Source organism: Juglans microcarpa x Juglans regia, chromosome 2D (assembly GCF_004785595.1).
Source record: "Juglans microcarpa x Juglans regia isolate MS1-56 chromosome 2D, Jm3101_v1.0, whole genome shotgun sequence".
NCBI lineage: Eukaryota > Viridiplantae > Streptophyta > Magnoliopsida > Fagales > Juglandaceae > Juglans > Juglans microcarpa x Juglans regia.
Genome location: NC_054596.1, coordinates 1,316,085 through 1,386,258, shown reverse-complemented (window position 1 = coordinate 1,386,258; position 70,174 = coordinate 1,316,085). Strand labels below are relative to the sequence as shown.

The 70,174-nt window shown below is 34.5% G+C and overlaps 9 protein-coding genes and 1 non-coding gene across 20 annotated transcripts; 5 read left to right on the top strand and 5 right to left on the bottom strand.

Moving 5' to 3' along the window:
* Positions 1-1,400: 1,400 nt before the first annotated feature.
* LOC121249685 lies at positions 1,401-4,103 on the bottom strand. The gene is made up of 3 exons (XM_041148437.1): positions 3,535-4,103; positions 2,006-2,266; positions 1,401-1,873 (listed from the first exon to the last, which is right to left on the bottom strand). The coding sequence occupies exons 1-3, from the start codon at positions 3,967-3,969 to the stop codon at positions 1,685-1,687; spliced, it is 885 nt and encodes a 294-aa protein (XP_041004371.1). The 5' UTR covers positions 3,970-4,103; the 3' UTR covers positions 1,401-1,684.
* A 2,064-nt stretch (positions 4,104-6,167) lies between these two features.
* Positions 6,168-13,631, bottom strand: LOC121249683 (protein ABHD11). Its single transcript, XM_041148434.1, is given in 14 exon segments — positions 6,168-6,445; positions 7,665-7,836; positions 8,174-8,295; positions 9,162-9,227; positions 10,056-10,157; positions 10,695-10,747; positions 10,861-10,899; positions 10,902-10,917; positions 11,430-11,528; positions 11,867-11,910; positions 12,178-12,268; positions 12,473-12,499; positions 12,707-12,841; positions 13,239-13,631. Coding segments are annotated over 14 exon segments (1,170 nt in total). The 5' UTR covers positions 13,374-13,631; the 3' UTR covers positions 6,168-6,376.
* A 1,426-nt stretch (positions 13,632-15,057) lies between these two features.
* TRNAP-UGG lies at positions 15,058-15,129 on the top strand. Its single transcript has one exon. It is a non-coding gene; the product is annotated as a tRNA-Pro (tRNA).
* Positions 15,130-15,291: 162 nt separating this feature from the next.
* LOC121249684 lies at positions 15,292-17,782 on the bottom strand. Of its 2 annotated transcripts, XR_005937627.1 has the most exons (6): positions 17,322-17,767; positions 17,014-17,128; positions 16,800-16,881; positions 15,947-15,998; positions 15,737-15,823; positions 15,292-15,507 (listed from the first exon to the last, which is right to left on the bottom strand). XR_005937627.1 is itself a non-coding variant. In XM_041148435.1 (5 exons), the coding sequence occupies exons 1-5, from the start codon at positions 17,697-17,699 to the stop codon at positions 15,445-15,447; spliced, it is 690 nt and encodes a 229-aa protein (XP_041004369.1). In that variant the 5' UTR covers positions 17,700-17,782; the 3' UTR covers positions 15,292-15,444. The 2 variants fall into 2 exon arrangements, 1 of the variants encoding a protein (XP_041004369.1); XM_041148435.1 differs by lacking the exon at positions 15,737-15,823 and having other exon boundaries at positions 17,322-17,782.
* Positions 17,783-26,471: 8,689 nt separating this feature from the next.
* On the top strand, positions 26,472-27,903 carry LOC121249682 (ethylene-responsive transcription factor ERF021-like). Its single transcript, XM_041148433.1, has one exon. It carries the CDS (start codon positions 26,620-26,622, stop codon positions 27,160-27,162), a length of 543 nt encoding a protein of 180 aa, XP_041004367.1. The 5' UTR covers positions 26,472-26,619; the 3' UTR covers positions 27,163-27,903.
* Positions 27,904-46,371: 18,468 nt separating this feature from the next.
* Positions 46,372-47,311, top strand: LOC121249681 (ethylene-responsive transcription factor ERF022-like). Its single transcript, XM_041148432.1, has one exon. It carries the CDS (start codon positions 46,489-46,491, stop codon positions 47,032-47,034), a length of 546 nt encoding a protein of 181 aa, XP_041004366.1. The 5' UTR covers positions 46,372-46,488; the 3' UTR covers positions 47,035-47,311.
* A 3,533-nt stretch (positions 47,312-50,844) lies between these two features.
* Positions 50,845-54,904, top strand: LOC121249677. 4 transcript variants are annotated; one of them, XM_041148426.1, is made up of 9 exons: positions 50,846-51,060; positions 51,527-52,149; positions 52,998-53,357; positions 53,449-53,510; positions 53,625-53,720; positions 53,829-53,919; positions 54,155-54,256; positions 54,474-54,523; positions 54,764-54,904. In XM_041148426.1, exons 2-9 carry the CDS (start codon positions 51,598-51,600, stop codon positions 54,786-54,788), a joined length of 1,338 nt encoding a protein of 445 aa, XP_041004360.1. In that variant the 5' UTR covers positions 50,846-51,060; positions 51,527-51,597; the 3' UTR covers positions 54,789-54,904. The 4 variants fall into 4 exon arrangements, with proteins under 4 accessions (XP_041004359.1, XP_041004360.1, XP_041004357.1 ...); XM_041148425.1 differs by lacking the exon at positions 54,764-54,904 and having other exon boundaries at positions 50,845-51,060; positions 54,474-54,569; XM_041148423.1 differs by lacking the exons at positions 54,474-54,523; positions 54,764-54,904 and having other exon boundaries at positions 54,155-54,355.
* Positions 52,844-57,276, bottom strand: LOC121249676 (putative pentatricopeptide repeat-containing protein At1g74580). Of its 4 annotated transcripts, none has more exons than XM_041148421.1 (3): positions 55,352-57,276; positions 53,323-54,966; positions 52,844-53,219 (listed from the first exon to the last, which is right to left on the bottom strand). In XM_041148421.1, the coding sequence occupies exon 1, from the start codon at positions 57,008-57,010 to the stop codon at positions 55,418-55,420; it is 1,593 nt and encodes a 530-aa protein (XP_041004355.1). In that variant the 5' UTR covers positions 57,011-57,276; the 3' UTR covers positions 52,844-53,219; positions 53,323-54,966; positions 55,352-55,417. The 4 variants fall into 4 exon arrangements, with proteins under 4 accessions (XP_041004355.1, XP_041004356.1, XP_041004354.1 ...); XM_041148422.1 differs by having other exon boundaries at positions 52,844-53,695; positions 54,885-54,966; XM_041148420.1 differs by having other exon boundaries at positions 54,885-54,966.
* A 142-nt stretch (positions 57,277-57,418) lies between these two features.
* Positions 57,419-60,034, top strand: LOC121249680 (cytochrome c). The gene is made up of 3 exons (XM_041148431.1): positions 57,419-57,636; positions 58,669-58,802; positions 59,688-60,034. Exons 1-3 carry the CDS (start codon positions 57,525-57,527, stop codon positions 59,781-59,783), a joined length of 342 nt encoding a protein of 113 aa, XP_041004365.1. The 5' UTR covers positions 57,419-57,524; the 3' UTR covers positions 59,784-60,034.
* Positions 60,035-60,406: 372 nt separating this feature from the next.
* On the bottom strand, positions 60,407-67,197 carry LOC121249679 (protein phosphatase methylesterase 1). 4 transcript variants are annotated; one of them, XM_041148427.1, is made up of 14 exons: positions 67,154-67,197; positions 66,501-66,688; positions 66,316-66,400; positions 66,121-66,191; positions 64,501-64,615; positions 64,286-64,365; positions 63,885-63,969; positions 63,703-63,783; positions 63,244-63,338; positions 63,009-63,059; positions 62,648-62,728; positions 61,554-61,626; positions 61,381-61,458; positions 60,407-60,773 (listed from the first exon to the last, which is right to left on the bottom strand). In XM_041148427.1, exons 2-14 carry the CDS (start codon positions 66,605-66,607, stop codon positions 60,735-60,737), a joined length of 1,041 nt encoding a protein of 346 aa, XP_041004361.1. In that variant the 5' UTR covers positions 66,608-66,688; positions 67,154-67,197; the 3' UTR covers positions 60,407-60,734. The 4 variants fall into 4 exon arrangements, 3 of the variants coding, with proteins under 3 accessions (XP_041004361.1, XP_041004363.1, XP_041004364.1); XM_041148429.1 differs by having other exon boundaries at positions 66,501-66,642; positions 67,154-67,187; XM_041148430.1 differs by having other exon boundaries at positions 67,072-67,162.
* Between the last annotated feature and the right edge of the window lie 2,977 nt (positions 67,198-70,174).

Genomic DNA, 70,174 nt, shown 5'->3' with positions numbered 1-70,174 from the left:
TATTATTGTCCGATATATTGCACTACTTTTCAATTATAAATAATATATATATATTGACTTTGGATATTAATTAGGACGAGTTCAACGTTGCCTTTCCTGAATACAAGAGATGAGTTGATCACTAATCTTGGTTTCGGTAGTGAAAAATATCTGAGCCAAAGGTCAATTAATTAATAATTGAAACTGCCCTCCAAATATATTATATATATATATATATATGGATGGTGGCAAATTTTTCATTCTCTTTTATTTTCCTTTAAATATTCAGTCTGATCGATTGTACGTGCATGCATGGTGACAGATACATTAGTATATTCAAGGATCAAAATGGTCAATGTCTAAATATGACGATAACATGCTTGCTGAACCACGTGTTTAATTAAGCATCATATATAGTCTATCAACTAATTAATAAGGGAGAAAATATTCAAAATTTTGGCCAACATTTGTCAATGTATTCTGCCATAGACTTTCATCGCAGAGACCAATTTTGTCAAGCGTTTGCAGTCACAAAAAGATGATTAAAAAAAAAAACCGATTGCTATATATCAGCTATTATTCACTCTTATACTCTACGTTTTTTTTCATAGAGTGATGTGTTTTTTATAGGATGTGTGGTATGAGATAATGAATAGTAAGTGACGAAAATAATTATTGTTTAAAGAATAAAAGAAATAATTTTTAATCAATGGAGAATAAGCACGTGGATTTGGTAACTGTTTATCTATATATATATATTGCCCAACCCAATGAACACGTTGCATTCAATTATTTTAAAACTCATGCCTACCTTTTCGGTTTGGTATGTGTAAACAAATTATTTATTATTATAATTATAAATAATAAAAAAACAAAATATGAATTATTTTTTTGTGCTAGTTAATATGAAATGCGTTTACATGATTAGTGATGTATTCAACATGTCAATAAACAGGCTTGCAAGTAAATTTTTTTTCTTCCTAATGAGTGGTTTCTTCCTTCGAGTTTCCCCCAAATAACTACTTTGCAGTATATATTTGTACGAACGACGTGTAACAAAATCTTCCATGGGCCATGCTCTTCAGAGCCAAGCCCGTGCCCGTTGCACCCAAAAAATAAGCCCAATCCCGCCCAAACAAGCCACCAGGCCCATCATCGTTAGAGCTATATACTTAAAAATTCAAGCTGGTTCGATTTTGAAAAAAGAGTAATATTATATTCAATCGTGAAATGTGCAAGTATCTTGTAGTTGCTTTAAAAAAAAGTGATGTCCGCTATTAATAAATTAATTTTTTTCATATGATCCCTATATTTATTTACTTTTTTTCAAAGTTATTACGCAATGCTTCCACACTTATCGTTGCAACTATCATTTTTCTTGAAAAAAACATTATTTGGTGTACAGACAGACTACAGAGTCATAAAAATTCTCAAACGCATGACATAAACAAGGATCAAGATGGTCTGATTCCTATAGAATATACAATCACAGAAATACATATCAAAATTATCAAAGGAACTCAACATCCAAATGTGATGTCTAAACAGGTAATCTTCCTATGAACGGACTTCTTTTTTCATTTATGTTATATTTATTTTTTTCTCGTTTTTTTTTTTTTTTTGGTCACTTCTTGGTGGTAGTTTCTGGGAAAGACTTATTAACTCCTTTGATTTCTGAAAGAACAGGAACAACAACAGCATCTATCTACTTGAAAGCTTTTGAAGCAGCATACAGAAAGTCCAAGAAGCCTGTTCCCTTTAGAATACCTTTACCAGTCAAGAGTTCAAAATCTAACAATACCAGGAAGCCAATTACAGCTGCCTTCCCATTTATGATTTCGTTCTTTGCAGTGAAACCAAAACCCTCTTGATCTTCATCAACCACCATTCTAACCTAAAACATCATGTAACAGAGCAAACAAATCAGGAAAAAACAAAACCCAAGTATTTACTGCTGGCTTAATATCTTGCTTCCAAGGAATCCAAAAGAGTTTTTAGTCAGATGAAGTGGCGGAAATTTAGTTACCTCGTCCACATTAACATCAGTTGAAGTTACACCAGGTTGAGCCTTCCCACTAAAGATGATCTCAGCAGATGCATCTGATTTCACACCTCCTATCATGTTGATGTAAATGTTTTCTTCATCTGTTTTCACAGGGTAAATGTAAAGCTTCCTTAAAGCAGGAGTGAGAGCTCTCAGCACTGGATTTTTTGGATACCATTCCTTAATTTCTCCTGTTTGGAGATCAAACGTGCTATCAGTTGTTGGACAAACTATACAGCCATCCTGCAGGGGAAAAAAATAATATCAGTTTTTTTTTTTTTTTTTGCTTTCAATCGTTTTAGAACAATAGCTAAAGACAATAAAACTGCACGTATTGACACAAGTTTATACGTTTATCCTATGTCAGTTTCCAATAGTCTTTTGATAGAGTTCATACTGCTGAATACACACGTACTCCAGGGTATATCCCAGAAACGACAGTTTCCTTGAAAAAAACAGAATCCTACTGAGAAAAAAAAAAATTCTATTAGCCATGAGGTTTAGGTAAAATTTTCAGGTGGAAAGTAACCATTCAAACACTCATCGATACCATGAATGACAACTATAATACACCTTAATATTAAATGGCTGTGCACATTTGTTAGTGAAAGATATCACATTCTCAACCCTCCTGAAAACAAGGTTGAGCAAATCAAGGTTTTAATATTTCTCTCCGCAGGTGAGATTTTCATGTTGTAATGAACATGCAACTTCTCCTTCAAAAGTTAAACATAATTTATGTATATCTGCATATCGAGGAGAGGAGACAAAGGAAACAAGGCATTTACAAAACTATTTACTTTCGAAATGAATGTTGTTTACTTTTCATTGGATTTACAATGTTCACTATTCAAGAATTCCCATCTAGGCAATCACCATCAGGCATACATTATTTTGAGTCAAGATTTCGCATCTTCTGTGTTTTAGCACAATGTATATTGTACCCGGGAGCCAAGACCCAAAATCTGGAAGAGATCAAATAGGCATTTCCATCACTATACATCAATTAGGTTTATCAATGCCTACTTCATGCTCACATACATTTTATCTCCTATTGTTCCAATTACACGTGCTATTCATTTTCGTGGTGTCAACATCCTATCACTAGAAATTTTGAAGAAGCAATTAGGCCAAATTCTCTGTAGTCGCCAGGAGTGACATTTCGACCATTGGCATCAAAGTTCAAGCTCCAGCTACAGGGGAGAAGCTCTCCTACCAGAAACTTAAAAGACCATCTAAGACACCATGGAGTAGCTCAGCGGGACACTTTCGTCCAATAAAACAAGCAATTGTCTTATCTGAATTTGGGAACTATGGTTTCAAATCAGAATTTAGATAATATTCACATAAAACTGGCATTGTACCATACTTCAATTCTCACGGTTTTCACCTAACTACTATTGGAATACGCAAGTGAAGTGAACAGTTGCTATAACGACAGTGGCCCCCCAAAAAAAGTAAGATCAAAGAGGATTTCAAGGCTTAAAGCAGTAGTGGAGGGAAAAAAAAACCTTGGTGAGCTTGGCATTAAGCAGGCCTTCGGTGTAGGCTCCTTCAGCAGGGGACCTGTTTTCAATAGCAAAAACCTCATCTTTATACCATAGCAGCAGTATGGTCTCGCCGTCCTGCAATATCACGCGTCGTTCTCCCCTAGGCAGCGCCCCAAGAGGCACCACCGGCACCCAGTTCTCTCCTCTGCCGTCGCCGGAGGCCGACGATTCTTCCGCCACCGATACCTCCGTGGCCTTACAAGTAGTAATTCTCCGGGCGGTCGGAGCGGAAAAGTGGTGATTCCCGGATAGTTTGGAAGTAGAACAGTGGCCGTAATTTGTAATCATGCGGTGGAGGAGGGCCAGCGGGAAAGGGCGGGCAGGGGGAAGAGAATAATTTCTTGGGAATGCGGGGGATAATGGTGAAGTGAGGTTGAAGGGTAGTGTGGCGGCCATGGAGTATTTTTTGGGTCAATAGGAAAAGTGGTGAGAGGAGAAAAGAAAGAGTGTGAACAGGAGGGGGAGAGGGGGAGAGAGAAGGAAGTGCATCGTCACAGTCCACAGGAAATGGATAATGTGGGAGAGACGGAGCCACGAAGACGAGAGCATGGCAGGTGGACCTCTTATGAACCATATTTAGATTATTAAAAAGTTCAATTTGTAAATAAATTTTCCATCATATTATCTATAAAATAGATGTTTCTCCCATCAATAATTACAACAAAAAAAATTTAATCGGATCAAAATTTCATATATTTATAATGAGTCACCAATTATATAAAGTTTGTAAGTTTTTTAAAGTAAAATTTGTAATAAGTTTAGAATTTACCTCAATCTTTATTTATTTATTTTATCTTATTTTAAACAACATGTTTAATATAAAAGTTTTTTATTATTATTTATAACTCGTTGATTTGCATGCACTTGCAATTAGGCCAATCTTTGAAACCCTAATCTGAATTGACATAACCCTAAATTAACCCCTAAATTAATTTTGAAACTCCTAAATTAATTTAGGATTTCTAAATTCGGATTTTTCAAATATTAGAACCCTAAATTTATGGTCTTGTAATGATCTACTAATGTTTTGAAATCTAGTATGTTGCCCTTGATATTTGAGAGAGAATTTTTCATGATGTCTGCCTTCTAATAATTGGACTCAGTAGGGTCTATTTACTCTGTTGAAGTTAAACATAGAGTTTTTGGCAACCATTCTCTCCCATTCAGCTTGGATAAATGGCCCAACCTTGAGGGTTACATGTGTTCCTTGCACCCCAACCAGCTTGATGATTTCACCAAATCATATATTTCCATGAATATTATACTGCCAAAATTGGGAATAATGAACATCATTGAACAGTTAAGACTAAGATATAGAAATTTTCTGACATGTCTAAAATGGGATGCAAGTTTCAAAGTCCTTGACATGTCTCCAAAATTAAAAGGGAAGTTGGTGTAGTTTGCAATACATTTATTTTTGAAAGATGACATGCTAGAATTTGTGCCTGGGCTTGTTTGGATTGAAGGTTTTTTTTTTTTTTGAATAAATATAGATAGAAGTCACTATTAGGATCATTCATTTTGTACACATGATGTGGCATCATCTAGACCACACATCTCTCTAAGTGAGTATTGAAAACAATCAACTAGAAGCAACCATTTAGTGAGTATAAAGTGTGCACTGTTATAATGACTTCTCTCTAACATTACTCTTTTTTTTTTTTTAACTTATGAAATCTTTGAGAAGATTTTTATGGTGTTTTGTTAAAATAGTGGGGCCATAGAAAATATGTTTGGATAGAGAATATTTTTTAGATATTTTTTATTGTAGTTTGAAAAATTGGTGGGTACATTGAAATGATATTTGGAGAGAAATTATCGAAAGAGGGTTTTGTGACAGTAGTGTTGGGTTTTGTGTTTTTTCAGTCACAAAAGGCAATGCAAATGATTGTGTAATTCAATTCATCATCATCATTTCATTATCTCTTGGCATGTCTTGATCGTTGATCCCTGTGTTGATTGTTGATATTAGTGCATGTTGTTTTAATTTCATATTTGTTAATTGTTTTAGAGAATGTCTACCTCTACTCTCTCAGATTTTAGTGCTCGTTGTTCTATCCCTATCGGGCCTACCCCAACACTTAACTATACACCCAACATTAATCCTAATGATAGCTATCCTGCCCCAAGACCGCACAAAACAAGAAATTTGTTTTCATAGTTTAGTCTCACTTTTCCAAACTAGAAGATGGTGACCCCAATGACTCCCAAGTAAAATATAACCTCTATGGTACACCTCAGTCATGCATGCATATCATGTATACGAGGCTATTTCACTATATTATTCAGGGATTAAAGAAGTTACATTTCATCCAGCTGAGATCTCATGTCTTGTTAACATATAGTAAATTGTACCATCAAATCATACGCGTGCAAAAATCCAATGCTTTGAGGAAAAAAAGGACGCCGTCATGCAGGTCATCCTGTTTTCATGTTCTTTTGCCAAAACGAGACAGAAAAAAGGGGAATAAAGTTTATATACTGCACGCTACACAGTTGTAACGATAATAAGTCTAGGAGGAGACTAGACTGAAGGCTGAGAAAAAAGAAAAGAGAAGAGAAGAGAAGAGGAGAGGAGAGATACAGCACTGTTATGATACATAAGGCTTGCCCTGTGTACATGGGCTATGCCTATTTTTCATTCATATCAATGAAACTTACTTCTTACTTATGAAAAAAATTGATACACAAGGCTCACTATAATCTTGTGGTTTAAAAGTACAAAGAATACATACAGTACGTGTTCGTGTTTGAGAGTTTGCTATCTCTAAAATGAAAGTGAGGCTTATAACCTTAAGATCCCTCAGCTTTTGACTACCTCAAAAGAGGATGAAAGAATTCTAAAGAGCCCATCTGGGTTATCCGTATGTACCTGTTAACATATAAGTAGTGTGATCAGTACCAAGAATATATTGCAAATCAAGCACTTAAAAATGTAATCCATTACTCCTGAAATTGTTACACTCGCCCAACGGCCAACCCTGCCAAGATAGTATGATTGGTAAGGCAGCAATCACGAGCCGACTAGAATATGCATTTATTCTCTTGATGGCCATTGATCTGTATCTACTTATTTTGCTTTTGCAAAAACCGGTGGATGATTAACAGCTCGCAAAATCTCATACTTGTGATCCTCAGCACAAATTTCTACTTTCCCAATCAAGTGTAATAAAATTAACTGATGTATTAGATCAAGGTTTCCCAAGGTAATATGTTTCCCAAGAGATTAAATCGATTAAGAGATGAAGATCAACATGATCATTATGTTCCAGTCGACACTGCTTTCAATTCAATGGAATGGGGAATGTTTTGAGAGTCTGCCACAGGAGGGCATCCAGGTGAGTTGTCAGATTCATCTGATTCTTCAAGTCTTATAATTTTGCCTTGTTTTATGGTTTATTTTGACATGATTGTCAGCCCTATCAATCTCTCTCCGGGTTCTTTTGTCTGTCAAAACATTGACCAGCAGAAACGACAAGATGCTTAGACAAATCACATCCCACGTCGAAAGAAAATTAAAGATATAATTTTTTTATAAGTAAAATTAAAGATATAAATTTACAGATTTAAAATATGTATAAAAAAACCCCACCCTTTGCTGAACACCTTATCCTCTTATATGTTTTGTTATCTACTCATTTTGATTGGTAAGTCGCTCAAAAGTCAAACCAGGTGGTTTCTGAAACTATGACTACATATATCTATTCTTAAAAGGGGAAGAAGGTGCTTACAGTCTTGTCATCTAATAGTTTGATCTTTGTTCTAAAGTCTGATTTTCATTTTCTTTCTTTTACATCAATGGATGTTAGATTGATGCACACCAAAAAGAGCTCTGTGACCACTACAAACAGACAGGAATAGAAACGAGACCAACCTGAGGATTCATGACATGCAAGTAACTTCTTCATGAAAGTTTACACAAGATATATGAGCTATAGAACACGTGTTGGGTGCAGCTTTTTCAATGGCCATCTTAAACTTTGAGATGGAAGTATCCCTCAAATTCTCAATGGGGGAGTAAGACTAATATTGTTCATGAATTTAAAGGGATAGACGAGGGAATAGAACTATGTGCACAAAAGCAAACATACCCAGTGGCCAGCATCTTCAAGGACATGCATTTCAACTCCACCTCCCTCATCAGCAGCAAGTTCCTCAGCAGCATGAATTCTCTGGAGATCTTCAAGAGCCCACCTGTGTAAGCTTCTTTCAGCTTTCAAAAAATTAATGTGCACACCTCGAGGCACCTCTTCAACAATTTTCCTACAATCAATCGAAGATTAAAAAAAAAAAAAAAAAAGGCTCATTGCAGGCTCAAAATTTAAATATTTTCCAAAGGGTGAAATAACGTTGTCTTCTGCCTTTACCACTTTAAATTTAAAGATCTTAGAAATAAAATAATTCAGAGGTCCAAAGTGGTGTGTATATTGACTCATCAAATTGGAACCAATTGTTATATTTGTGGAAAAGCACCTTGAAGCTGATGGTATGGACAGAGATTAAACATATGGGAAGCAGAAACAGTTAATGTTTGTATCTAAGGGGCAACTTCAAAGTTCATATGATCCATGATATTAGGAAAGTAACAAGGAATTGATACCATAAATTTGTTTCTTCATAGGAATGATACATTTCGGCTATTCCCTTGAGGTCAAAGACCCACGAGAAAGTTGATGACAATGGACCAAGAGAGTTTGTTGGTCGAAGGTTGGTTACCACCCACTGCATATGAAAAAAGAAGCAAGATATTATTTATTCAGGCATTAAAAGTAAACCCAAAAGGAGAGAAAAAAAAAACACATCATGAACTAAATAAAAGATGCAAATGTAATTAGTTTTCTTTTAAATACTCCTACAAATATTGGCATGTTGTAACAATTTAAATATTATCTGAAAATGAAGACTTGCATTTTGAAAAAACGTGATTGACCTTAAAATGAATAAATAAATACAAAACATCTCCATCAACATGAGCTGTACCCTATAGGATACTTTGATGCATTCGAATATGAGTCTAAACCCTTTAAATTTATAAAAAGTTAAGAAAGAAAAATAAGTAAAAATGTATCTGTAACATAGGTGTTACTCCTGGACATATCGAATACACCTCAAAGGCTCAAGCATTGGAATTACAACTTTTTCTTGATTATTAGTAGAATAGGAAACAACTGAAAGAAATATCGTAAGGGTTTACAAGTATGCAATACATTAAGACCATTTTGATGTGAATGATGCCTTCTTTCTAGATAAGTTTGTCTGCAATTTGGATGCTTGCACAACAAAATCAGTTAAAGTTACAACTAAAAAACTGAAGAAGAAAAGTCTCAATATTCATTATGGGATTGACCATTGTCACTCCCCAACAAGGGAAGCATAATTCCAGCATCTCTACAGTAGATTGGAAATGAAGAAGCAAATAATATCGGCTAGTACCAAAGGTCAACTTAGCATACAACAAAGCTGTCCGAGTAATTGATTTGAAATAAAGGATGTTTAATCAATGAATCACAGGCTTCTAATACCCAACCTTTAAGTTGACGTACTTCAGATGAGAATTCATACCATCAGAAATGATGTTTCATGTATACCTGTGCCACATCTTTGGAAAACCCTTCTTGAATGAGAGCGTTCAAAATATTCCGCTTTGAGGAGACCTTTATTAAAGAAATACAACACCAACATTAGAATCACCCTTACACATAAGGAAAAGAAGAATATTATAGGTGGGTTGGAGTCACTGTGCGGTGAAGTGACAACAGTTTCTTGCTGAAAGAATACCGAGGTTTTAGATGACAAGGTTAGATATTTAAAGAGATGAAAAGGCTAGCCAAGCCTCTCACTGCCACCCTGCTCATTCCTATAATCACGAGCCAATGTAACTGCACTACATCTTTTAATTGAAACCAAGATGACTCAACTCAATTAAGTTTTAATCCCGATTAAATTGAGACCAGCTATAGATTCTTATTAATAACACATGGTCGGCCGCAAGTATCATTTTCAGCTATTCTATCCTATCCGAAAACAAATTATCTATGGCATCTCATCTTGAGAGATCCTTATTCACTACTACAAATGCTACCATATGACTCCTAATTTTTGTTTTCACTTCATCAATTTGATATAAATTGATTTATCTTAACCATACACTAGCCAGTTCTCTGTTGAATTAAATCACTCAAATGAATGAGGAGATCAGCTTCTTTGCCCACACCTGATTGAAGTGTGGAAACCCTAGACACTTCTCACTACATCCAGGTGCACACAAAAACCAGCAAGCATGGATCTGAAACCCCCAACTCAATCAACAAGCAGGCAAGGTGCAGATATAATATCAAGAAACACAATGTAACCCATACCCAACTGTATGCAAGCCTTGATTGTGAAATTCAAGCAAAGACAGCATAAGCAACAATACAATAGATGTATCAGAAGGATACATGACATCCAATAGAGAAATCAATAATTGGTTAAATTCACACCTCCTTTGGCAAGGTACTCAAGAAAGATATCAGTTCTGCTGGATGGTCCTCTCCATCTCCACCAGGTCTAACCTTTCCAGGAGTAGCATCTAGAACCCAAACCTATTGAAGTGGAAAAGGAAGATAATGTAAACCAGAAATAGAAGGAAAAAAGAATAGACATGAATTAAAATGTAAAAAATAAAGCCACGAGTGATTAGCTCGAACAGTCAGTTTCCTAAAAGTAAAGTCAAGAGTCATGGATCAAATGTACAAAATAATTTCAAGTTTAAAATGATTTTGTTCGAACATTATTTTATGGGCCATAGTTGTAGATTTTAATGGCCTTGGTCTTCAGGACTTTCTTGTTTCCTTTTTTTCTTCCTAGATAGGTGTTACCTCGTGTATACCATCTGGTGTACTTGGGCTAAGCCTATTCTTATTAATACAATCGCTTACTTATCAAAAAAATAATAATTTCAAGTTTAAAATAACCTTTGCACCTTCAAATCAATGTTTCAATAAAACGTGAATTAAAATCTAAGCCAAAATTTTCTTGACTTAATGACTTTCTAAGTTCCATAAAATTCCACAAATTTTTCTTTTCAAAATAAATAATGGTTCAACTCCCTTATCACATCTAGTAAACAGAGAGCTTACTCTAACTGGTCGTGCAAGAGGTTTTGCAGCTTGTTCAACCATGCTCAATGCCGCTGCATAGAAAATTAAAGCACAATTATAAATAGGAAGAACATATTTGATTAAACGATCATGTATTATTCTTCTCAGGCTAAGCTATATTACGTGTTAATACTAATGAGGGTACCTTTTCCTCCAAAGCTGTGCCCAACTAGAACTCGGGGGTTATTTTTAGCTGTCCAACCTAGCCAAAAAGATGAAGAAAAAAAATCAATACAAACATCTATTAGAGATGAGTGCTCATAACTATCATGAGAATATAAGGAGCTTATGTATATTATCATTAAGATAGTACATTTAATCACCATGCCCCATCAAACCACCGGCCATTTTACTAAAAGAAGAAGATAACCCCTAAGATAAAGAGGATGGAACCAGATTCTTGTCCTCATAGGTCATTTCAAAATATGAGATGACAATCAAAAACAAAGAAAAACATGCATGTCTCCACACATATGTCACTCATGGAACCTTTGAACAATTACATTTAGTATTGCTGCAAACAATAGAAAATTAAGGTGTCGAAAATTCTAATATGCCCAAGCAACTTGATAATAGTCACTAGTGCCACACCATGAGTTGCAATGCCAATATTGAGAATTTGAGGGCATATCAGATTTCTGATCTAGCTAATGCACAAAATTGAAGATATTGTCTTTCAAAGAAATGATATCCAATAGTGAAATAAGTACTCACTAGCTTTAAGACATCAAGAGCAGTGGAGGCAACAGTATGTGGACCCCTCTTCTTAATTGATGTAGAATCACCATGACACCGTAGGTCAACTAAAAGAAACTGTCCTCAAAAACATGAGGAAAAAAATAAGATTCCCACCGATGTCCATTTTTGATAAATAAGTCAAGATTTTATCGATAATCAAAGAGTGTTATCCATGTACACATGAAGTATATTAAATAAAAAAAACCAGTAAAAACACAAGTTATTCTAGTAGAAATTATGAAAAATGGATCGTGAACAGAGAAAAATGACTAAATAAATCTTCCTAGAGATTAAGTAAAAACATTGTATTTCACGTGACAAACTTGAACACCCTACAAGCTTGACAAGGCATTTACATGTTCCAACCATAATCCATGTTTTATGCAAACCAGTACAAATTCACAGAAAAGTACCTGCCATGTTGGAAATTCTTGGGCCAACCTCCGTGCAAAGGTACCTGTAACATTGGCCATTAACAAATTCATACCAAAACTATTTATTTACAAAAAGAAACTAACAGAATGCGTAAGAAAGACGCAGAGGAAAAAAGAGACCCTTTCCTCCACCAACGAAAAAACAAAGCAAACACGACACCCAAACCAAGTTGTTGAAACTGATAAAATATTATAAGCAAACATGTTCGTTTTATTTCTTTCTGTTTTGGAATAAATTTAAGTGGAGACTTTAAATCAGCTATAGCTGATATGAAGTACAAAGTACTGACCCCAGTTCTTCCTGCAACCTAAAATGCCATGCAGAAAAACGGCTGTAGGTGGATCCGGTAATGAGCTATCCACAACAGAACTCCATCTTACCTGCAAAGCAAGACATTTTAGACGCAAAATTACACCTATTGGAAAATCTAAGTATACACACGCGCATGCACACACACACCCATCTCCCTAAACAAAGATCTATAGCAATAGTATAAGAACTAGCACACATATTTTGGGTAGATTAAAGAATATGTGATATTGTAACAATATCATATAAAGCATTACAGAATAAGCAAGACTTACAAGTGCTCCTTGAACTAGATCATATGCCTGCAAAGAAGAAACATTATAAATGTCAGCCAGATAAGTTAAGCCATTGGAAAAATATATGTTAGAAACTTGAGTACTTCTAAAGCTATTGGCCACATATTACAAAATAACATTAGCAAGCATCAAGCTTTGCCATGGCCTGCACCTGAGAACGCCATATTTAAACTAATTTTGCAAGTCCAAAAGGCAGTTCAGTTAGACAGTTACCAAGATTTCAGAAGGCTTGGCGACATTTCCTCTACGAGCAAGCCTCTCGTCTACTAATGTCATACGTATACTTGGATCTTTAATTGCCCTGCGGGAGTGATGGAGAGCTGACCGAGAGATGCGAAATGTATCATTCTACAATATGCAGTAAAAATCATAAATTTAAATAACAGTTATCAAATAACTTACAATAGCGTATCATCCTTTCATATAATATAGCCAATAGTTATCGAACTACTTATAAATTACAAGGCATATGCTAGCAAAGGCCATACTGGAACTTTTATAGCACAGCAGTATCGATTTAAATCGTTGTTAAATTTAACACAAAAGCCCATAGATCACATGCAGTAAAAAGGTGCTTGATTATAACATAGCTGTCCAAAAACAATATACGCTCCTCCAAGCCATAGCAAGAACGTGCTTCACGAGAATATTTTCTTCAAACGGAAAATAACATCATTCGTGACCTGTATTCTATCAGGAATTGGGAAATCCTTCAAGAAAAGCTTATGATGCTCAAAAAACACACCTCAAAACGCCTCGAAGCCCAAGCCGTGGCCCTCCAATGGATCCCGGCAGTCGAACGGAGCATCGAATTACTCCCTACAAAACTGACCGATCTCCCGCCGTAACAGCACGGCGAGAAATTCGAAACCGCCGACATTTCAAGCGCCGACGTTTTGCGGGAACCGTAGGATCTTCGAAAAGAAAAAAAGAATTAGATCCAAAGGAGAACTCGCGTTTTGAGAAAAAGAAAAGAGAAAGGTAGGAGATTTTGGAAGACAAAGAAAGCGAAGGATGTTGAAAGAATAGGAAGGCGGAGACACCAAAGGGAAGGGAGAGAGGGGTTGCTTCAGTGGTCTCAGACACTCAGGGCCTCTCTTCCCTTTGCCCTTCGAGGACAGTTGGAAAAAGGAACGTCTCGTTCTACTTTGTTGTCGGTGGAACTCACCGAGGAAGCCTCCGTCCACGCGGAAATGACAAAACTACACCGCACGTAAACGGTCTGGCACGTGACCCGTACGTGTCTGCACTAGCTTTGAGCAATCTCGTTTTGGCTGCTTAAGTTCCGACCCACTAACGTCAGCCTTAAGGTTTCGTTTGCTTCGTAACCTCATCTTAATAATTATTATAATTTTTTTAAATTTTAATATAAAATATAATAAATAATTTAACTTTTTTAAATATTAAAATAATAATATTTAAAAATAATATTTTATCATCTCAATTCAACTCAATTCAATATCTAAATACAATTTTAACCTCCTCATCAATGCCCGTAATATTACACAAAATTCAGGTATATTGGGCCTGAACGTTGGGATCTGCTTATCTCTTCGTATGTTAGAAATGGGCCTTTTGGGGAAGTCTCTCTCTGTCTATAAAGATGTGGTAGATAAGGGGATTAGACTCGATGATTTCAATTTACCCAGCTGTTCTCAAGGCATGTACTGAAAACTTGGATTTGGGATTTTGGTAGAGAGGTTCATAAGTCTATTAATTTTGAGTATGCTGAGAGCCCGATAGGAACTTGTTTGTCCATAATGCCTCGGTCTCCATGTGTGGAAGGTTTAGAAAAACTGATGTTGCTTGTCGTTGTTTGACAAAATGCCAGAAATGTATGCTGTTACTTGGAACCCTATGATCTCTGCTTATGCCTCTAGGGAAATGTGGGGAAGCATTTGAGCTCTCTCCTCTTTGAAAGTATGAGGATTACAAGCATAGAAGGTAATATCATAACTTGGAATATTATGGAGCAAAAATAATGTATCACAACTTATAGAATACAATAGCTGGATTTTCCCCTTTTGTGGTGGGGGGACACATCAAATATCCATGCACCTAGATATATGCTTTGCTGGATGTATTAACTGAGCTAATGAAAGATTCTAATTATGTTGCTGGTGCGGGGTTTTATTGAGGAACAAGATCAAGAATGGAATTTGTACTAAGCAAAGCACTGCTAACATATTTCAAGTGGACCTAGAAGGCCATTCTTGATCTTGTTCCTCAATAAGGACTCAACAACGGAGACAGACCTTGGTTCCTCATGGAACTGTTTTCGAAAATGATGTCTACTTTCATTAGTTTGGCTGTTCTAATTTTGAAGCAGACTTGAGTTCATTGCTACAGAGACTTGTATTTTTGGAGAAAATTATTAGTGCGCCTCTTAATCTTAATGAAATGGGTGTGCATATCTGAGCTACCACGGCCCTTTTTATTGGTGAAGAATACTGAAAATACCCTCAGCCAACATGTGATGAAGATAGTATATTCATAAGTCCATCAACCAAGATATGCTTGGCTGATGATATGGTAAAATAACAAATTATTAACTCAATGAAACAGGGCATTTGGTCTAGTGGTATGATTCTCGCTTTGGGTGCGAGAGGTCCCGAGTTCGATTCTCGGAATGCCCCCAACTGTAGGTTATTTTTATATTCATTTCTTGGCTTAATGGATGCAATCTTCGCAAGAAAATTATAATATTTATCTAGGTCGGTGGAAAATTCAATCTGCCAGTTACAACATTCATCTCAACCACGTAAAAAGGAAAATTGAATAAACGTACCAAAATTTATGGGAGGCCATGCCCACAATTGATCGTTTACTTGAGACTTTTTTCTTCAGGAGGGGCAGAACTATACAATTGAACCTACATTTTGATATGCACGTTAAATAATAAATCACTTCTTATACTAAAGATGAAGCAATAAATAGATTGATGGCTTCTATCATAGCCGGTCCGCCAGCTGAGGAAATTTCTGCAGAAGCCAAGTTACACCTCTGATTGCAACCTGTAATTGCAGAAGAATTTGTTTAGAAGGATAAAATTTATGCACAAGCATAATAACTAAATCAATAAATCACCCATATTACATTTCGACCTCTTAATTTTAAAGTTTATTTTATATATCGATTGGTTGCCAAAGAAGACCTTAAGAAATTTGAATTTAACAAATTGACACCTTGCATTAAAAATGGGCTTATCAGCAGATATATGCGAATATATCAAGGGTGGCATACAGATACTGGAAGGAAGTATTTGTCATTAGAGTCAATCTTGAAATTCATGCAATCTCAACACCTGCTCAGTGGAGTCGAGCAAAAGAGCTGAAAAATACCAAAGCATACTCAAGTTTTTTCTCTGTTTTTGAGTCTCTATCTGACAACAATGGTACAACTTGGCATCTAAAGGAGAAAATATGTGTTTGGTGTGATGGGTAATTTACTTACCAAAGCCGTCTCCCCAGGTTTGATTGCAGGTTCTACACTATCTCGCCCATATCTGCTTTTCCCAAAAAAAAAAAAAAAAAAAAGACATTAGTCTTCCAATAAAATATAAACATTCTTTGCAGATTGCTTGCATCGTACAAAGAAGTTATTAGCACCTTTCAACTAATGCAACTTGTATATTCAAGAAAGAAATTGGTAGATTATGGTGCCAGTTTCTTATTGAAACATATTGCGTGCATTAGCGATGTCATTGCTTGATGGAGAGTTGAAATTCCCAACAAAATGTCAGCATATAATCTTCATAACAGAACTAAACGTTTGTTATTTTCTTTTCATTTTCGTATTTCATTTTCTTAGGAGGCACCAAAAGTCAAAAGTAATGAGAGACAAAGTGGAGGGGAATATTGTTCAGTAAGCTAGTAGTGCCACTGCCACCCTGGCCATAGTTTCAATTTTTCATTCAAAGAAGATATTTCCAGCCTTGAAACTAAAATGTAAGAACATAATATAACAAGTGTGCCCTGAACAGGGAAAAAAAAATGGCTGCAAATGGCCAACAGATATCATAATCCAATTTGATTTCTGATTACAGACCAGTTCAATTAAAAGCTGTTAACTACCGAAGTTTTCTTGATCGACTGAATTTTGAATCACATTTATTCTTGATGAAAAGAGCTATATTATGCTATACTGTAACGGCACCACAGCATCCAAACAAGATGATTTAGGGTGGGATGGCAATTTACTCAAACATGCTTAAGTTGCAAAGGAAAGCAGAGATTACATGACAAAATGAGTTGAGACTATATATACATGTCAACTTCTAATTTCAACGTAAAAAAACCGCACTTACACTATTCGTCTCTTTTTATCCACGACCTCCAACCGATAAAAACTGCATCCTTTGCTAAAAGGAAAGGGCCTCTTCTTCCAATCTGAAGTCCTCTCATAGATTAGTCACGCTGAAAAAATCTAAAACATTCATCTAATACTTTATATATGGGATTGAAGAGGTTATACGTATACTTTAGAAGCAATAGCATATATGGAATAGTTTGAAAACATACCTAAATGCCATGTGACCCCAACTGCTGAGGAGTCCTCAATAGACAAATCATCAATAACGAATTGGAGGTCCATGCTGATAGAATCAATGAACTTTTTGAAGAACTGCAGAACTTCCTAAAAAGATAAACTCTTGATCATTATTTTTAGATCCTAGTAATTATTTTTAATATTTTCCATAAGGAGTGGTAGAAGATTCTCAGAAGAAGTTGTACTAGTTTGTAACTTTGTGCCATAATCTGACAAGTCACTATCGGGAATTGCATCGAAGCTAGACAGAATAAGTTGGGGGCAGAACATGGCAGCGTACCTTGCGACCAACGAAAGGACGAGGAAAGATAAGGTCCTCGTAGACGCAATTGTCGGCAATGAGGTCCTCCACAGAGGCCAAATCGCGGGCGTTGATCCCCGCGTAGAAGTTCCTCACAACGTCCGCAGCAGAATCTATAACATCCTCGTCATCGGCATCGGTTGATGTTTTCGTCGGAGCTGAAGCAACAGCAACCGTGGGATCGTCGGAAGATGAGACCCTAAGGAAGGTGCGAGGGACCCATCTTCTTGTTTTTCCAGTACCTCTGGTGCTAGAAGAAGTTGAAGAAATGAAATTAGGGCTGGATTTGTTGGGGTAGTAATGCAAAGGAGGTGAAGGAAAAATGCGAGAGAGAGCAGAGCTCATGAGCACGGACATGGTGGCGGGATTGTTGGTTGCAATTTAAGCACCTCAGCAGGTATATGCACACATATCGTAAACCAATTATTATGGGTCGTTGTTGAACAAATATAAAATAAGATAATTTCTTAGAGAAAAAATGAGGCGGACTCAAATGTGGGTCGGATAACAAAATTAGGCCTATCATTATGGGCCGACTTTTGGGTGCATTCATTTATTATAGGAACTTAGATGGCCCATTAATTTTTTATTTTGACATTTATACAGATTAATCGTTTTGAAGATGCTCTTTACGAGCCCTGATCACCATCTTGGAACTCCGACACCAATAATGCATGATCTGTTAACCCCACCACGTACACTTTCCTCTCTCATCGCCTCATTTATTCGTACCGTACATCCTAAGCCACATGCACCCATATACGTATAAACAGGCTTGAAGAAAACGACTTGATACGCACAAAACTCGTAAACTAGTACACATCTTGCGGCTCAGTCGGACATATACTAAACCCGTTTGATGAATGTTCTAGCTAGACTCCAAGAGTTTTTTTCCAGTAACGATTGCTTAATTAGAGGCAATGTGATGTCGGTAAGCGGCGGTATGGTGATTTGCTTTCGACTCGTACACATGATGCCGGAATTGGGTTCCAATTGAATGTTTAGGTTTTCTCTAATGTCATCAAGAGCGCCTTGCAGGCACCACTAGTTCAGTTTGGCGGTGTTTAAAGACTGATCTTGCCCTTTTGATAAAGAATGGTTTTGTTGATAGTTCAGTACTTCTACACTTTTGATTGATATGTACTTTGAAAAAAATTATCAGAGAGATCATATTGTGGTGTGACGAGTGGTGATAGCTGGTTTTGCTCACAATATGAGAAGAATGGTAGATAAAGGGGTCATGAGACTAAATATGAGCTGTAAATGCAAGAGTTTAGCTAGAATCAGGCGACTAAGTTAATAAGTTTGGATAAGATTAGATGATTAAGATGACAATTAATATTGGAATTTATATTTTGGATAAATGTAAAATAATTTGAATTTATCTAAAGTTGTTTTGATCTTATCTAGAGGTTGTTAGGAATTATTTTAGATAAGTCAAAAGTGTAAATATCGAGTTCCAAGATATAGATCTTACTTAGAGAAGAGTTTGAATGTGAAACTGTCAATGCTGATAAGATAAATATCAGGCGTCAGCAAGCGGTCAACAGAGTTTCACTGTGACTTGGAAACTGCTACTAGAAATCTATTTAAATTGTTCTAATAGCTATGAACTGTAGAGATTCAATTCTGGATATTTTTTAGAGCACTTTTTAGTGCATATTTTGGTGAGAAAATTCCTTGAAAAATTTTCCAAAATTCTCATATTGTTTCTCTCAAAGAGTGTGATCGTTGATCCAAGATTGATATTGAGTGATCATGATTCAGTTACTAGAGTTCCAGGAGAAAAGTCAATGTTTAAAGATCATTAGAGATTCTGGCTGCTATTTTTTTGGTTGCGTGAGTGAGTCTATGCTTGGACATGTGATGCATTTAGGCAAGTACCTTGATTCAATTGATTTTAAAAATTTTGAAATTTGTTTTTGGGCTAAATTCTAATTCCTTTTATTCACACTTAGTTTTTTTCTCTCTTATCGTTGATTTATTATATTTGGTATTTTTTTTAAATATATATATGGGTATTTTTCTGCATGAGGGCATGTTTCATATGAGGTATAGGAGTTGTGTTTCTGAATGTCTGTTTTATTGGGTTTGAGAATTTAAGTCCTAGTGAGACTCTGAGCCGTGGGCTCGTGCATGGCACGTTTAGTCACTTAGTGACTTAGGTTACTTATTGCTGATGATAGACACTCACCCACCACCCCCTGATATTTCCTACCTCACTCGCTCATGACACTATCATATCTTCGTGCCCTAGCCGACCACCTCTTCCCACACCACCAGTGTTCTAGAGCATTTAGGTACTTACAACTCGCATAGATTTTTTCGTCTCTACAAATATAAGTCACGGTACGTGTTCTCCTCATCTATTTTCTCTTCTTTTCACTTTTAGGGATTGAAGCACACATATTTTTGGAGAATTTTGACATTTGCTTTGATTTATGATTTGAGACTTGACCTCTTGATGCTTGGGCTGTGATTTGTGCCGATTGTGATTGGGGTTGTGTTGTTGATGAATTTTTGGTGTGTTCATAGATTTTAAACTTCAGTTTTAATGCTATTCCCACCAAGTTTTTTTTTGTCTCAACCAAATTGTCTCATTCATATGTTCATTGACATGCATTCATCTTTATACATCAAGCTTATCTAAATGAATGGTTGAGTTGAGGTTAGAGGATGCTTTAGCTATGTCAAATCAGGGTTTTTCTTTGTATCCTCATCTCGGCACAAATAGCCTTGGTATTTATTTTGTTGATTCTGATAATGATGAGGTTTGAGTCATGTTAGATTAGTGACTAAGTTGATAAGTTTAGATAGGACTAGGTGATTAAGATGATAGACTTCATCTTACGTTGGGATTTATATTTTGGATTAATGTAAAATAATTTGAGTTTATCTAAAGTTATTTTGATCTTATTTAGAGGTTGTCAGGAAGTGTTTTAGATAAGTTAAAAGTGTAGAAGTCGAGTTCCAAGAGATAAATCTTATCCAGAGAAGAGTTTGAATGAGAAACTGCCAATGCTGAGAAGATAAGTGTTAGGTGCGAACAAGCTATTAGCAGAATCCGTCAGCAGAGTTTCATTGTAACTTAGAAACTGCAACCAGAAATCTATTTAAAATGTCATACTAGCTAGGAATTGTAGAGATTCAATTATGGATATTTTTTAGAACACTTTCCAATACACATTTTAGTGAGAAATTCATTGAGAATTTTCATATTGTTTTTTATATCAAAAAGTGTGATCGTTGATCTAAAATTGAGATTGAGTGATCGTGATTCAGCCACTAGTGTTCCAGGAGAAAATTCAATGTTTAAAGGTTTTCAAGGTTCAGTTTGCTATTGTGGTAGAGGCAAACGGGTCGTTTGTTGTGTCAAATAAGAGAGTCAATTGATAAAGGTTTTCTAATTGAGACTTACTTATACTTTATTTTCAAATAATAAAATTGATTTTTTTAGGTTTGACTGCTCCATAAGGTTTTACTTTTAAAGAATTTTCCTTTGTTACCAATCTTGGTGTTATACAATTTATTTTTTGATTTATGTTATTAGTTAATTATTAAATAATTGCATGGTTGTTGACTAACCAATTTGTCTAATGAATTGGTAGGACGTTGTATTACAATACAGAGATACTTGAGTAATTTTATGAGGTGTTGAGACATGCATGAATCTACAAGGACAAGAATCATGAGTGTCTCCCCACACATATCCTGTGGCTCGTGGAACCTTCAAATTAACAATTGAAAGTGAATATAAATATGACACTCCATCGCCGCAACAATGCATCTATCTAATGATCTAAAGATCAACATTATTATGAAATCATTGAACTTCTTATATACGTACCCGTTTTGGCCACATTAATGATCGATCGAGGAGGCTCATGAAATGTTTGTACATATGAAGAGTTCTTGATCCTCATCGCAACAAAGAGCAAGGCATTTATGTACGTAAGTGCAGATGTATTAACTTGATGTATCTGATCATTCTTTTGAATCGGTATATATAATTTGTCTGTTGATCTGGTGATGAGTAGGAAAAATTGGAACTGATCAAATACTAAACGTCCATGCTGATGATGCAGTATCGTTTTTGTTTTATACATCAATGATCATATTAACATACATGCATTTGTTTTATAGATGATACTTACCTTTGGAGATTCTAATTAAAAGGATTTAACCAAACAGTTCTAGACCGAAACATCACGCGCGAGTAGTATCGGTCAAAGTAACTGAAAGAAGTCGAACCGGCCACGCAAAACAAAGTAAAATAAACATTTTTTTTATAATAAAAAAAAAAGTGTGTTAGGTATATCGGTTAACTTTTCCGGTACAGAAAAAAAAAAAAAAAAAAAAAAAAAAAAAAAAACCAAAATAGCCTAATAATTAAAATGAGTGAAATGACCATAATCGGGCTTGACCCTTCGGGCCTATACTTTTTACTCAATCCTCTAACGACAAGGTCGGTGGATGGTCGGGTGGGGAAAAAAAAATAGCTTTATTGACCCAGCCAAGGTCAATTATTGTCGGGCCACAGTCAAAGAGTACGTAGAATCTGCCTCCCACACCGGCATTCGTACTCTCAAGCTAGCACAACAACATCCTGAGTATAGCATAGATCATCGATGGACTGTTGCCAGTGGCCCATAGGCCAATTGATCCAAGTCAAAAGTAATTAAATGAATGTCGTTTCTCGGCATATTATATCCAAGTACTGTTAGGTCTTTGTGTAATTGGTCAAATGAGAAAATGTACATGACCTGATCTAATTTATATATATGATCAGTCGCAGCTGTTTCCGGTCTTTTTCCTTTTTTTTTTTTTTTTTTTTAATGCTTATATTGTTGGCTTTATTACATATTCTAATGAATTAAGGTTTGAATAGGACATATATGACACGAAATGAGACCCCTTTTCCCATTCACATTATAAGGCTACATTTAGTTCCTAAATTCAGTTGAGTTCAGTCTAATTTTAAACTGAATCTAACATCCAAACATCTAACTTTTAAATTACTAAACTCATCCCTGACTCAAAACTTTCTTACACATGAGATCCACAATATTTTTTAACTTAAAACATCTTTATACGTAGGACCCACAATTTTTGTCAATTTTTCATAAAAAGTACTAAACTTATCTTAACATCCAAACACACTTTAAACTCAGTTTAGATGAGCTACACATAACTCTCTCTACTAATCAGCTTACTTCTATTCATAAACAGCTCAACTCAACATCCAAACACAGTCTAAATGGGTCCGTCCTTCTTTATAAAGTCCTAAACCTATTAGGTACGTTATAAGAATTAGATTAATATATAATTTTATGCAAAACATTGGGCGGCATGATCAAGTAGTACGTACCGCGTCTTAGCATCTTTTTTTATATATCCTTATTGATTAAAGAAGATATTGTCGGTGGACAAAAAGGTTTTGCTCTTCATTCAGTGAATGATGACTGTATAATTGACTTGTAATTAGATCGTTTGATTAGGAACACAATTTATAAGTCAGATTTCACTGAAAATCAAACCACTTGATTGGGATCTTGGGTCTCCTTTTTTCTTTCTTTCTTTCCTGAGGATTCAATTAAGTGTCGGTAGACAGTAGTATATAAGTGCACCTTCTAAGCTTTAAGACAAAATCTATTCAAATATGCTTGCTTTTTACTTGTTCAACTGATTCGGTAATAATTAGAAGGCATATGCTATATAATTAGAATCTAGCTAGAATATTCCTAGAAAAACCACATGTAATTTATACAAGTACTAGTATATGAAAAGTACTCATGATATATAATATACCTAATTTGATACACAATTTAATATATATATATATATATATATATATATATATATATTCAGATCCATCTCACAAGTATATATGGTACATGAGAATTTGTGTCGTCAAAATTACTCGATTTTTCTATGAAAAAGGAAAACAGCTTGATCAAGACAATATGGATGGATATAAAGGCCAGCTTTATGATGCGCATGCATGTGGGTCAAACAGAGGTGTGAGTCCCTGGTGATCAACGCGGAGATCGATCGTTATCTATATATGGATACAGAGATCAGAAAGAGCTAGCACGCACTCAAATCAAAAGAAGTTCAAGCGAAATATCGATGGCTATGTTGATTATAAACATTTACTTTAAGGTGGTTGAACCTTAGCTTACCCTTTTTCTATTGTAGATCGGATAGTTGAAGCTTAGCATGATCCAGCTGTTCCCAAACTTTGAGCTACAAAGCTTCTTTATTAGCATTAAAATTTAAAAATTAAAAAAAAAAAATCGTCTTCTCCTAACCAAAAATAGCATGGGCGCGGAGGCTAGGCTCCTTGCAGGATATATATGCCACGCGTACCGATCGAGTTATTTTCCGAAAAAGAAAGAGATCATCAAAAACAAATATAGATCATCATCATCATCATATATATATATATAATTGTCACGTTTTATTTGTACGTACACGAGCCATGCATATATAATCAACACTACATGTAGATATCTAATTCATATTAAAGTTGCTTAATTATGCTAGATAAAAGCTAAAATAAACTACGTACAAAACTTAAAAAAAAATAAATAAAATGAGGTTAATCCAGTGTATTTCACATTATTATCACGTATTTAATAATATATTTATACCTAATTGAGGAAAATATTAATATTTTGTATATATTCAAACTATAATTTTTTTAGGTTTCGAAGTGTACGTATATATGTAATTAAACTATTTATAGGTTTCAATATATATATATATATATATATATATATATATTTACCCTCAGTTAAGATGTATATATGTAATTAATTACCATGCATAGCCCAGCTAGGCCAGTAATTAATAATATTATATATGTCTGATCGATCGAGTGTACCAAAAAATCATAGATTTTGATTTCATCATGCATGCATCATTGATCGATCACTCGCCAATAGATTACGTGTCTATATAAATATATATTATATTATTGTCCTACAGCACAATATTTCTAATTAAATGGCCAATTTAATTAAGATCATGATCATGAAAATTAGAAACGTCTTTAGTCTTTGTGATTCAGAAGTGGAAACTTTTGGTTTCCTATCTACATGTTTTTTTAGGGTACGTAACAATTAATATGTCGTTTCTATCTAGCTAGGGGAAAAAATAAATGTGCGGTGTACGTACGTTCAATTAGGTTTGCGGATAAGAAACCTTCTAATTTGTTTCATTCGGCCTTGAGGGTACGAACTAGTAATTTGTCCGCTACCTACCTCTATGATTGAGCTTTGTTTTCTCATGATCCTTTACCAAACGCAACAAATTAAGGAATTCTCTCTTTCAATCAAGGACAAATTACAAAATTGGCCGGGTCCTAAAAATATAGGATAATATTATAGTAAATTTACTTAAGCATTTGATCTGAAGCCTTATTTTGGGAAGGTTGGATCGATCTTAATTAAAATGTAGGTGGGAGAATAATCGATATATATATTTATTGCTATATATTTATTCTTAAATAATATTATATATAATCTTAAAATATACGTACAAGTCTCGTATACTTTTTTTTAAAAAGAAATAAAGTATATCATTAAAAAAATCATTTCTCGTTATTCTAGATCTTTGGTATTGACATTATAATTATGTGAAGAAATATTAGATTTTTTGCGACTAATTGCTACTTTGTGTAGTGGATTATTTTAAGAATACTCCGAATACTCTATTAATAATATTCATTATTTTATTATTATTATTATTTATAAAATATTTGAAGTCACGGCCCGAATCGATAATTAATGTATGATCAGTTGATATGATCAAATACTGCATGATGTGTTTTTATTTGAGCTACTTTATGACTTTGACTTTTTGAGCGATTGATCGTCTGGGAAGGAAAGATTATTTTTTTAGTTCTTTTCTTTTGTTTTATGGTTTTTCTGGTAATGAAAAGACGTAAATTTTTGTGTCTTTAAAGAAAATAACTTTTATATATATCAAGCATGAGAATAATATATATATATATATATATACACATATATATACGTATTAATACTGTATATATAAGATCATTGTTCTATGTCAGTTTTGGATATTCTCATATATATATATATATATATATGTTCATTAAATGATCAACAACGAGTTAAATCTCAATACCATTCAGTACGTATATGACATCAATCTTCCACAACAAAAGTAGAGTAATTAGCTATATATATATATATATACACCATCTGATCAATTCGTGTACTACTTCACAAATGTCTCTATTAATTCACACCTTCAAAGAATTTGCGGGAAAGAATGATTGAAACTCAGAATCCGTAATTCAAGCGGACGATCACTCTATATGAATTGTTTGGTCGGCTGTCATGACTCGCACTCAGCTCACTTTTTTTCCAACTTCCTGAATCCTGATGCCATTGAAATATTGTCGACTACCCCCTCTTTAATTAATGTCTATTTGGTAATTGCCATTGTGTCGTCACAGTACTAATGTATGGGATATATGGACACACACATAAATAAAATGACCAGAATGTTGGATATTCTATATATATTAAATAGATATTATCAATTAATTGAAATGAGATATAGATGATTACATTCTATTTATGACATCAAAATACTATATTTATAATTACATCATTTTCATATATATATTGATCTTCACGGTTTATTAATTTAATTTATTTTTTCCTCCAACCAATTAATAAGCTAGTGGACCACTAGTTCTGAAAGAAAACAACGCAAATGAACCAGCTTGACTCTAAAACGTACATTACAATGCGTGGTATAATCTCTAGCTAGGATGATTTAAGATTCATCCGCAAAGGTGGGATTCGTGGGTCCAAATAATTCCATGCCACCTGCAGTGAAACCGCGTTCTAAACAGGAAACACAATGTTCTTGATCTATTTATGATCTATTTGGGAGGCCCATTAACTTTGGCCCCCACAAAATTTTTCCAATTTCCAAATGACTCTTAGCATGCCATCAAGGGCCCCTCCAAGAAATTTTTAAAACTAGAATATCTTTCCTTTGAATTTTCTCTTGGGTTGAAAGGATTATATTAATGTAAACATGCACATATGCACATCTTTTTCAGTTGTGCAGCTACGTGGAAGCTCACTTGAACCCATGTTTACTCTCCACGTTTCGATCAAATCACATGATATTTCCACATCTATAAAAACGTATCAATGGATCGCACTGTCACCATTGCATCTGCTTGAAACACCAACACATATTGCCACAGTTACATTAACTCGATCGGTGCATTATGGGAGAACCAAACATAAGCAGCACTATGAGTTCTGCCTCTTCTAGCTACAGAGGAGTCCGCAAGAGAAAATGGGGGAAGTGGGTGTCTGAAATTCGCGAGCCTGGCAAGAAAACCAGAATTTGGTTAGGGAGCTTTGAGACACCTGAAATGGCTGCTGCAGCATATGATGTGGCTGCGTTTCACTTCAGAGGACGTGAGGCACGGCTCAATTTTCCTGAATTGGTCCATAGTCTTCCACACCCAGCGAGCTCAGATGCGGAAGACATTCGCATGACAGCACATGAAGCGGCCCTGAGGCTAAAGGGCCCAGCTTCCGGAAGGGCTCATCATCATGAGCTGGTCGGAGGGCCAAGCTTGAATGTAGCACCGGTCACGGTGAGGCTCTCGCCAAGCCAAATTCAGACCATTAACGAGTTCCCGTTGGACTCGCCCAAGATGTGGATGCAAATGGCGGTGGAAGACTCCATCCCTGCATTCTCCAATGAAATTGAGGATAATGAATGGGAAGATACGCAAAACGATTCTCTTTGGGACCCTTAATTAGGTAACATTTACCAGTATTAATTTTTTAGTAGTTACGTACATAGAATGAATTAGCACTCTATAATATATTATATATCTTAATCGTAATATATATTATATATATATATATATATATTATATCTTGGCTTATTTTAAACCTCTATGACTAGGAGCTAGGTACACTGTTTCACTTACCAAACAGTGTTTACTTAGTAACAGAAGATTGACCAAGAATAAAATAAAACAAAGACAAAAAGGACAACCGTTCATGAGCTTGCTTATCAATATAAGTGCATGTATATACGTGTATATATATATATATATATATATATATATATGAATTTGGCAAATTAGAGAGCTAGGGCTTTCAAGGGCATTCATGTATTTGTACGTAGCGGATTTTCACAAGGATTAAATTACTGTTTTATAGAATAGTACCAGAAGGCCGCCATACTGTATTCTTTTAGAGATCAGAGTCGATAGGGCAATATTGGGTCCCTTTTGACATCAAGGATCGATCGAGCTGGCTTTTTTTATTGCTTGAGAGAAGTGTTTTAGTGGATGAACATAAATTACCGTACGTGTTGTATCATGAGAGGGCCACAATTGTCTCATCACGTATTAATTTGCTGCTTTTTTTTTTTTTTCAATTTATCCGATGTATTGTAAGGGTCATGTGGTAGTACTGTAACATGAACTTAATTATTTTATTAATATTTTGATATAATAGATTGATCAGTACTTGGATTGTCATTCAAATGAAGTTCCTTAATATATATCTGATTATTATCCACTTTGCCTGATCATTAATTATTCTGGATTTATATGTCATAAACGGCTGATCATAAGGATGATGTTGAAGGGCCGGGGTAGGTAATGGGTTATGATCTTAACGTAGCACATGCATATTCGAAGATGCTATATATATATTAAAATGATGAGTCTTTCATACCAAACGATGTGATTTCACGTCGACAGATGACATGCATGACGTTGAGACTAAACATAAAAAATTAAGACATATATAGATGTACATGACTTGAGGATAAACAACAAAACGAGACTAGACATTAAAACGACAAAATTCCTTTGAGGATAAACAACATAAAGACGTACGTGTCCCACATAACTGGTAAAGAGTACAAATTAATTACAAGAAGACTTATATACAAAATGATCTAATCGGAAATGTGGTTATGAATGATCGGTCGCTTTCTGTCAAAGACATGACGTTCACGTTAATTAAACTAGAGAAACAGAAGGTTACTGGCAGTTATGGCTCAATGCACGGTCGATGAAGGCTATATCATGTCCTCGTTCTCGTCGTCCTTAATTTGGCTGAAGTTCACTCTTTTGTATTTCTTAGAAAAGGGTACTGAATCTGAAAACCCATGCATTCAATTTCAACGTTAAGGTCATGCAGTCGATGCTTAATTATCAAATTCATACTTCTTAATTAATCCAAATCCGATAAAATACGTGTTAACATCGATAAACGACTTTAGATGTTGTACAACATACGAATCAGAGCCGGCTCAATGGTAAGCTTGGCATTTAGACCATTGCCTAAGGCTCCCATCCCATGCAAGGCCCTCAAAAATAAAAGTGATGTGTTTTTTTTTTTTTTTTTTTTTTAAATATAGACCATTTCATTAAATTAAATTTTAAATAATTTTTATATTTTTCAATGCGTGCAATGCCCCATAATACTAAATCTAATAGATAATACAATGAATTATTTATATTTTTAAACAGATTTTTTTTAAGATTTTACTAAATTGAGGTACAAAATTTGCATTGAGACGGAGCCCTCGTTTTATTGTTGTATTAAATATAAATTCAAAAAAATTATTTACATATTTTAATTAAAATCTCATTCATTTTATTGAAAATCTTGAAAATATTATATACAATAATTTATATTTTATTATATTATAATTACGAATGACTCACTTAAATTTCGTCTTAAATCTCAATTTGTATTGAGTCGCTCATCCATGTGATATATAGCAACAATATCCATTAGAGCATCCCCTTGAATTTCCCATAAAATTTCCTATAATTTAACTAAAAAGTACATTTCCTAAAATTTTTTCTTAAATTTTTCTCATCTTTCAAAAACTTTCTACATCTCATTCCCCATCCATATCTCTATTCTATTAAATAATATTACTCTATTCTTTCTTTATTATTTTTTTCTCTCGCTTCCATTTACAATCTTGACTACATACTCTTTTGTCTTATTATATTCTTTTCAAATATTACATTCTACTAAATACTTATACGATTTTGACTATCGAATACAGTATTCTTTTTCAAACTGAAATCCGTATTATAAAAATAGTAATTTTTTTTAATATGTGCATTTTCTAACGGTAACATTTTGAACTCCTACCTCCAACGGTAACAATTTGAACTCCTGCCTCCAACGGTAATATTTTTTGTCTTTTCTCCAACGGTAACTTTTTTTGTCTTCTCTCAAACGGTAACATTTTTTGTCTTATATGTAACGGTAACTTTTTCTTCAATAAATACGCATTCTGCTTGCATTCACATTCTCACAAATTCAAGTCTCATTTGATCTAAAGAATTAAAATTCAACAGTCTCTCATGATATCTCACTCCCTTCATCAAATGGCTCGTACATTCTTTTACAAATTACTCACATACTTATTCTCTGAATATGAGTTGGATGTTGTTCTTAATAACGAGGCCGATGGACAGTTATCGAGGCATCTTCGCAATCGTTAACGCCGTAAGTTCATTCAGCGTGATCATATTCAAGGGCACAAGTGCCTATTTCGCGATTATTTTACAGAAAATCTAGTATATCCCTCAAATATATTTCGAATGAGATTTTAAATGAGTCGTCCCCTATATCTTTGTATTCTAAATGAGCTAGAGTCTTACGAGCCGTTCTTCGTCCAAAGAAGAGATAATGCCGAAAGACTTGGTTTATCTTCTATGCAAAAGATAACTGCATCACTTAGAATGCTAGCGTATGAGGTTACTGGAGATTTTATGAATAAATACATACGTATTGATGAAAGCACCGCAATGGAGAGCCTTAAAAATTCTTTGAGACAATAGTAAGTGTTTTTTCAGAATCATGCTTGCGGTCACCAATTGCCAATTAAACTGTCTTAGTATTAATAATATTGTCATACATCTTTGTTTGGAACAAAAAATAAAGAAATAAACGGTGAAAAAATTCTTAATTTTTTATCAATCCAAATGTGCAAGATCATTGCATCTCGCCATGATTTCCTTCTGCAGTTCCTCGAAATAACCGTTGCAGCGCTGGCATGGCACTAACGTCCATAATCACCATATTACTTAAACGTAGTATTATCTTTTTTAAAAAGAGGACGTGGGTACGTATCCTAATTTTATTAATAACGATCACTTATAGAAGAAGAATATCATAATATTACAAACAGTGGCGGACCCATGTTATACTTTGGGGGTCCATGGCCAGTCCTAAAACTTTTTGAAAGCGTAAAATACCCCCTAAATTTTATACATAATTCTACAAATATAGAAAATGGCACCCCCAAAAAACTTATAATTTCCATATGCTCTTTAAAATTTTTTTTAATTTCAATATACCTAGAAATGCATCTCTCCAATTGTTTTTTTCTTATAGTTCCAAAATTTTGTTTAATTTCTATATGCTATCTATTTTCAAGGATGTGATGGCCTCTCCAAAATTAAAACTAAAATTAAGTTTAGAAGAATTAATAAACTTATTAATATGGATTCTAAAGTTTTTGTTATAAAATATTAGGCTTCTTAATATAGAATCCAAAGTGAAAATAAAAAAAAATAAAAAATTATTTAAGGTCGATGATCTATATAAAAAATAGTTTGTAGTTATGTTTTTATGATTTTCAATCTATTTTTAATTTACATAAGAGAAATGATGTTTTCAGTCCTAGGATGTGCAAGTCTCGCCCACTCCTTTTGAAAAAATTAGGTAAATCTAGGACTTATATGAAAAAAAAATTATTTTTTAATCCCCACTTTTTTTTTTTCAAAAAAAGTGCGCAGAGCTTGCACACCCTAAGACTGTATCTAACATTACTCTTTATATAAATATATCACACAGTAGAAAAATTAGCTCCCCTCGACACAATTATTGATTCCGCCACTCATTACAAACAAATTCACGCGGGAGTTACAAACCGGTACGTAGTTACAAATATAGAACTAAATTATCACAAGATAATTATAGAGTAATAATTAATATTTATTCGAGTACAACGACAGATCGTAAGATCATCATCAAGCGAGTACAGAAATAATTTATAGGATCAGTATATCCTGGCTGGTTCCAAAGCAAGCAAATGTCATAGTCTTTGGTCCCGTAGTTATACATACATGGACCATGCATCGACTCTAACCTTCCAAAAGCAATTACTGCATAGAGGATGGTCTCTCTCAAATATGTAGATATCGAACCAGAGGAGTATGTAAGAGTTCTATTTGAACTCTATGTCCCACTCACCCATATCTGATAGAGTTTTAAATAGTTGTTAGAGTTATAATGGGATTGAAACTCCTAAGAGATAAGATTAACTCTTGATCTCTAATTATAGTCAAACTCAAAGACTTAGATTTCATGATGGCTAGAAATCTATAAATAGCACTGAGGGGTTAAAGGGTTCTCACCTACAACATTAGAGTGCCTCTAGCCATCGGGAGACACTAGTGAGGCCAAGTTGCTAGGGTGATCCTTCTCTCATAGCCAGATTTATTTCTTCATCAAACAGATGGAGAAAGGTACGTCTTTTACTGCTGTTGTTTATTATTGTGGATCATAGAAAATCAAAGATCCATTTATTAATGTTCATGTTAAAATATTTAACATGTAGTATCAGAGCTCCAGGTTGATAGATTTTTTATGATCTCAATAAAGCATACAGTGAATAAATATTTGATTTTATATGTGCTTTCGTATCTGTGATTTTATCATTCTGCGAATTGCGAAAGACTAAAAAGACTGTCCTTTTGATCTAGAAGAGAAATTACGATGATACTCTCTTTTACATCTATTCTGTGAAAGACCCACACAATAACATTACGCACATGTATTTCGGTGTTTTTATTTCTCCCTTTTGCCGTATTGTGTCTATGCTGGAGAAAGAGAAAAGCTCTCATAATTGTCACGATTCCAACTCCTTGTTTGGGTTTTATTTTACTTTCCTGTGTATTGTTTACATTATTGTGTGTTGAGAAACCATGAGTCGCCGAGTGCTGTGTTGTATGGAAATTTAGAGGTTCTGTGTTGGAGAAAAGAGCCTTGTAATAGTGAGTCATAGGGTAGCTGCTAGGTGTGGGGCAGAGCACCACGTATGGTAGCCGGTAGCTCAACACGCGGCGCTGTAAAGGAGGTGGCCGGCGGCACAGTGGGGCCGTGAAATCCCGAATGGTCGTCGCCCTTGCCTATTCATGGTTTTCGTCGGCTACGTATGGTGAGGTCGACACTGGGAGGAGGAGTGAACCTCTTCGCCGGCTTCTTTGTAATGGCGGCAGAAGGCTCTCAAGCCCATTGGCCGCGGCAGTTTATGGCAATAATAGTAAACGAAAAAAGAAAAAAAAAAAAAAAAAAAAAAAAAGAAAGAAAGAGAGGAAAACTATGAGTGGAGGTGGACCTCGGCAGCGGGAGGAGGCTGGGGAAGCCATCCGTCTCTTCCTCGCCTAAGACGTCCACCGTTGCGTCAAAACTGAAGGAGGTGATCGGCTCTGCGTGTTGAGGGAAGAAGAGTGTGGCGCTGTGTGTAACGTGCGTTGAGGGAAGACGAAAAGAAACCAGTAGGGTTTCTTCTAAAGACTAAGGATCTGGGCTTGGGCCTGGGCCTGGGCCTTGGCCCAACCCGAGAGAAAGTTAAGGGCCACTGTTGTGGCCCAGCTCGAAAAAGAATTAAAAAAAAAAATCTGAAATTTTAATTTCCTTTTATATGCATGTTATTATTGTTAAAAACATGTATTAAAGTTTATTAAATTTTCTATACATGTTATTATTAGTATATACATGTATTAAATTAAATTTTATGCATGTTATTATTGTTAAATACATGTATTAAATTTTATTAAATGTCATATGCATGTGATTATTGTTAAATATATGTATTAAATCTTTTGTACATGTTATTATTAAATACATGTATGAATTGTTTATTTTGGCTCTCATTATCATGCCATGTATATTTGTTTATCTAATATGGGGCAAATGATTTACATCAAAATTAAAGAAAAGATTGGTTGCCTAAAGGTACAAGATTTTCTTAATTTTGGTGAAAAATCATTAAACTCCATAGTAAGGTGGATAAAATTGGAGTAAACAATTTGTGTGTCAAGATCTACTCTCAAAAGAGGGTTTTGATGACATTACTAGTTCATTCATTAAAGTAAAAGTTGAGGTGAATAATTTGTATGCCAGAGTTTACTCCCAAAGGAAAATTCTGATGATACAGCTAGTTCATCCATATAATTTAAAGTTAGAAGGAACATTATGTATGCTAGAGTTTACTCCTAAAGGAGAATTCTGGTGATACAGCTAGTTCATCCATATAATTTAAAGTTGGAAGGAATATTATGTATGCCAGAATTTACTCCCAAAGGAGAATTCTGGTGATACAGCTAGTTCATCTATATAATTTAAAGTTGGAGGGAACACTTTGTATGTCAGAGTTTACACCCAAATGAGAATTCTAATGATACAACTAGTTCATCCACATAATTTAATACTGGTGAGAACACTTTGTGTATTAAGATCTACTCCCAAAGGAGGATCTTGATGACACTATTAGTTCATCCTTAATTGATTAAATTCTAATTATTGTTTCTGAATGTCAAACTCAAAGCATTAATGTGATTAAAATACTTTTCTTGCAGTAAGTATACGAATATTTTTACAATGTTTTCTATACGAAATTGACTCTAGTATAGAGAAACATGAGCAAGTCAAATTTATACTACGAGTTTTAGACCCTGATTTATCCTTTTTTAAGTCTTAACATCAATTATTATTGAGAATATTGATAAGGGTCAGAAAAGTATAATGTTTTAGAATATTGGATTAATTACTATATATCAAACTATATGAATTTCTTAGTTTTGTACATAATGGTTTACTTCAGATGCATTATTCTTTCATTAATTTAATGAGATATGAAAAAGTTGGTTGCATGATTGCTAGCTAGATACAAATTTATTTTGCTAATTTGTGTGAAAAATCATTTGTATCTTTTGAGAAATGAGGGAAATGATGGTGATGAAAATATAAGCACTATGTCCATTGAAGTTTGAAAGAAACAATAAAACATGAAGGTTTAGGTGCCGTAAGCATGAGACATGATTCGAATGGAAAAGTGAACCGCTTTTCTGTATAAATTTTGAATCCGATCTTGTACATATTTATACATTCTTTTTATATTGAACTTGAGTGTAAATGTTCATATGTATTCTGTCTGTATAAATTTCGAATCAAATCTTATACATGTTTAAACATTTTCTTTAGATTAAACTCGAGTAAAAATGTTCAAATTTCAAATTGTTTCAAAAATGCCATTTATGTTTGTTTCATTTTTCCTTCCAATAAAATTTTTATTTGTCATGCCTTCGTATTAGCGTTTTTGTTTAAAGTTTTACTTGTGAGGCATGTATTGGAATCAAATGAAAAATGATTTATGAAAACTTTTTACAATTTATGGCATAGAGTTTGAAACATAATTTGTGACATAAAAGTTTGGAGAATATCTCCAAGAAGAGTTGTAGAGATTAGTAAATAAAATATTTTCCGCATTTAGGTTTTCTAATCTTAGGATGTGTATTGATTTGTATAAAAGGAAAGCAAATCAAACATATCAAGAAAAGATGGTACAAGGAATAGAAAGTTTCTTGAAATAATGCATATAGACATTTTCTCTATAATGTTTGATAGATATAAATATTTCATTACTTTCATGGATGATTTTCATGGTATAGATATATCTATTTGCTACATAAGAAGTCTCAAGCCATTAGTAATTCTTGAAGCACTTCTCATGGGGAGGAAATGCAGCTAGGTAGAAAGGTAAAAATCATCAAATTGGATTGAAGTAGTGAGTGCTAGAAAAAATATTATGAGTCAGGTTCTAATCTTGACCTATTTTTGTAACTTTTTGAAAAGATGTGTAGTAAAATTATTAAAGACAATTGTATATATCTTAAATTGTGTTCCTAGTGAGTAGCCTCAAAGACTTTTGAGTTGTGGAACTTGATTTAAGGCTTATACATGTATGAATAGTCAATTTAAAATAAGGTTTTACAATCCAAATAAAAGAAAGTTAGATCGTATAATAGTTAATGGGTACATTATTAATTATTCATGGAGATCCAAATGATTTAGGTTGTATTGTCTCTATTTATAGTTTTGATTTTGAGAAAATTGAAATGTCAGATTCCTTATGGTTGGCAAAAATCAGTGGGAATATAGAAACTAGAGATGTGATTGTTGTAAAGTGCATTTTTGTACTTCAAAAATGCTTATAGTCCATTTTATGATTATCTTAATGATAACATGGAATAACAAGCAAATGATAATCTACCTCATCAGAGAAATACCACTGAAGAATTGGCCATGGAGACATCAGAACAGGTAACCTCATATGATTTTCTTGATTTTTTTTTTTTTTGGTTAGGTTGCATGGTGTATTTTCAAAATTTGAATTTGACATAGCAATAAATGAAGGTTTGCATATGATTTCACAAGTTATAGAAATAAGTGATTTTATAAAAGATCGATGCATAAAAGAGTGATTGAAATCCATGAATTAATGTAAAGTCTGTAACTTCGTCTAAATTGTTTGAAATGTATAAAAGTCGAATATAAATGGGTGTTGGAGACAAAACCCTGAAGGTAATATTCAACGATATAAAGTCAGACTTATAATCAAGAATTCTACTTAGAAATGAGCATTGATTAGAAAGAGATTTCTAATAAACTTGAAAGAAACTCATTAAGAATCACTATGGCATGAGTAGTTCATTATGGTTTAGAGTTACATCAAAGAGATGTGAAAACAATTGTAGAATGAAAGTATGAACTCTACAAGAAACGAATAAAAGGATTAGTTAAAAGAGGTAACAGATTTTCGGAATTTGATAAAACCAATATTGTTTTGGAATTAAGAAAAATATTGTTAATGTATATACCGTAAGTCAGTGGGAGTATATTTGTATTTATGGTTATGCATGTATATGACTTTTAGCAAGTATAAATTATGGTTTGTATTATGGTATTAAAGTTATGTCTCTAAGGAACTTTAAAAATGAAATTATGAATGAGACATCTTTTGTAATTGAGATTGAATTTAATACCAAAACGATGAGTGTTAAGATTGTCTCAGTATAGTTGTATAGAGTTTTGAAAGATTTTATATGAAGAATTGTTGTTCAATAGATGTTTTTAAAATAAAATGTGACATGCTCAGTATTTTACATTGTCCTCGAAATGATTAGGTTGTTAAGAAAATTTTGTATATGATTGTTATAATAAATCTGATGATTGCACAAACCTGTATAAATTTGAAGGTCAGTTTTTCAGTTGACATTCTTGGTTGTTGCCAAAGTAACCCAATGATGTTTGATCCAAAAGCTGTGAAAAGAGTGTAATGTTATTTGCAAGAAATTAAACACTATATTGCTGCTTTAAGAAGAATTGATACTCTTAAGGTAACTGTATATTCAGACCCTATTTTGTGGTATTACTCTAATGATGAAAAATACAGTTATGATTATGCATTTTGCTATCTAGTAGAGTTATTTTATGGAAAAGTATGATGCAAATCTTTTACTGCTTCATATGCAATAGGAACTGAGTTTGTGGTATGTTTTGAGGCCACAATGTATGGTATCTGACTGAGAAAATTTATGTATGGTATCTGACTGAGAAAATTTATCTTAGGATTTGGAATTGTCGACTTATAGCCAAGCTGCTAAGAAAATATTGTAAGAATTTCTCAGAATATTTTTCTCTGAATGAAAAGTATTTAACGAAAATTTAAATAGATAAGTGTTAAGGAGAAAATACAGAAACAAATATGTTCATAACAATAGTGTGTTAATGATTATACTTTAAAGGACATGTTGAAAAGATGGGTCATATGCTTATATCCATGATGTGAACATGCTAAAAATATCAATAATATGCTGAGTATTTTGTTACTAGAAATTGAAAGACATCTATTATGGTTGTTTCTGTTTTCTTGTCTCTCCACTTTATATGCACATTAAAATGTGTGGATGAATGATGACAAGATAATGTCTACAATAGACATGAATTGGAACACGAGGCATTATAGTATTAGCCTTAATTATTCCAATCAAAGATCATGTTAAATTAAGTTACTGGTGTTGTGGTACATGGAAGGGAATTTGTTGATTATATAACAGAGGACCGCCATGACTCGCATTAGTAGTTAGTTTGACATTGATATTACCGAACTCATGAAATGTATTTTGAGCTATGAAAAATTTCAGGAAATGAATTTGCGCAGTATGGTTAATTTCCTGTAATAAACTCATGAACGGAAAATATCATTTATGGGCGTATGGGCCAAGTGGGAGAATGTAAGAGTTCTATTTGAACTCTATGTCCCACTCACCCATATCTGATAGAGTTTTAAATAGTTGTTAGAGTTATAATGGGATTGAAACTCCTAAGAGATAAGATTAACTCTTGATCTCTAATTATAATCAAACTCAAAGACTTAGATTTCATGTTGGCCAGAAATCTATAAATAGCACTGAGGGGTTAAAGGGTTCTCACCTACAACATTAGAGTGCCTCTAGCCATCGGGAGACACTAGTGATGCCAAGTTGCTAGGGTGATCATTCTCTCATAGCCAGATTTATTTCTTCATCAAACAGATGGAGAAAGGTACGTCTTTTATTGCTGTTGTTTATTATTGTGGATCATAAAAAATCAAAGATCCATTTATTAATGTTCATGTTAAAATATTTAACAGAGCACACTGCCCTTGATCCACTTAAAACCACAAAAGTATTAATTAATGTATACTCCCCAAAAAATCTGGTCGAAAGTCGAAAGTAAAGAAGCCATTTGGGTACTTGATTACATGCATGCACACCCAGATATCATCCTCCGCTGATTTGCAATGAACTGATCTAAGATATTCCAATCCCTGACCTATACGGTAAACCGTTGTAGATTTCGATACCTACTCGTTTACGTACGCTCGAAGATACTCGATCGGTCTTGCATCAAAATTATGCCTCATCATTATCTGTCCTGCAACATCAGTACCAAACAGAGTCATAAGCAGCACAAGGAACCCTAGTAACATTACGTTTTAATTTAGTACTGAATAATGAACTCATCATGTTTTCTGTTTGTAAGCTATAATTGGTGGGTAAAGATTGCGGTTCTGTGTGCATTTCATCTTATAAGGCCAGTAGAACTTATAATACATATCTCACAATATCCACTGTGCATTAATTTGGCAGTCTCATAATATTCTTATCTGCCCATTTGGTTGGTTTTGATTTGCATATATTTTCTAGCTCAACATTCCATGCATCTAATTCAGAAGGGGAAAAATACTTATAACTAGTCGTTATATATATACCAAATGTATAGTACGTTATTATAAGATTATATAGGGTTATATATATATGATCCCTATGCAAATATAAAAAATTTTATTCTCAAGTCGGTGTGTAAAGTATAATTAGTAAAATGCTTACATAATATAATTTGATTTGAAAAATAAATTTAAAATTTAAATCTTATAAATCAAATTTGACTATTAATTAAATAATTTGAATGCATAGTATGCACTATACTCTACATACTGTATCATTGATTTAAGAATAAAATAACTCAACAACAATAATAGCCAATTCTCGCAAATCGCTTTTATATGTTGCTAGCCAATATTACACGATCACGATCACTGTAAATTCTAATTTTTTGAAGGAGAAAATATTTATAGCAACCTATTGTATGCTGTAGCCGCAGCATACTTAACATTGTATGTTAAAAAAAAAAAAAAAAGTGATGACACGTAGAGTGTGTAGAGAATGTAGGCTAATATATAGTCAATCTCTTTTTGAAATTGGGAAAAGAAAACAATTAATGCTTACACAATTGGCATAACCGCCGCTTATAATAAGAAGGTATTAGAATGCGTGTTACCTTTTTTAAGGAGTTAGCATGTGGGCTTTATACAAGTTCTTCACCCTGCCGAAACGGCTGAATGGACAATAATGATCGAAAGTCTAGAATTTTTACGAGAAGGAGCGGTGTTTAATTATTGGGCTTATAGTTTGGAGAGTCAAGCCCAATCCGAACGGTTAAAGGTCCACTCAACGTCGTTCCAAACAGATGATATAGTTAAAGATGAATTGTTAATAAATAAATATCATCCAAGGAAGAAGGATCATTGACCATTGAACAATGAGCTCACAAATTGTGAAATCAGTTTAAATTTATAAAAATAAATATATTTGATTATTTATTTTATATCTTAATATTTTTTATACATATGGATCAAATTTCACCTTATACGTATAATATTTAATTAAATAAATATAAAATAAAATAAAGATTCGAATTTAAGATTTATATTTTAATATTATATAAAATCGATACGAATCTTAAAAATTTAAAGTGATAAAAAGAATTATTATTTATTTTATATATTAACATCAACGTGCGCTGACTTACCATGTGTCGGTGTACTCATTTAGAAAAAGGTGCCTTTTTTACAGAGAAAGAGATATGGGAAAAGCATTTCCCATGGAGATGAGAGCGAGGTCGTACAGGTGCGAGGGGTTCTCTTGCCTTCGGGAACGACCCACTGGTCGGTACTAGGGGCGGTGCCAGTGAGATCCAAATGGAAGGAAAGTTCTTCGATTATTGTCAAGGTTGTTGGTGACAAGAACTGACGCTACTTAATTGAAGCCCACGTACTTAGCTAGCTAGCTAGCTTGATCCAGCTGTACTACGTACGTACGTTGTACTTTCCATCCTCCTACTTGACTGCAACAGTGAAACGCTAGCTACCTTCTTGACTCGTGAAAAAAGCAAGCAATCTATCATTATATATATGTTAATTAATTTATTAGACGTGGTGTAAACGTTTGAGACGCGTAATTTTATTATAATAAACGACTATCATTCGTTTATTTTTTTCATTTATTTGTTTTCGTGCTAATTTTAGCCTTCTATTTTTACATTATGTATCCATTTATGTGAGGATATTTTAATTTTACATCCTATAGTGTGACATTGTTTCAGTTATATTTTCTTCAGAAGAATTTTAGACCACACAAATCTATCTCTCATTCTTGACTTCGCCTCCCTCTCGAGTTTTTTCTCTTAATTCAGACCCTCTCTCTTTTCTCTCTCCACCTTGTGACTCTCAATTTATATACTGTTATTTTTATATATTTTTTAATATATTTTATTAATGTGATTAATTGAGTCATTTATTTTAATATAATATAATTATTTCAAATAATCATATTAATAAAATATATTAAAAATATGATTATATGTAACAATACTAAGATAGATTCATTCAAACGTGCGTGCATGCAAAGTGTGAACTAACGTGTGGAAATCTTGGAAAATGAGATCGTGTAGTCAAGTTCTTAATTTGTGGTGCATGATTATAGAAACTAGGCTAGCTTAATTTATTCAACCATTAGCTAGCTAGCGCGTAATTAATTAATGGATCGGAGGAGGTTTTTCTAGTCCTCTGTTTGGGTTTCTGTTTTCATTTTCATGCACTATTAAGTATCGTACCACATATATAACATCTAGACTTTCAATGCACACGTACGTACAGGCCTAACAATATGATTGAATTCATTTCTCCTCAAACGTAACCATCACACGCGCGCCAATAGATATATATGATCTTCTTCTAACGGGCCTCTAGCTAGCTCGCTCCTGATCTAAATTAATTAACCCCTTGATGAGCTGTACGTGATCTCCATTTCTACAATAAATCAAATCTGAACTGATCTAGTGGCCCTTCAGTACGTGGCAGAGTCATGTCAATAGCTTTTCCTCAATATTATTAATATTTAGAAAGTGGCATCTTTCGATTCAGTTTAGAAAGTCTAACGGTACGTTGGTTATTAAATTACTTTCATTTCATCTTAATTTATTATTATAATTTTTTAAAATTTTAATATAAAATATAATAATCAATTTAATTTTTTTAAATTTTAAAATAATAATAATATTAAAAAATAATATTTTAATAATATTTTATCATCTCAATTTAATTCAATTCAACTCATTTCAACATTTAAAAACATTCTAAAACCTAAAAATTTAGTCCTCTTCGAGTCATTATGCTTTTGACCAAATGTCCACTCCAAAACATTAAGGGCGGCCAGCAGGGATGATATATAGTATACTCTTTAGTCGTGACAGTAGGGAGGACTAACATATAATATTATATATTATTTAATAGATAATATTGAATAATAGTTATGCTTTTCCTCAATTATATATTTAATATATTCAGCTTCGTCGTCTTTATTATCTGTCCGAGGAAGAGGGTAAAAAATAATTGGAGATCAGATTAATGCCACTTTATTCTCTAGTAAGAACACTGGTAAAAGAGATCAAGATAGAACCAATATATGCTACTTGATTAGAGGGTGGCGGCGGTTTTGAAGTAACGTGAAAAATACGTTATAAGGTTAAAAGTTTAACTAAATTAATATTTATTAACTTTAAAACTTATAAATTAATTGAAAAACTCGTAATAATTGATATTAGAGCGACGTGATATTGCTAATTTGATTAGAGTAGACTTGTCAAATGGTAAAACAAATACCTATCTGAAGATCAATATTGATATATAAACAATCACAAACATTAGATTTAAAAGCGTGGTGGAATTACAAGTCAGCCGTATAAATCCTGCAACAAAATATATATGTATGGATATCTTCTCAAATTGGAAAATTCTGGAAGACGATTTGATTTCATGAAATTAATTGAGGAAAGGGTATTAAGAAAAGCTTCAAGGATGAACGGAGAAGTTATTATCATATGCAGGTAAATGTTTTGGTAAGAGTTGTCACCCGAACAATCCCTATCAATGTTATAAGCTATCTCGAACTGCTGTGTAATTCAGTAATTAGCAGCCATGACAGCTTGATTTTGACGGGGATAACGGCAAAAATTAATGAGGGGAAGATTCACTGGATCGACTAGCTAGCTAGGATGCATGTCTGAGCATGTTCTAGGTATAGGGTTTTGATGTGCCTGGAGGCTTTCAATCTATCTTTTCATGTAAACCTAGGGATCGATTATGCCTCGTGCATGGAGAAAATTATTTTGCTTTTTATAAGGTTTTTAAGGCGAGCTTCCTACATATGATATTCTTCTTTCTTGAATCATCAGTTGTTAGAAAGTCGTCCTATCACTACAACAAACTTACTCTTTAATTAGGAACGACTAAAAATTTTCAATTTGGTCTTTAAAAGTATTTTGGTACGAAATTTTTTTGTCACTAGTTCATCTGAATAAACGTGTTCCAAAAATTTTTTGAGCTGAAATTTATCATTTCCATTCAAAAATATTCGAACGGATTTTTTTTGGGATAAAAAAAACTTCATTCCTAATATTCATCGTTCAAATGCAAAAGAATACCGTTTGAATGAATTTAATTTGGAATGAAAAAAAATTTCATCCCTAACAGTTATTTGAACGCCATAATTTATCGTTTGAACGATATTTTGATATGGAGAAGTAGTATTTGCAGTGTTATGATCTTTCTGAAAATATATTTATGTAAAATTAAAAAATATATATCATCATTTGTTGCCTTCACATAGTAGCAAATGGCCATATAAAATCAAGAAAATTAATATAAAAGTTGCAAAAAGAAAAATATTCCTTGCAAAATCCCATCAAATTCTTAACCATAACAAATTAATTGATAGTGTACACATAAAAAATCTTAAGTGACAAGTCAAGAACAACAAACATGAGTTTTACAAATAAAATGAATAATTACTTCAAGCATTAACACAACCCATTACATAGCCTTGACACATGCGAAAAATACAAAATAATGGAAGGGGCCAAGAACAATCCCTAAAAATATGCATTAACATGAGGTAATTAGTAAAATAATTACATGAACAACTTTGTATATATATATCATGATCGAGTTTTAAAAAGGAAGAGAATTCTCCTTACCATCTCTTTGTAGGTTCCAGATCATGCATGTTTTTTTCTTCAAAACATCAATAAAAGCCATGGCATAAAGAAAGGGCATATTTGGCATCCCTGAAACCATATGAAAAATCAGCTATGGTCTATTACATAGCACAAACAATTACATAAAACACCCACACACAGTGAAGGTGGACAATAAGAATCTAAGATTAAATCATTAAAACGAAACTCAACACAGCCAGCTATGGAAGCCTGCATGCATGATTGTTTAAGAGACTAAACAAATCCGGTTCAAAAACAAAAGCTAAGGTTTATACCGGCTCCAAAATCTTTTGATACCTTAGAAACCCATTCTAATTGCATGATGGGATCTGCAATGGCATAACACATTTAGCTGTTAAGATTAATAGTAAAAGAGACAACAAGAGTACTATTCTATTTCCCAAGTAGTCGCTGTGTTGTAAAAAATGGCACATGGTCCATATACTCTCATGGTGTTTAGCTCTCCAAAGTTGGCTCTACCCATTAAGATTCGCTGAACATAAGACATGAGGATGGAGGAACAAGTCAAATCTCAAATTCTCAAAATTATAATTATTTATGTGACCACGCCTTTTATTTATTTTAATTCTCCGGCCAACCCCGCCCCTCATTTCCCTCACCCCGCCCCCGTTTACATGTTTATATATATTATATAGATTATGTATATATATATAAACATAAAAATATATTTGTATTTTACAAATTGTATATATATAAATATATATTACAATTTGTTAGACTTGTTCACAAAGTATGCACTAGCAAATTTAAAAACTACATAGTTTTTAATTATAGTCATATTTACAAAATTTAAATTTATAATTTGGGTCTAACAATATATTTTTAATCACTTTTGAATTTTTGATCTAGGAATAATTTTTAAACCTAGTAAAATGTAATCCATTTTTTAAGTAGACATGAGGTGGGGCGGATTTCCAATCCGACCCACACCCTGCCCCTGTGATGCTTGGGCAGGGGTGGGGTGGGGGCTACCCCGCACCGTTTGGTGCGGGTAGCACCCCTAGGGAGGAGGGGGCGCGCTGGATGAGAAGAGGGAAAATTATTTTAGGGTTTGGGGGTATGGTTGGAATTTGGGTGAGCATGTGAAAATATGGCGCGTTCTACTTTCCGAATAATACTTGATTGAAATTTGTGTTGGAATGGATATATACCGTTCGAATGGATTTGAGATGGTTTGAACGTATTTGTAATTGTTCGAACACTTGTTGTTGTTTGAACATATTTGTTACCATTCAAACGAGTTTGGTACCATTTGAATGGAATTGACACTATTCGAACAGTTATAATAAACCATTCAAACAAAAGATCACTTTTTGGGATGACTAATTTCATCTCTAAATATTATCGTTCGAATGATAAATTATGATTCAAACGGTTTTTACAATTTGGGCTGTTTTCGGGATGAAAATTTCATCTCTAAAAATCACTTTTAGAGACAAAAAAATTTCGCCCCAAATAAATTTTATCCCTAAAAATAAAATTTGTTATAGTGTATACATGAAAATGTATATCGAAGGCAGAGAAGATTTTACAAGAGGGTTATTATAAGTAGTAGTTGGAAATGGTCAAAATATTGAATGGTTGAGTATGTCAATGTTCTTAATTGGATACAAAGAAAGTGAACGTTGATGCAATTCTCAGAGACGAGGTAGAAAATGTAGTGATGACTATGAGTACATTGAGCACAGGTTGATGAGGCCGAAGATATATATTGAAGCCATTGTATGAGGAATCAAGATCATGATTTGTCCAATTGGAGCCTAGCTAGCTTGCAAAATCATTATCGAAAGTAGTACTGACTCGGCCTTGGCCCTTGAGGATGCTAAATGCGCGCACTAAAATGATCTACCCCTCCAAATTCCTCGAGAGTAAGTCTTCATTAGAAGTGATCCACGTCATGTGTTTTTTGTTAAGGCAATATGTTAATGCAGTTCATCTGTTCATGTGTTGGTTATACATGCTCGAACAGTCGATGATACCAAATTAATTCAGTGACATTCTAGTACCTCAGAGTACGTACTCGATTAAACCACGTGTAATAGTACTTGATTCTTTGGTGTAATATTTATAATACATACAGTTATTTTTTTTATATAAAAAATAATAAAATATATAGGGCGGCGATTTAGCTAGAAATATATATATTGGTGCATCATTCATATGGGTCGCGAGTATCAACTTGCATGCTCTTGTCTATTTTGCCGAGTTCAGAGTACTTCAGAATTCTAAATTATTCTTAAAATTATATTATATATAATATTGCTGCTTCTGTTTTTTCAGTAGAAAACCTTGCCAAACTTTACCTTTTTTTCCATGGTAATGCACGTTTTTACGACAACGCTAAGGTAATTAAACTTTGTTAAGAGCTCTTACTAAACTTGTTTGAAATATGGCTCTATAATCATTACGCTCTTCCGATACTTGCAGACTTTTCAACGAATTAGGACCATATTTTCCAAGTTGATCGATCGATGTGTATATCGTAGTACTGTTAATGTCGCGCCATGGAAATAGATCAAATTAAAAAAAAAATTAAAAAAAAAAATCCCTCCGCCACAATTAAGTACGGTGCATTGGCTACCGGCTACGTATTTTAAAAATCGGAGATGGCGGAAACTGCAGATCAGTGGGACCAAGATACTCACGGTCACCAATAAACCGCGTCATGAAATAGGAAAACCAGAAACAACATAAATAACCGCAAACATAAGGCATGCATGCTTTGATTGATTTCGTTCCACGTGTGATACAAGAACAACAACAAATGGAAACGTGCACAAGTGCCCATTAATTGACAGCAGCTTCCCACTTACGTATCTACTTGGAAGCTCACTTCCCCATCCATCACCAGCCAAAATATTAGCAACACGTGTCACTTCGTTCACACCTTGCTACAATAATCACGATTTTAACTCCTCCAGTATCCCTATATATATACTGGTTTTCATCATTTGTTCAACACTGATCTTCATCTCTTTATATTAAAAAGTACTCTGATCTAGTCCTTCAGACTCTCACTGGAAATATTCAACACTCCGAGATTTAGTTAAAGAACAGCTGCAAAAATGGAAGAGCCAAGCAGCCAAAACGAAATGGTTGCTCCGACGTCGTACAGAGGTGTTCGAAAACGAAAGTGGGGCAAATGGGTGTCTGAAATCCGTGAGCCGGGGAAGAAAACCCGAATATGGTTAGGAAGCTACGAGGCACCAGAAATGGCGGCCGCGGCCTATGATGTGGCAGCATTGCACCTCAGAGGACGTGGGACTCCCCTCAACTTTCCTGAATTAGTCGATAGTTTTCCTCGGCCGGCGAGCTCTTGTGCCGAGGACGTGCAATCTGCGGCTCAAGAGGCTGCCTTGCGTATTCGAAGGCAGGCAAAGGTGCCCATGGAAGTGGGAAGCTCGGGGGGTAATGCGGTGCCGGCTAGGGTGGGGCTCTCGGCGAGCCAAATTCAGGCCATAAACGAGTCGCCTTTGGATTCACCGAAGATGTGGACGGAGTTGGCGGGAGCTCTTTTGTTGGAGGAGAATAAGATGGTATTTTATGATAATGATATTGTTGAGTTGAGTGAGTGGGAAGAGATACAATACGAGTCTCTTTGGGACTCCTAGCCCCATCATGTACACAATGAATATAGAGACAAACAAATTATCTCTCATCTGTGATTTGCAAAGATATATAGAATTAAATTAATATATATCCACGAAAAATGAAAAGATAACTAGGTAACAAATATTAGACGGCCGCCTGTAATCACTTAGACCGACTAATTGTTTTCGATTCAGTAATTAGCTGGCCGGTACTTATATATTTCGAAGATTTCAGGTTACTGCCATGTAATTTATTTACTGATGCATGGGTACTTATAATACTGGAGAATGGTTTGAGTTTGAGCTCGCTCGATCTTTGTGTACTTGAGTTTTTAATGGAAGTACAGAGACTACTTTTTGTAGCTGAGAGAGAGGGAGAGAGACTGTATTTATGAATTAAGTGTCTGTTTTTCATCAAAGTGATCAGCTTGTTTTAAGAATTTGGAGTCTCTTCTTGGGCATTAAATTAGGGAATGTTTTTTTTTGTCGCTCATGTGGTAAGTATATACTAGTAGTACTCCATGTTTATCTGGGGACACTAGCTTTTCCTCGTCCTTAGTTCAGTACGACGTAGTACTCCTGTGGTATTCGTGGCAACTAGTACTGCTCTACAGAAGTCTGCATGTACGTAATCATTTGCTTAGCTTACATATATATGTAAAAGAAGTACTATATATATACATATATATATATATATATATAGAGAGAGAGAGAGAGAGAGAGAGAGAGAGAGAGAGAGAGAGAGAGATGCATGCAGCTTGTTCATTGAAATGAAACTTATTGCACTCTTCTCCTCAATTTTAGTCTCGAACCGATCTACAACATAAGTTCTAACGACAGACGGCCAATATATATCTCGCATTCCTGTTAATTTGCAGCATTTTGGCTTATTTGCTAGCTAATTGTCAATTATCATGATCTATATATATATATATATATATATATTAATTAACAGATGAGGATGATAATTAGCAAACATTTCTTTTAAGCCGTGATAACAACCTAGACAAATCTCTTAATAAAGATATAAATAAAAGACCCTCCTTAAAAATTTTGGGTACAACAGTATATATATATATAATATATAAATATATATATGTTGCATTTTTCTAAAAATAAATAGGATCATCTGATCAAAGTCAACTTATTTATCGATGAACGATCGAAATGGTACTGGCCGTGTACGTACAAAGATGATGACTGAAAAAGCTCTTGAATTGAATTGATAAAATATATTGGTATTAGGAAAAATAAAATAAAAAGCCTAACTGATTAGACGGCATATACAGGGAAATTGTTGTATATTTTCTATTTAATTATTAAGAAGATTAATTGGTCATGCATCATGTAGTTTCAAGGCAGCTTCCTAAAACGCAAATAAAGCAATATTGCCAATGAATGCCTAGCAGCTCAAAAGGTGAATTACTACGTACTGCGAATTTATATTATTCCCGGATTGAAACATTTGGAAATGAAGTCATGGTCAGACTTTTAACAAGGAAATTAACTGACCAATATATATAAATTATCTTGTCACCAAAGACTAATATTTTTTTTAATCCAAACAATTGACCGTCTTTTATTTATTAATTTATTTAATTTTTCTGAGCAATCCAACTTATTATATATTTAATGAAATTTGCTAGTTTGTCCATGTTGCTCTTGGGTTTGACCGTTAGTGTATTTTTTTTAAAATGTTTAAAAAATATATTACTAGTGAATTTATATATTTTTTTAAAAAAAATACTTAAAAAAATGAAATTACAAGAACTAGCTAGGCGGCAGAGGAGAATAATCCTGGATTATTTTATATTTAATCCATATTTAATTATATAATATGTTTATGATCGTTTGGAGTGCTTATTAGCTAGTTGGCCGCCCCGATCGATCTTAATCGGACCTACAGGGTGTGCCTTTTAGGTGAAATTGGAAGTCATTAATTGGTCTCGTATCACCTAATCTGTATGCTCGTATCTTCCTAATTAGCCCAAGCCTAGACATTTTTAGGCTACATTTAAATATTGAACTGAATTGAATTGAGATGAAAGTTGAAAATTAAATAAAATATTGTTAGAATATTATTTTTTAATAATATTATTATTTTGATATTTGAAAAAGTTGAATTGTTTATTATATTTTATGTTAGAATTTAAAAAAATTGTAATGATTAGATAAAATAAATTGAGATGAGTTAAGATGATTTGAGATCCAAACGTACCTAACCACCAATTTGTGTATTAATCGACATTAATACAGAGTGAATAATAATTTATAAGATCAGCTGTCAACGACAATTAATTAAAGCCTAACGAATTACCAACCTCTTCTTATAATTAAGGATCTCGGTCGAAGAAAATTAACTAAACTTGAGTTAAGAAAGATGGATGAGTTAATTAACTAAACTAATTAATTAGGACCAAGCCTATATATATATATATATATATATATTAATTAACCTCTTATAAATAAATACTCTTAATTAATCTCAATATTAATTGGATAAAAGAAAATTTTACATTTGAATTTGTGCCATGATTGCAATTTGAAATAGTACTCTAAACCAAGTTTGAGTTTAGTACAAATTCAAAATTCAAATTTAATATATGATCTAAATATATAAAATATATGAATTTTAAAGACTTGTCATGACAATATGCAAACGCACCATTAAGATCAAATTACTACAAATGGTAAATTAAAATCCCTTATATTCTTGTACGAACATTATAATCTTTTTATAGGATTAATACTTTAAAATTTTTGTTCAAACTTGACAGTCTCGAATAAGAGAGAGATAAACACACAGAAATTGACACACATGTATAAGCTCTACATGCAATATCAAATTATACTAACTTTAATAAATGACATAAGACTCACTTTATATATTATTTATTTTGAGAATATAAGAGATCTGTTTTAATCAAAGAAATCTATCTATTAAATACTCTATAAATATACTTGTACATTCTAGTCCAACTGTTGCCTCCTAGTACTTGCAATGATGAGATTAAAAAAAATAATTATTATTCACAACTTCACTCTACACTGTATGAAAAAGTTCATACAATGTGGAGTGGGGTTGTGAGCATAACATTCCTAAAAAAAAATTGTCTACTTTTTCATTTTTAGTGAAAACAAAAATTCTACTGGTCCAAAGAGATTGGGCCAAGCCAAGAGCCCAATTCGATTTCTAAGCCTTTGAATTAGGTGTATATTTAATTCTGTAGAAAATGGGTCCCCCGAGAAAATATATCTGAGATCGAGGGTATAAAACACATCAAAGTCGGGAATAAGAAGAAAAGAAAACTAAGGCTTACATAGATTGGTTGATAATGATATTGCTATTCTAGTACTAACTTTTGATGACCCCATGCCCGGACCACGAGGCCCTTAATGGAGGTCCATCTTGTTATGCTTTCTCCACGTGGGACTCTTACCCACCATTAGACAAAATGATATAATAATTAACTAAGATTCTCATCCAAGTACAACCCTTAACCAAAAAAAAAAAAAAAAAAAAGCAAGTGGGCAACGTGGCGGCTGTAGGACCCAGATGCACAGAAATGTGGTCGTGTCGCATCGTACGGTGAAGCCACGTCAGTACAAGTAGGGCTTGTTTGGTTGCGCCATTTTCGTCACAAGCCAAGAGCCATATTAATTATTGAAAACTTTTTTAACTAACTATTATTTATTATTTCACACTCTATATTCTACAAAAAATAACTATATATCTTATAAAAAACACTCACATCTTAAAAAAAAAATTATAAATATGAAGTATGAAAATAAATAGTATCTTATGTATATTATTACCAAAAAAAAAAAATAGTGCGTGACCGAGAGAAAATAAGAAAAACGGGAGAGGGAAATCACCCGTACAAACACCTCCTTAAAATGGGTATGAGTCGTATGATCTTCAAGTAGTAACTGTTGCAAAGCTTTCAGTTGGATTGAATGTATTTTGGACCCGGGAAGCTTCTGGGATCAAACGCCGGTCTGAGTTTATAGAGTAACAGGAAAATGGAGACTGATTCCGACGCTCGGGTACACTCCAAAGCTCCTCTTCTCACTTGCTTTTTTCATGTTAATCATGTCCCAACTTTCTTTTCTAATACTATCAAACTCTAGTCAATCGCTTGTGTTTTCCTTGAAATAGCTCCTGAATATGTGGTAAAGCAGTTAAAGCAGGAAAACTCCACAACTTGAAATTTTGTTCTAACGGGAGGGAGTCAATCGCCCAGGGACTTCTTGGTTTCCCATATAATTGAGGAAAGGGGAAAGAAAATTTGACTGAAGCTTTTTAATCCTCGTGGTTTAGATCAAGTTCAGTAGTCGTTTGTATGTAGGACTCCAACGGGCTTTTAAGTTATTATTGCAATTTTGGGATGGTCCAAAATAAGCTTATAAATGAATATGCGAAATATGTTTTTCTTGTGCTCTTCTGGGTTCTGTGTTTGACATTATTGGCGAATGATGTTGGTATTTGGTCTGTATTTCCATTGACGAGCAGACTGTATCCATCTCTGACATTCTGGACCATGGGTCGATATCTTTTGGGAGATTTGCTGTGGAGTCACTTGCATGGGAAAAGAGGTCGGTTTTCTCCCACAACAGATGTCAGGAGGAGCTCGAGAAGTTCAAGGCCCTGGATTTGTTGCTCAAAAGAAGGCATACTTTGAGGAATATTACGGAAGAGTTAGAGCTATGACGGCATTACAAGTGAAACAGCAACAGACCACCCATCCCGACTCAAAGAGCAGCACGACACAAGAGGAAAATGCTGTTGATGCTGACTTGATGAAAGGGGAAAAGATGCCCACCAATGTAAGTAAAATGCAGAAATTAGGGAACGAAGCCGCTGCTAACCTGAACTCATCAGAGGGCGGCATTGTGGAGGGATTGAAAGAAATTAACCAAGAAGAATTAAGTTGCCATGTTGAAGACAGTGACAAAGCTAGCATGACAGGTGGAACTAGTAAATCCTTATCCACCATTGAACCCGAAGATTCTGTAAAAGGGGCTTACTCTTCATCAGTCAATAAGAGCTCTGGAACTGCCAAGCATGACTATCCTGTTCACGACACAGCCAAGCATGATGCCAACAAGAAAAATAAACAAGCACCCATTCAAAAGGCTGTGGTAAGATATTGGTTTCTGATTTATAGTTCTCATTTTCTCTAACCCAAGGCAAAGTAGAGTCTATGAACTTCTTGTATGTATTGCAAAGTTGCAAGATGTTTGTCGCAATTGCTGAGCCTCAAATTGAAGGTCTCTTCCTCTTCAATTGCTTTGGAGATTCGAGAGCAAGAACACATGAAAAATATACATATAAAAATACTTTAAGATTGGAGTTTGAACAAGCTCAGAGCAATGTGCCTAGCTAAATTTTGGCTAAGTAGCTCAAAAGTGGTCTGCATTGGAATAGTCAAAACTCCAAGACTTCACTTTTGAGCTACAATAAATTCATCACTTTTTCCAAATTTGATCAGCCACTATTCATCTCTAAAATAATATTTTACTCTAAAAATATTTCCAATAGCTACTATTGGATAATTAGGTTGAAGAAAATATAGTTGAGAAACAATAATTTTAAGTAAAAATTAAATTATTAATTAATATATAGTGTATTTGCAAAATATAAAAAAATAAATAAATTATTATTATTAAATTATCTAATATTATATTATTATTTTAACTTTTGGATGGATAGTCCAATATGGATTAACCTCTCCAATGGTTTTGGCTTTAGCTAAAAACTCTACTTTTTGTCAAATTTTGAACTTGGCAATAGCTAGACCATGGCCAATGCTCTCAGAGTCATGAGAACTTCTGCCAAAAAATGAAACCTTCCTGGTATTTTTAGACTCACAGTGATGATTGTCTTTGTTGCATTTGTGGTTAGATCACTATAGTTTGCATTATCAATATGCATTAGATGGGTGTTTTTCTGTCACTCAGTTTTTAGTTGTTATTTCTTCCAGGCAACAGATTCTTCTGGAGGAAATGAAACGCATTTGGACTGCAAAATTACAAAAGGAGCTGTTAAGCCATCTGAGAAGCTGAAGCCATCCCTTCATCACGATATTACCAGCAAGAGAGATGATGGTCTTGTTTCAAGAAAGGGTACACCTCAGCATGCAAAAGTCAACAACTATGTTTCTTCCCATAAACAAAGGGCTGAAGTACGCTCCATTGCCACTGTTCTGCACAATTCATTAGCAAGGGAGATGTCAGTGAAATCTTCTGTTTGTAATGCTGGTCAGGTGAAGGCAAATTCAACTTCCAAAGTGTTGTTAGAGAAGTTACCAACAAAGTTGCCACTGCACGCACGATCCACTAAGGTACACTATCTTTGTTATACTCATATTGGATTCTCAACTCGCTCTTCTGCTGATGGTTTGCCTTGTTGGTCATGGGCACCTATATATGCAGGGCATTACAAAGGAGAGTGCTATTACTGACCACTTGGGAAAGCCGGCTCTAGACAGCAGGAGGTCGGCTCTCTCTCTCTCTCTCTCTCTCTCTCTCTCTCTCTCTCTCTCTCTCTCTCTCTCTCTCTCTCTCTCTCTCTCTCACAAATTGTGAATGTCAACTTGGATTATGTTCAGGAGATGTGATGGAGATAGTAGAAAGACCTTAGAGCCTAGTGTAAGCCAAATGAGACCCAAGCGTGGAGCATCTAAGAACCAGAGATCAAACGTCATGTAACTATTATATCCCGCACGCTAGTTTTCCTCAGATATCTCCATCAGTTTTTATTTTTCTGATTTTGTTGCTTGTGTGGATATACTAATAGTTTGAAAATATGAAAGGTTAACAAACCATCCCATTCAGAGCAACTTGAATCAAGATTATGGAGTTGAATTTGGGCACAAGAATTATGTCCAAGGACTGCAGAAAAAGGTAATCCCCTAGCCATGGGCGTTCATATGTGTTTTTTTATTTGAAAGGTTCACGGTAACTATCATATTATCTCTAATAACACTCGAGTCTTTATTATGTCCAAGATTAACGCCTAAATCGTGAATATTCTGTGAAACCAACCATGTTTGGTTTTGCTTTTTGATAATTAATGGCCTTTCTGTTCGTCATAGATATTGAGTACCTAGATTATGCATTTTATTTTGTGTTTGTGCAGGGAGAAGACAAAAGGAATACTGGGCTTGGAAAAGTATTCAAATCTGCCTCAACTAATTTGTCCAGTACTAACAATGCTCCGAATCCAAAACTGGTTCCTAGGGTCATATATCTCTCCCAATTTCTATTTTGTCTGCTTAGCCTAAGGAAATTAATGCAGAGTATTAGGACCACGATTTTATTTCTCAATGAGCATGATTAAATGCTGAATTGCATAATCACTTGTCCATGTGTCAAAATTCTGCAATTTTCTTTTGTTTTTGCCTTTCTCCTCATGAATAAATCCAGCATCACAAAAACAATGTAATCAATAATTTCAGGTAGCATTATCGAGGGCTGTAGAGCTGATACATACTCGAAGAGAACCAAGGTATATTGTTCCCTTTCCGATTACAATTCCCCTTCTAATTTCTTGACTGGAACTATATACTGTTTAAGGTTAAGACTAACCATCTTAAGAGTATTTGGTGACTGATATTTACTCCGGAGAAACATTGCCCGCGTATGCACAAGATTTTATGGCATGTCATGTTCTGGTTATTGTCGGCACAGATGAGTGAGCGCATGCACTGTGATTCTGAGTCCTGACTTCTGAATGTTTGTAATGCAGACCCAAGATGCCAAGTTGGCGATAAAAGTGAAACTTGGGCAATCTGTGATGGGCCTATGCAACCGAATGTATTTGCACGGAATTTAGGAATTCATGGAAAAGGTTGCGAAAAGGAACGAACCTCGTTTGGAAATTGCGATAAATCGGAATGAGAGCCTGAAGAGAACTCCAGCATCTGAGATAGAGATCTTTTTTAGCAGCGTCTACAAAAATGCAATCCTTAGGGATCAAAATGTGTAAAAAAGTAGCTGTAGGATTAATAATAATAATAATAACAATAATTCATGCTTGTATGGATTCCTATTCCAAGGGCTGTCATAGCTTCAGAGCTCTTCTGAGAAAAGATTCCGCAAATTGCAACTCAACCTGTGTGGGCTAGCCCACACGGGGCTATGCCTATGTGAAACTCCGAAGAGCTATGTCATCGTAAAATTTAGTTCATTTCTATTTTTTTTTTTTTTTCCCTTTACATTCTAGCTGTTGAATGAAAATCCTACAACTCAATTATGCTCGTGAGTGTAATGGTATAAGCCTGCCTAAATGGAACCCAACCGCAACAGAAACGAGTTGAAGGAAAAAATAATGAACCTTGCATGAAAAAGCCTCTTGAGCTTCACAGCTTGTTCATTCAATTACTAGAATCACTGAACAAAATCATTGAGTTTCTGTACTTGACGGCAAACTCAAACTAGAAAACCTGGTCTTTAAGTCTCTGGCCAAGTCATCCCTGCCCGACTTCTGTAGGTGCTTCAAAACTCTCATATACACTGCAAAGTTTGGTCTAAGACCCTTTGTAATCATTTCGAGTATAATATTCTGGGCAACAACAACGTTTCCTTTCTTCCGATGTAGGCTCGCAAGCAAACTGTAAAGTGAATTGCTAGAGCACCTATGCTTAACACTTGAGTCAACCGCATACTTGTGTGCTTCCTCATATCTCAATGAATTGAAGTAACCTTTAATTAAGGCAGCGTGTGTGGTGAGACGAGGTTCAAGACCATTTGAAATCATCCTATCAAGAAACTCGGGTGCAAGATCGATCTTCCCAAGTCTACACGAGTGATAAATGAAAATCTCAAAGGTTAATGGATTTGGAAGACAATTCCTTTCTTGCATTTCTTCAAGTAGTTGGCAAGCTTCATCTGTTTTGTCACTCCTACATAAACTACTAAGTAGGTAGTTGTAAGTGTTGACAATTGGATCACAACCCATTTGCCTCATCTCATCAAGTATTTCCTTGGCTCCTTTGAAATCACATCTCCGACACTTCTCCTTAATCAAAATGTTGTAATAACCTGTTTTCCTCTCAGTAATTTCCATCACAAACTTAGCCACTTCAAAGGAACCCAAACTGCTGAGCATTTCAATCAACGAGTGAACCCCGGAGGTTCGACATGACCCGCCAACTTCATTCAGCACCTCCACAACTCTTCTTACAGAACGCATAATGGAATCCTTGTTTGAAACGAAAACGGGTAAGAATCCATATGCCATTTTGGTCAGACAAATTCGTTTCAGCTTATATTCATTCAGAATGCAAAGCATGGCCTTGTAATCATCTAACCACCCGCAATTATCAATAGCCAAACTACAAACATCCGAATTACAATGAAGATCGGGCCGCGAACTTCTAATCCAAGCAAAGAAACGCAAGGCGGACACTCTTTCCCAATTCAAAACCCGAAAAATCTCAGTAACTAAAGAAATAGATAAACTCACATTCATTGAATCCAACTTGAGCTCCAAATCATTCTCATCCCTCATAATCACGGTAATCATTTCCAAAACTTCCTTTCGAATCGCATTCGGCCTAATCCCATTAATACCCATTTTTCCAAATTTTACATTTTCATTCGAATTCATTGTTTCTAACTCAGTTGAAACCGAAAACGAACGAAAACACCTATTACAATAATTTCTAAGCAAACCTAGATTCGAAATTTGGAACCTATGTCTGGTATTGCTGTATCCATAGAAATCTAAAGCCCGTGAAGATTGAGGAAATGGGTGTGTTACAGCAGAAAAAGAGGATGACCTAGTCGAAGAAATAAATGGATATGGATAACTAGAAGTGGATTTTGTGTTAAAATGATCGGAACTGAAACAAAAAATTGGTGAGGGTTTAGGAGAGACGAAGATTTTAGGAGAAAGAAACGGGTATGGGGAGTGAGATAAGAGTGAGCATAGGGAGTGGGAGTGAGAGTTCGAGAGGTACCTGAGCTTGTTGAATAGGATTGAGACTTCCATGGTTGATCGAGGTCACTTGAGAGAGAGAGAGAGAGAGAGAGAGAGGGGTTTTGCGAGAACAGGGAAGTGAAGTAAACGAACTATGCGGGACTGTGCGACGCGCGTGTGTTTTGTCTTTTTTCCACTAGCTTTGGATCTTGACATCAGCAATTATATAAAGAGAAAATATTTATAAAGTTACGCGCTACAATTACGGGACTCTCACGGGTCCGGACCCCTCTAATATGAACAGTGCAAGTTAGGGGTGTCGAGTAAAAAAAAAACTTCAATAAATTTCGTCCGTCTATCACTCATCTACCCCAAAGGAGTGGCCTGTGGCAGGCCAAGCGTTCAACTTCAAGCTGCTCTCGAATATTCTTTGGTTTCCGTGTAGGTAGCTTCCTTTTAACCTAGGAACTTCAATATAAACGCACGCTTTGAACCAAACACCTCTCTCTCGCTCTAAATTCTCTCTTCAACTTTCTCGGCCTCTTTGGAAGGAAAAAGAAAAGGAAAAGGCAGAAACGGTAGAGAAATGGCGTCGTTCGATCAAGCTCCGCCAGGCGATCCAAAGGTAGGAGAGAAGATCTTCAGAACCAAGTGCGCTCAGTGCCACACCGTGGATAAAGGTGCCGGTCACAAGCAAGGTAAATCTTTCATCTCTGTGCGCTTCGAGCATTTTTATTTCATTTTTTTGGTGATTCGGTTGTTATGTATATAATTTTTCTCGATTTGATTATGACTTGTTTGGATCTGATGAGTTGAGACTCGATTATTTCCTGTTAGCTTTTATTACATACATTTTCCCATTTTTTAAGGCGGTATTTGTTCCGTGTTCGGACCTGATGTATTTTAGGTTTATTTCAATAGTATCTGTAGTTTTCAAGATTTAGGTGAAAGATTGTGCTCAGATCTGACTGATTTTTAAGGTCAATCAACATATTTGAGAACTTCAAAAAAAAAAAAAAAAATCTTGGAATAAGTTGAATTGCTGAATTACGCTTATTACATTCTAAATATAAATTTTTCTTTTCTATTTTATTCATTTATGATCTCATAAAAAGATCATACTATTAGAAATCTGTACCATGTCATGTTTTCTTTGCTTTTTTTTTTTTTTTTAATATGAGAGATAATTAGCATCCAGTTGTGCTTTACTGACTTGATGTTTAACTCTACAGAGGGCTAATTTTGCAATTTTGATTCTAAACTTGATATCGCAGTTCTTCTCTGCTTATGTGTTCATATATATGTGTGGGTTATGGATTCCTTTTCCATCTTTACTGTTATGTGGCGTAAGCTTGGTGTCCTTTTGTATATTATTTCATATTAGTGTTTTCTAATTGAAGAAGGTGCCTTAAATTTTTCTCTGATTCTGGACTGATCCAGATTTTAAAGAGGGATGCTTGGAAAACCCATTACAATGGTGTATAAAGATTTCAAGTATAAAGCAATATAGTGGCTTTTCATTTTTAACTGGCCATTGTTATTTGTTGATTTTTTATTTTTTGATCGGTCATTGTCTTATGATTATTTGCAGATGGACTTTTCATTTTATCAAATTGGGATTTTTTTTTGGGCTTTCAATTTTTCAAAATCAGTTTCTTTTTACTCCTTTCTATTTTTTTTGGCTTTTAATTTTTTTGGTGTCATCCACATGAACCTTCTGGAATTTTCAGGACCCAATCTGAATGGCCTGTTTGGACGACAGTCTGGTACAACTGCTGGGTACTCATACTCTACTGCTAACAAGAACATGGCTGTGACATGGGAAGAAAAGACGTTATATGATTACTTGCTGAACCCTAAGAAGGTATGAAATGATGAAATATAAGTTACTCCCATCATGGACTAGTATGCAATGATCTAGTAAGCATTTGATGTTATTGTGATGTTTTGTTGCTTATGTGACTTGACTTCCTTAATTATTCCCTCAGCTCCATATTAGTGTTTCTCTCTATTATATCATGAGACTCTTCTTAATCCGTTGCTCACTGTGAAAGGTCCACAAAGGAGGTTTCAATAACTTTCCTTATCTCACTATTTCATTACTTGAAAGTCTAATACTGCTTTTAATGTTTTTTTATTAGAAACTCATACCTTTTTATTGGAAAGACAATGCATCAAATAATGTCCTAAAAAGTTGCACTTTTCAAACATGACCAAAAAATGTGGGTTGGGGTGAGTGTTAAATTTTTCCATGTAGAATGGTCTATGTTAGCACTCAACAAAAAGAAATTATTTCTCTTATATGGTTTTTAGAACACACATCCAATGGGTTGTTTTTTCTTTTTTCTTTTTTTTTTTTCTTTTTTAGAGAGATCAATGGGTTAGTTTTAATGGAATATGATGATGATGGAAAATTAACTTAATTGTGTGGATAAAAGATCACCAAATCTGGTTAACTAATGACAAGTAATTTACGGCTATGACCCTTTTTCCTTGATACTTTTAAGCATATGTAGTAAAGACTTGTTCCCTATCAATTTAATCGGAACCGTAGACAAGTGCACAGGCACACAGAATAAAGTTGAATAGAATTTGTTTAAAGTTCTGTATTCCTTTTAATGTTTTAAAATTAGTGTGGACAATTTACAAGATAAGACAGAATGTGTATAGCTCTGTTTGTAAGAAATATTTTAGGTTGCATGTTTTTTGGTTTTCATTACTGATTCTTGTGGCCCCTTTTTTTGTGCAGTACATTCCTGGAACTAAGATGGTATTCCCGGGACTGAAGAAGCCACAGGAACGTGCAGACCTTATTTCATATTTGAAGGAATCTACTGCATCCTAAATACTTCTCCATAACCTTAGTTTCCCAGTTCCATTTTGCAGCTGTTGGAGTTTGTTTCACACAGTGCGGATGAAGTGCTATTTTTTACCAATAAAATAGACCAACTAGGTCTGCAATATGATCTTTTTTGTAATTTATCATTGCATCTCAAGAGGTTGCCGTAATTGGCAAATGCAACGTTAATTTCCATTTAGCTGTTTGTAAGGTTCTCATGAATACCTGGATGAAAGAAACATTTTTTTAGTTAGTTAGCTTCTTGGTCCCAGTATCTGTTGTCATTATTGCTTTCTATGTTGTCCTTTGTGTTGCAGCTGAAAACGGTGAAACCTAATATTGGAAAGAAAGAACGTCGTAGGGGTGCTGTATGGAATGGGAACGTACCCCCGTTTGCGTTAGCCTTGTTTCCCATTTCTAGTTGGCATCCGTGCTTGTTAAAATAGAAATTATCACTTGTGAAGTTTAGCTTAGCCTCATGGCCCCGCGCAGATTTAGAGAGTAGTAACCAGCGCATTAAATCTGAATATATCACTTGTGGCCACTGGCTTTTTGTGGAGGAAATCTCGTGGCTGTGGCGTTGACTGGTGGTAGAAAATATCACTAACTTCTCACAATTCCGTGAAAATACAGCATACACAGAATATGTTATATAGTTCTTTACTAGTTAGTTGTAGCCATGAAGGCAAATCAAGATAGAGCCTCTGGAAAAGTAAATCTGCGGCAAATATTTACAAAAAATTTGGCACATCTCAGAAAATGCATGTCCTATCCTCCATGGACCATAGTCATTTGATCATCATCTCCAAACGGACTATCCACCACACCATGCCAACATAGATAAAATAAAATAAAACTCCGAAGAACGAAAAGTGCAACTATTGAAGAAAATGCTGGTGCTATGCCGTCAGTCTGTCATCTTGGAGAGTGTTGTCACCCTATGATAATCCATCTTGTTCATGGTTGTGATTGGGATGGCCGGCGGAGACCTGGTATCTGTAACACAAATTGGGTTATATGAATACAGCCGTAAAAAGCACTGATGGGGCCAATTATAAAGGAAAAGACAATCGAATTCATCAGCAGTGCTACAATCTAGCACATTTTTAAAGCATGTGCTGTTGCAGTAAAAGTATGCACTGGGAAAAAAAAAATTACATGTGTACTATGGGACCATTAAAAACCTTCATAAATTAACCACGAAATCAGATTGCATTTGTTGCTAACAAAAAGCAAATGGTGCATGTCTTAGTTGAGGCAAGCCACTAACTAGCCCTAGTTTAAGTATCTGTAACCCTTTCTCCAACTTGGAACCCTTGCTTGAGAGGGATTGAAGAGTTATCATCTCAGAATTGTAATAGACCTAAAGCATGCCCCCGACAGTAAAGGCATGTGTCTCAGTGAACCTCAAGCTTTGGAATTGGAGCCCTTGAAGTGGCATGCCATGCCTCGCAACATTACACAAAGCCCCCTTCATCATCATCAATCACAATTATTATTATATTTAACCTTGAAGGTCTCTTGGATTTTGAATAAATCAAATGAAATCCTTTTCCCGCATACTACACTATTTATTTGGTAACGTAACAGAAGATATACCAACCTCAACTCCATGGGGGCCTATTCGGTTACGAGAGATAAAATTCAGGATCAGATTAGAAAACTCTTCAGGTACATCTTCCTACAAAAATTTGCAACACATAAGTTACAACTTCGCAAAACATAAAAGAAGTTGAGAAAAAAGAGAGACCTGGCATGCAAAATAACTTTAGCAACCTGTATAGCATGTCCAGTGTGTCTGACAACCACCATTTGAAACTTGCCTTGCATCTGACCAATTGTGAGAGCTCTGTTACAAAACAATCCAGAGAACTTCTCAGAAAACCAACTGACCAATTTCAAGTCGAGACAAGCCTGCCTGGTATTAATAAAAATGACCCATTTTCCCATTTTAAATCATAAGGGAAAGCAGCGTGGCTAAAAAAGTGTAAATAAGTAACCTTTATGACTATATGCAATTCAGCAGCTATTTTCAAGAACTCTATGTCCCTATCCCTGTATAATGATTTTGGGCAAACAGGACAAAACCAAAGCTACAAGTCCCAAATTTATGTTTGGTGAAACTCTTATCTTATTTTCTTTCTTTGCTTGTTGAGCATTGAACCTAAGACCAACACAAACCTCACCTTTTATCACTCGAGGGAAAAACCCAAGTGCAGCTTTTATCTGAGAATCATGCTTGTTTAAATTGCCAGATTTATGGCTGAATCTGACAGCCTTTTTTTCCTATACTTCTCCTAGTTTTCCGCTAATTTCTTTTTTCTTGATTAGCTTTAAAAAGTGAAACTTCTACCTTTTTCACTCCATTTTTTGGTAGATTCCTTACAACTGCTGAGTATTTCAACGCCAAGCTAACCCAATTCAACTTGGAATCTTGTTTAAATCTGATTTTGCTGACTTTGAACATATATTGCAATTATTAATAACCACATTGCTATTCTAGCATTACCACCGTTTCTTCCAGTATAGTTTTGTTTCCCTACATATGCAAAAAGGTTGGCTTACCATGTGAACAGTTATCATCTAGATAATGTTTTAAGGTATTATTGAAAGCATTAAAACCTGTCTTTTGTGCTAATTGCAGTGTACTCGGCTCATAAGATATTCAACGTCATGCTAGTCATCGTACCGTGCATCAGTTAAATTTGTGAAGGTGTCATATACAATCAAAGAGAAAAATCCCCACCCCTCCTCCCCCTTTTGTTCTTTCCTTCTTTTGATTGCAAAAAAGTGTCATAACTACGCATAACAATGTATGATGGCCTTGTTAAAACTCAGTAAATTCATAAAGCAAGTTAAAAGTACAGAACCTGTCCAGTCTGTCTGTTCCTGCTAACAGCAGGAGCTTTGGAACAGGACATGAAAGATACTTATCTGAAAGACCTTCATACCTGTATTAACTGGTTTCAGTAATCGAATTAATAAAAATGAATTGTGTCACAATATGTAGCACGAAAGTGCTATGGTACTTCACTAGTCAGTCTAATGAGTAAAGTATTAACACACAACCAGTGGAAAACAGTTCAACCACAATATCCGAACCGAGATAATATCCCCAGATGTGCATAGAAGAGATAGGTTTCAAGTACAACACCCACTAGTGGACAAAATAAGCATAATCCCAAGGAAATTTAGTGAACTTTCATCCTAATAACAAATATTTATTCATACCAGCCTCTCCAATATTGTTCCGTCTCTACTAGACATGCCCGGTAAGTATAACTGCATAACAATATTAGAACTGTGAGTGTGAGGTGCAGGACAATAATCCATGCTGAATCAACAATACTAGGCAACTACTGATCACGTAAATGGATAAAATTGTGGAACCTAGAATCTCTACATATATTCAGGTCATAATGATGTATGCTTGCGTTGCCTGTAAAAAAATTATAGAATCACTAACCATTTCTTTGCATCATCATATTTTAATGTAGAAGGGATGGACACACGAGCTGAATCCACGTTTCTCAGAGAACCTCCTTTTACACTCCATTCAATCTACACAGAAAAACTCACATTCTTAAGACAGCCAAATGTCACTGGTGAAAATAGCCATCCAAAACAAACAGTACACACACACACACTTCACACATTGTGAGGGACAGCATACTGGTCCATGAAGTGAATTTGAGATTTCTTCTTATAATGTCACTCGATAATTTTTAGAAGTCCTTCATAACTTAATTTGTTCACTCTCTAGATAAAATCTTCTATCCACTGCTTATACAAAATCAAATCTTATTGCTAATCGTGCAAGGGATAAGTCCATAAAAAGAACAAAATCACTTATATGAAGAAGTTCCAAAGCCACAATAGTCTCAACAGATATATCAAGTAATATAAAACACTAGACGAGTGGTACCGCTTTTTCAAAGCTTGAAAAATGTTGCATCCTGCTTGATAAGATTTTCTGCATATGAATTAATGAAGCCATTGCCGTTCCCTGAAATTTTTTAAGGACAGTCACCATGGCTTCAATATACTACTACTGATAAGCAAATAATCACAAGGCAATACTGACACGGGTATACTATAGAATGCAACCTCTACAACATCCACAACAACCAGCCCAGCCAAGTTAGGTAACAATCTCTTCGCGGCAACATGCACAGCGACTGAACCACCCATGCTGTATGAGTTCAACATTAGTCCAATTTACAATAGTAAAGACAATCGTAGTAGAATTTAACCAAATAAAAAATAAATGATAGACTTTGCAGTTTTGTAACTTTGCAGTTTTGTAAATGAATCCAAGATAGATAAATTCCAATACATCCATACACTAAACCCCCACGCATCCTCCTTTTTCTCCAATAAGAATTATTCTTTTTTTTGGGTAAGTCCACCAGGAAATTGATTCTCATGCTTGAAATTGATTCCCACTAAGCATGAGAATTATACAACCCAAGAGCGTTAGATGAAAAAAAAAAAAAAAAAAACAATACCTGTGGCCAACAAGCACAATTGCAGGGGGTGAATCTCCATACATTGCTTTGAAAACAGCCAAAACATCATTGCACATCGTCTGCACTTAATAAAATTACATATTCAGGAATAGCTTATAAAAACTATACTGACGAATATTATACTTCAAGAATTGAAAATTAAAGCCTAAATTACATGACTTGTGGACTACAATTTCTTATGTTTATATTTGTACCTCAATAGATAGGTCGATGTCATTTTCTGTCACAGACTTTCCATGTCCTCTCAAGTCCATCGCCACTACTTGAGCTTTCTCCTTGATTTTACTTGCTGCTAACGCAAATGAAAGCCTGACCAGAGAGAACCACATGGTATAACCTCGTCAGATAACCAAAGTTTGGCTTACAACAAATGAACTCATACATACATACATACATACAAACAAACAAACAAACATACAAGTGTGTGCACACGTTTGTGCATACCGAACAGTTGGTGTGCACACTCTTCACTAACTTGTATACAAAGACCCACAAATTCAAACATTCATTTTATAATCAGTATACTGCAAAATTTTTTTATTATCAAAATCATGCTTCATGTTCACCAAAGCACAATGGTATTTACAAATGAGCAATAATAATAGTAGTGTTGTTGAAGAATACCAAACAAAGAAACATACCCAGGATTGAGAAATTTTTTTATCATTGTTCCCTTTGCCTGCAGGGGTGGCGAACAGGATTGAGAAATTATTTCGGGCCTTCTTATGGGGGTAGTGGTGGAGGAACAAAAATTCCATCTTGTTCATTGGAATAAAGTTTGTTCCCCAATTTCAAATGGGAGACTGGGAATGTGCAACTTGAGGACCTTTAATAAAGTCTTAGTAGGAAAATGGTTGTAGAGGTATCACCTGGAGGGGGAGTTGTTGTGAAAGGAAATTATTGATTGTAGACACAGAAGTGATTGGGGGGGTTGGTGCTCTAATGAAGTTGGGGAGGGGGGGGGGGGGGGTATGATGTGGGCTTATGGAAATTTATTAGGAAGGGGTGGCCGAGTTTTGTAAGCCATACTCGTTTTCTGGCTGGAGAGGGCACCAAAATTAGGTTCTGGCATAATGTTTGGTGTGGAGATCGTGCTCTTAACACCGTTTTCCCAGCTCTCTATCGTATTGCAACTAACGGGGATGCTACTCTGGTGGGTTTGCCGGTATCTTCTCATGGCCCTCCCCAGTGGAATGTCCGCTTCAATCGGGATATTCATGATTGGGAATTACCCACTGTTTCAAATTTTTTCAGATTGATATACTCCACGGGAAACACCCCGGCACAGGGGGACAAGATGCAGTGGAGGTTGAATGGCAACAAGAAATGTACAGTCAAGGCGTATTACAAAATATTGATATCACAAGCTACCAATCATTTCCCTTGGAAGAATATTTGGAGGTCTCACGTGCCTTCTAAAGTGGCTTTCTTTGTACGGACTGTTGCTCTTGAGAAGATATTAACCACGGAAAACTTGAAGAAGAGTGGATGTGTCATGATAGATTGGTGCTATTTGTGTAAAAAGAATGGAGAATCAGTGGACCACTTACTATTGCATTGTGAGGTGACAAGGATGCTATGGGATGAGATTTTTAGAAGAGTCGACGTCGCATGGGTTATGCCTTTGAGGGTGGTGGATTTATTGGCCTGTTGATAGGAAATTCAAGGCTGTCCTCAAGTGTCAGCAGTGTGATCTCTTGATCTTAGAATTTATTTAGGAGTTGTTTTGTATACTTCCTGTGTACACGGACTATGTCTATCTCATTCGTATCAATAAATTCACTTTTACTTATCAAAAAAAAAAAAAAACATACCCAGAATAACCACCTCCATGTAGACAAAAAACAACTGGCCCTTCTGTTCCTGCTATATATACATGAAACACCTAAAATCATTAACAAAAAAAAAAAAAAAAAAAAAAAAAAAAACATGTTAGAAAGTCGATAAAACCAAACCAATTTGTTCTCTATTATATGTCGCCCGGACGAACAGAATTATCCACAACTAACATTATCTGTTTCCGGGATATTAATGTCATCCTCTCGATCAAAATAGCCCGACCAATCCAACGGTGAGTACTTCTGTAACGAACTCCTACAAAAAGAATGCGAAAAAAGACCACAAATTAAAAACAAAATGGTGAAAGAGTAAGATCTGATTGATCTGAAGGCTAAGAGCAGGTAGGGGAGCTCACTGAGTAGGAGGGCGATCAGGCTTGGAGGCGAAGGCAGAGACAGGTCGCTGGGTTTGTTGCTCTGGGGTCTCGTCTTCGAGAAGCGTAGTGAGGTTTGAGGAATCCATTTTCTTTCTGTTCTTGATCTGTTTCTCCAATTCCGCTACACAGAAGCCTTTAAGTGAAATACACCGCACGAAAAATGCTGACTGGGATTAAAAAAGAAAAAATAATCAACTCCAAATTCTCCCTCCTTTCTCTCGTACAGGAAATGCCCCCAAATCGTTTTTTCTCTCCTACAGAACCCCTAAAAAAAATCGTTTCTTCTCTTCTTCTCCCAGGGTAGCCAACCTCCTGATCAGCATCCCTCACTCAACATTCCTCCGTTGATAAGCATCAAATAAACTCAAAAAAGTAGTTCAATGTGATACAACTTTAACATTCACATAAACCAAATTGAAAAGCCAGAAGAAACTCGAGCTTCTAGATTCCGAATCACATCTAACAACCACCCTTAAAAATTACCGTTTATTCACAATCCCAAAAGAAAACAAAAACCATATTCCGAAGAGCCAGAAGAAAGCAATAGTACCAGAACATAAGAGCGAAAGTCGTAGAAACTGTAAACGAAATCGGAGGACAACACGGAGAGGGTGAAATGTGAAACTTCGTACCTTGCGTTACGTTGCAGTGGGATCTGAAGGGAGCTGATGATTTTTTAGTGTGCGAATGGATTGTATATATGTATGTAATATGTGTGGGCTTAAGCTTGGGCTTATTTTTGGGCTTGAGCTTGGTGTAGCTTACTTTGTACTAACATAAAGCCCATAGCTCTTGCCCAATGGGATCATTTTCCGTCAGCCTAACCATAAATCGGACTAGAGACAGGCCTACTTCACAGCCCATAATCATCAAAAGTAGTATTACAAGTTTTATATCACTCAGATATTATTTTTTATCTCACACCTTATAAAAAATACTATCATATCTTATAAAAAATATTTTTATTTTTACATCTTATAAAAAAAAATTATAAGTGTGAAATAAATAATGACCGATGTATAGAATTCCTCTCAAAATAAATTAACACCATACAAAATTGTTCTGCTTTCTGTTGGTTGAGTGAAAGGCCCAAGAAGCTAAATGTATTTTTGGGGAATTAAATTATCTGGCAAATTGGCTAAGCCTGGTTTGTATTTATAATTTATCTCAATTTATTTTAACTCATTTTATTACTATTTATTATTATTCAGTAACTTTAATTCATAAATCTCATTATTATTCACAAGACATCTCATTACTATTTATAATCTATCTTAACTTATCTTCAAATCCAAACGATACTTTAAATTAACAGAGTAAAATAATGATATGCAAAGCAGTATATATTAGTCATAAAAAATAAAAATAAAAATTGGAATCCAAAATATAAACCACAACCTCCATTAAATGCACGCCACGTACATCTGTGATATTTCATGTAGGCATTGCAAGTAATATTGCCCTGAAAGATGTTAATCGATATTTTTATAAAATAAATAATATATAGCTTTCTAATTTTGTTAGATGAATGACATGTTTTTATGCAAATTACATTGAAAATACTTTTTCAGGATGAAAGATATTGGTCGGTCACGTACTTAATTATAGTGACAACACTAATTATCAATTAATTATTGCTCTAAGTTGCGTAATTAATTAAGTGCCGTCGATCTGTAGTAAACCAGCTTGTGGTCCATTGATAATAACAATGATGCGTACGGTGGTGGTTCAATTGACGGTGCATTACTGCTTACGGCCTACACTTGAGATCGATCGAATTGAAAGGGTTTGAAGTTTATCCACTCGTCCTTATAATCCGACGTGTCGAACGATACCAGTTTATATAACTTTATAAGTTTAATTCGGTGGTTGTTGGGTTAGAGCATTAGGATTGAATTGATTATCTTATTCTTTAAATTTTGATTAATATATAATTATTTTATTTTTAATTATTCATTTAAAATTTAAAATCTATATTAAATTAATTATTATATTCTCTATAATAATAAAATTTTATTATTTTTTATTATTTATATTATTTTATTTTATTTTCATAATTTTCAATAACCTCTAATAAATTATATTCATTTTTATTTTTACAATCTAACAATTTATAATATAATAATTTCATATGTATATAGATGATAAAATCTCATATGAATAAAAATCTCATATCTATAATATAATAATCTCACAAAATATTTTTAAATTTATTATAGTTCTTTTCATATTTAAAAAGAATAATAGATTTACTGTAATTTATAATTTAAATAAAAATAATTTAACTAATTTAATATAGAATAAATATAGATGATATTTATTAAATTAAAAGATAAAAATATATCTGATTAATTCAATATCAGTGCTCTTACGGCGGTATCTATCTATTTGAGGTGTTTTCTTTGCTTTTGGACTTGTCTAATTGTAAGAATATTGCACATGAAGTCAACGGTGGTTAGGTATATTATCCGATAGTGTCACTTTATTTCCCACTCCCTAGGTAATGCATTCTTATCAGAGGTGACATTCTTGGCAGGGTACGTACTGTGCATTAAATGTTATTCAAAGTTCATCATTATTATTTTTTTTTTCTTAAGAAAACTCGATATATTATAATTAAAGAATATAGAAATACATAAATAGGAGGTAGGGCATCACAATAAACATATTTTCTTAATTAATGCAGCACTATATCAAAAGAAAAAGAAATGGACACTGAAAATAAATAAATATTTGATACCCTTTCCTACTAAGAGTGAGTCGTATAAAGTGGCGGATTTTATATAATTTGAGAGTGAGATTGTAGTTCTATGATCATAGACCATGGTAATTATAGTGACTGCATTTTACCTTGAATTGGCGGTTGGGAAAGTTCAGTGCCTTGCCTTCACAATCTTGTGGCTAAATAACACAACTCTTATAATAAAAAGCCAAATAAAAATTCAAACTCCATCACGTTGTACATCATCATAAAAATCTATGCTCTTCCAAATGAGTACATGTGATTCTCACGTCAGAAGCAAAAGTAAAAAAAATAGAGCTCATGGGTTATGCTGGAGAGAGACCATCAAGAGACCAAAGAGGAGGTGATGATCGTCGAATGCTAACGGTTCGAATATTTTACTAAACTCTTTAAATATAAGAGTATGATAACAAAATTTGGGATAAGTAGTAAGAAAAATAATAAGGAAATTAGTAAGATAAATGTGAAAATAGACTGATTACAATTTGGACCAACTCTGGTAGATTTCAAAATCTATGACAGCATGTGGGGCCATGCGCATGTCTCATTGCAACCATAACAAGGATCTGATGATGGCGAATTCGTTGATTTGATGCGTGTGATGAGAAAAAACTCTAAGAAGGGGTGGCGCATCAATCCCATGCGCAGCAATTATCATGAAACTGCCTTTTCTCTCTGAATGATTGGCGACTAGGAAACTTTTCATACCGCGCGCGTCTCTCAGATGTTATTGGAAAATTGAAAATCTTTTTCAACCCTGGAGGAACCAAAACAACTAAGAAAAATATAACTAACTTTTATAGATAAATTGGATAGATAGAGAAAGAGGATGAAGAGAAAGGAGAAGAGTCTTTTAGGAGGAGGAGGAGGAAAAAAAAAAAAAGAAAAAGAGAAGGGTTTAGAGGTAAAA

Excerpts from the sequence above, each read along its gene's own strand:
- LOC121249685 (XM_041148437.1), bottom strand. The coding sequence starts at position 3,969 with ATGGCCGCCACACTACCCTTCAACCTCACTTCACCATTATCCCCCGCA. Across the intron at positions 2,267-3,534 it reads TTAATGCCAAGCTCACCAAG|GATGGCTGTATAGTTTGTCC; the intron begins GTTTTTTTTTCC and ends TTTCCCCTGCAG. Across the intron at positions 1,874-2,005 it reads CTGATGTTAATGTGGACGAG|GTTAGAATGGTGGTTGATGA; the intron begins GTAACTAAATTT and ends ATGATGTTTTAG.
- LOC121249684 (XM_041148435.1), bottom strand. The coding sequence starts at position 17,699 with ATGTCCGTGCTCATGAGCTCTGCTCTCTCTCGCATTTTTCCTTCACCT. Across the intron at positions 15,999-16,799 it reads GATAAAAAGAGACGAATAGT|ATATGGGCGAGATAGTGTAG; the intron begins GTAAGTGCGGTT and ends TGGGAAAAGCAG. Across the intron at positions 15,508-15,946 it reads AACCTGGGGAGACGGCTTTG|GTTGCAATCAGAGGTGTAAC; the intron begins GTAAGTAAATTA and ends CTGCAATTACAG.
- LOC121249682 (XM_041148433.1), top strand. The coding sequence starts at position 26,620 with ATGGGAGAACCAAACATAAGCAGCACTATGAGTTCTGCCTCTTCTAGC.
- LOC121249681 (XM_041148432.1), top strand. The coding sequence starts at position 46,489 with ATGGAAGAGCCAAGCAGCCAAAACGAAATGGTTGCTCCGACGTCGTAC.
- LOC121249677 (XM_041148423.1), top strand. The coding sequence starts at position 51,598 with ATGGGAAAAGAGGTCGGTTTTCTCCCACAACAGATGTCAGGAGGAGCT. Across the intron at positions 52,150-52,997 it reads AACAAGCACCCATTCAAAAG|GCAACAGATTCTTCTGGAGG; the intron begins GCTGTGGTAAGA and ends TATTTCTTCCAG. Across the intron at positions 53,721-53,828 it reads AACCAGAGATCAAACGTCAT|GTTAACAAACCATCCCATTC; the intron begins GTAACTATTATA and ends AAAATATGAAAG.
- LOC121249676 (XM_041148419.1), bottom strand. The coding sequence starts at position 57,010 with ATGGAAGTCTCAATCCTATTCAACAAGCTCAGGTACCTCTCGAACTCT.
- LOC121249680 (XM_041148431.1), top strand. The coding sequence starts at position 57,525 with ATGGCGTCGTTCGATCAAGCTCCGCCAGGCGATCCAAAGGTAGGAGAG. Across the intron at positions 57,637-58,668 it reads AGGTGCCGGTCACAAGCAAG|GACCCAATCTGAATGGCCTG; the intron begins GTAAATCTTTCA and ends TGGAATTTTCAG. Across the intron at positions 58,803-59,687 it reads ACTTGCTGAACCCTAAGAAG|TACATTCCTGGAACTAAGAT; the intron begins GTATGAAATGAT and ends TTTTTTGTGCAG.
- LOC121249679 (XM_041148427.1), bottom strand. The coding sequence starts at position 66,607 with ATGGATTCCTCAAACCTCACTACGCTTCTCGAAGACGAGACCCCAGAG. Across the intron at positions 63,339-63,702 it reads TTTCAAGCTTTGAAAAAGCG|ATTGAATGGAGTGTAAAAGG; the intron begins GTACCACTCGTC and ends TTTTCTGTGTAG. Across the intron at positions 61,627-62,647 it reads GGAACAGACAGACTGGACAG|AGCTCTCACAATTGGTCAGA; the intron begins GTTCTGTACTTT and ends GTTTTGTAACAG.